The sequence below is a fragment of the Ceratotherium simum genome, chromosome 29 (genome assembly GCF_057802395.1).
Source record: "Ceratotherium simum simum isolate JZ-2026a chromosome 29, ASM5780239v1, whole genome shotgun sequence".
In the NCBI taxonomy this organism is placed as follows: Eukaryota; Metazoa; Chordata; class Mammalia; order Perissodactyla; family Rhinocerotidae; genus Ceratotherium; species Ceratotherium simum.
This window is the reverse complement of record NC_141928.1, coordinates 21,400,191-21,461,138: the sequence shown is the minus strand read 5'-3', so window position 1 is coordinate 21,461,138 and position 60,948 is coordinate 21,400,191. Positions and strand designations below refer to the sequence as shown.

General features: G+C 44.1%; 1 protein-coding gene across 3 annotated transcripts; it reads right to left on the bottom strand.

Moving 5' to 3' along the window:
• Positions 1-1,641: 1,641 nt before the first annotated feature.
• On the bottom strand, positions 1,642-35,735 carry TEX48 (testis expressed 48). Of its 3 annotated transcripts, none has more exons than XM_087419213.1 (5): positions 35,472-35,555; positions 5,920-6,027; positions 5,570-5,692; positions 3,335-3,463; positions 1,642-2,159 (listed from the first exon to the last, which is right to left on the bottom strand). In XM_087419213.1, exons 2-5 carry the CDS (start codon positions 5,921-5,923, stop codon positions 2,056-2,058), a joined length of 360 nt encoding a protein of 119 aa, XP_087275339.1. In that variant the 5' UTR covers positions 5,924-6,027; positions 35,472-35,555; the 3' UTR covers positions 1,642-2,055. The 3 variants fall into 3 exon arrangements, with proteins under 3 accessions (XP_087275339.1, XP_014637873.1, XP_087275338.1); XM_014782387.2 differs by lacking the exon at positions 35,472-35,555 and adding an exon at positions 11,803-12,200; XM_087419212.1 differs by lacking the exon at positions 5,920-6,027 and having other exon boundaries at positions 35,472-35,735.
• Between the last annotated feature and the right edge of the window lie 25,213 nt (positions 35,736-60,948).

Here is a 60,948-nt window from a genome sequence, read left to right as displayed (position 1 = left end):
GAAGCAAATGAAACCAACTGTATTTCAAAGGAATAATATAACCATGATGAGAGGGGAAAAAGAAAGAAGTAACTTAATTTTTGCAGGCAGTATTTGGAAATAAATCTTTAGTCAAAAGATGAAAAGAGCTGCAACTGTTCTGAAACTAACTTAAGGATTGGGCAAATGATTAAATATATAGAGGATAATGGGATCCAGATCTTTCACGGTGAAAGAAATTACAAATATGAAAAGGGGAAAAACCAGCATAGATCCTATGGTGTTGGATTGAATTGGAGATATCAGTGTGAACTACCGGTTTTTATTATCTCTCTCCCTTGTTTTCTGTGTGTGTGTATGTTTTGTGAATTTATATATGCATATGTGTATGTGTATGTGCGTGTGAGTATTTGTGTATTTCCTAGCTCTGTCCACTGAAAAGGCCTAAAACCAATGACACCCCAGTAGCAGTGAGCACACCTAGGGATGAGATCTTGGTTTCTAAATACACTTCTTTACCAAGAGGGACTGAGACTCCTTGAAGAAGTGGCTAACTCTAGGGCTGAGATAGGGAAAATATGAGTCTAAATACCTTGTGTGCCAAAAAATGAGTGTTAAAAGAATGATGGAGACATGTCAAAAGAGACAGGAGCCAGCTTCAGGTGGGCTCCCATTGGTCAAATTTGGGACAATTTGAGCATCAAAATAAATAATGATAGTAATAGATTATGGCCACTTTAATAAAATAAGGATTTCATGAATCTAAATTATATAAACAAATATACAAATAAATTTATAAAGGGGAACAAGGAAAGCTTTTCTTTATAGTGGATGATTAACTAATGGATGTAGGAGTGATGAAATTGGGAAATTCACTATTTGGCAAATATCATAGTAACAATTGATTCTGGCAAGAATCATTTATTGATGCTTAAACTAGTGAGTGAAAGTTTGTTGAGAAATAGGATATTCACAGAGTCTCAAGGTATCAGCCTCTCCCAAATTACCTATTAATTCCAAAGGGAAAAATAGTAATTTGCAGTGGAGAAACCTGGCAGCAAACAGCACTTTAACCAAGTGGTCTAAGTTAACATCACCAATAATCGGACCTGTGTCCATCATGTGCCTCCTGTTACGATGCACTGAGGAGGATGCAATATTGTGGTTGTGGTCTTCCTGCCAAAAATGCAAAAATAGAATCTAATCAAAAGATAAACACAAATTGAGGGACATTCTATAAGACAGTTGTGCCTGTACTCTCCAGAAATGTGTAGCTCATGAAAATAAAGACGACCTGTTCCAGATTAAAGGAGACTAAAGAGACATGACAACTATATGTGATTCCCAATCTTGGATTAAAACCTGGACTAGGCAAAAAAGTAGCTTTAAGACATTTTTGGGACAATTGATGAAATTTGTATAGTATTGTATCAACGTTGAATTTCTTGCTTTTGATAACAGTGCTGTAGTTACGTATGAGAATATCCTTGTTCTTAAGAAATACACGCTGAAGTATTTAGCAGTAAAGGGACATGACATGCACAATTCACTCTCAAATAGTTCAGAAAAATGTTATAGGGATAGAGACAAAAGAAACGATGAAGCAAATGGAGGAAATGTAAATAATTGGTGAATCTGCATAAAGGGTATATAGGAGTTCTTTGTACTATTCTCGCAACTTTTCTGTAAGTTTGAAATTATTTCAAAATTAACAGAAAGCTATCCCAAAAGTTAAAAAATTTGTTTTACGTTAATTAGATGTGACAGTATTTTTAAAAATAAGATATTATTTGGAAGAGATATTCCTTAATAAGGGGGAGGGGAAAAGAGGAAGGCGATCAAAGATTGTGACATGATCAAGGACTTTAATTGGAGGCAGCTCCTCCCACAGTGGCTTTTTCAGGAACTGAAGTGACTCTTGCTCGTGGCACAGGGTTGGCTCAGACGTCTTCTCCTCCTCCTGGGGAGTTTCCGAATCAGTCTTCATGGCCCCCGTTCACCGCCCTCTTCCTCCTGGAGACACTCCAGCCACCGTGCACCCTCGGAGACCCTCGTGGGGGCTGCCGACTAGAATGCTCAGGGTCTCCCAATGAGGCATGGCTGGAATGGCCAGTGATCCTGGGAGTAGCGGTTTAGGTTCCTCTTGTAAAAACCTCTTTGGGAAACATATGTATTCAGATCTGAAAGAAGAAAGGAAAAAATTATGCTGAGTGAAACCCTTGCCTTGGGCCTGGCTGGATTGTCCTGGTCGCCTCCATCCCTGGTCACTGTCAGATTGTCGATTACTGCGTGAGCTACGTGGACCCCAGCCTGGGAGGTGGAAGTCCTTTGTAAGAGGAACAAGTTTCTGCAGTAGGTTCTGCGTTGTATTCCACTGGTGCATTCAGTGATGGTAGGTTGTTGTGCAAAGTGCAGTGGCTTGGAAAGTAAAAGAATTGGGTCCATCCTGGTTCTGACACTAATACCAGTCCGTGGTTTTGGAAAGTGCTTCCCGCTGTGGGCCTCAGCCTTCTCTACACAATGAGAGGCGGGTTTTAAAACTAGGATCCATGGAGTCCTTTGGGGGGTAGGGTGGGGAAAGATAGTGGGAGGGCGACCTAGTGGGGGTCTTGGCCCCCCACTCTCAATTCAGTTACAGCAGGATCCTTTTGATCTTTTACAGAACTTGGACAATGTGTGAGATTTTGGTTGCAAGGAGGGTTTAGCTGTTACGGGAATTCTGAAATGGCTGGGCTGGGTGATCCTTAGCTCTCAACAGCTGGCCTCATGGGGTGATTGTGGGTTATGTGAGGTCACCTGGGCACAGTGTTGTGAGGTCACTGGGGTACCTGGTGTCCAGCAATGTGGGTGCATTCCTTTTTCCTGGAAGTGCCCACTGTCCAGCACTGGGCTTCTGTCCTTCCATGACCCAGAGGCATTTCTCCTCCACTGGACCACGCTCTATCCACGAGCATTTTCTGGCTGGGTTTCGGGGAACAAAACTGATATGGCCCCTACCCTCCCGGGACTTACTGACTAGTGGCCAAAGCAGACCTTAAGCAAACAGTTGGACAAAATACACATATAGGACAATGCCCCAAGAGCTTAGAAGGAGAGTATGGATGTGTGTTTTTTCCTCCCAGACCCCCTCATGTAATTCCCAGCTTGGAGGATCACACAGGTAGGTCTTAGGCCCCCGGACTTTCTCCAATGTGTTCTAGAATATGACTGCAGCTTCCTGATGGGAGTGGTCCCATCCATCTCTCCTGTCACCTCCCCCAGCTTAGCTCAAATATCAATGGGGTTTGGTCATCAGCACAAGGCCCCCTGCCCTGGGTGTTCCTGCTTAGGGTTAGGACCTCAGTTTGGGACTCACCCTCAAACTCACTGCTGCTGGTAGAGGAGGCTCTCTTTTCTGGATGAATCAGGGGTTGTCCCAGAGGCAAGCAGGAGGCTGCATTAGCACGCTTGGTATTTTGTCTGTCAAGTTCATCCTTCTGCAGACCTGGCAATGATAATTCCACAAGATCACGTGGGGAGGCTCAGAGGAGATGACGGCAGCCAAGGCGTTTTACCCACTCCAAAGGCGTGCACACGGGCCGGTGGTGGTTATTAAGGGGTGGGGAGTCCCTGAATCTCCCTCCTCTAGACTTCTGAGTTCTCCCACTCATAGGCAGGTACTGGATTCAAAATATGTATTCTTTTTAAAATACAAAGTTTACTTTTTCCTTGTTTATAAATATAATACATAACCATTATAGAAAAGCTAGGAAATATTAAAGAATATGAAGTAGAAAAAATGCCCCAAAGACCCCTCCCCTCAGATATTATCACAGTTCTAGTCTTTTCCTATGCACATTTTTACAGAGTCCATCACATCCTAGATGTTACGTATGCATTTTACTTTGTACGTTATATTATAAACATTTTTCTCATGTCACTAAATTTTAAGAAATAATGGTTGTATAATATTCTATTTTATTAATAATTCAAGATTTATATAACCAACGTTCTATCTTTCAATGTTTTCAAATTTAAACTGTTTTCAAATTTCACTACTATAAATACGGTTGTGATGAACGTTGTCGTATTTAAGGCTGTTTTTATACACTTGTAGATTCCTAGAAGTGTAAGATTTTGTCAACAGGCTGAGCTGTGTTCTGTGATACAGGAAACAGCTCTGGCTTTGACCAGCTGCATCCCTTGAGTTCATTGCTTCACCTCTCTCTGTTTTCAGACCTACAAAGTAATACATCCATTTTGGATAACCACGTCCACTTCTTAAATCCTTGATTATAAGGATTAAATCATAACATTTCTCTAGTGTGTAAGCTCTGAAACAGTAGGGGATTTATCTGATCACAGCTGGGCCCCAAGAGCCCAGACAGTGCCTTGCATGTAATAGGGGCTCCATAATAATTATTATTATCTTGGGAAAAGGGATTGCCATTTTTAAGCTTCTTGGTTTTTATTGTGAAACTACTTGTAGGGGAAGTATTTTAAAGACCCTCACTATGGATTTCTGGCAAAATATGCCATGAGAATTTTTTTCCTGACATTGTACTGTCCCATCTCTGAGTGGGACTGTGCCAGGTACCTGACCCACCCCCCTGCCCCCACCAGTCACCACCCCACCGTGTGCCTGTCAGTCCTGGCTTTGCCTGATTCTGACAATAATGCTGCTTTTTTGCTTTCCTGTCTGAAATTGCTGATTTTTGTCCCCCCAAGTCTTCTCCACTATGACCTTTTGTCCTGGATCATCAGGAAGGATATAATTATAGACTGAAGGCCAGGATGCCTCTCTCTCTCTCTCTTTCTCTATCTCTGACTTTGACCTGGCTGTCTTGAAAGCTGTGTGTCCCAGATGCCCTGGCTAAGGATCAAAAGGGATGGCTGATGTGTACTAGACTTTGCATAAACAAGAAATACACATTCATTTTGTAAACCATTGAGATTTCAAGACTTATTTGTTTTAACAGCAGAACCTATCCTATCCTGACCAATACCCATAAATTGATTCCATTTGTTGGCATCTGTTGAATCTCTACTTTGTTCAGGCCCTGTGCTCAGTGCTTAAATATATTATCTCATTTAATGCTCCCAATGACCCTAGAAAGAAATGATATATTATGAATATCCCCATTTTACAGGTAAGGACATTGAAGCTCGGAAGGAGAGATTAAGTGACTTGCCCAATTCTGTGGCAGAACAGATTGGAACCAACCCTGGCCCCAAAGGCAGGGATCTTCACCACTGTCTTTGTAGTCTTTAGGCAAGGGCTTCTCAAACTCTGATGTACATTCAGATTCCCCTGGGGGTTGTGTTAAAATGCAGGTTCTGCCTCAGTAGGTCTGGAGTGAGGTCTGAAAGTGCAGTTCTAACAAGCTCCCAGGTGATGCCGAAATTGCTGGTCCCTGGATCACACTTTAAGTATCAAGATTTTAAGCTCTATTGTTTATTGGTTTGGGTCCTTAGCCACCCAATCCCCACCTCATTATAGGTTGGAATTACCACTTGAAAGCTGAAGGAAATCTGAGGGTATTCCAGCAGGAGGGGGATGAGCAAATGAGGTCTAGAGAAGCCAGGCAGGGTGTCCTTGTCTGGTACCTACTGCGGGTCGATGGCTGTTGCTCTTGGGTTTGACTGGGGACCTTGGAGTCATCTACGGCGTGGGGCTCCTCACAGTCTCTGCAGCATAAACAGAAGATCTTCGAGGCCAGGTTTTGGTGGGCAGCTGTAGGAGGAAAAAGAATGAGGGCCATGGGTTCTGGGGACTGAATTCCAGACACCCATTGGAAATTTACTGTGATGGGGGTCATTTGGGGTCAGTGTCTCCCAAGGTCTAATAGCCCTCTCCTCTCCTAAATCTTCTGTAGCTCCTGTGGCCAGCAGATCCAGGCCCTTCTGCCTAGGTCACTGTCTCTTTTGGCCATTTCCCTATTCTATACAAAATTTTCTTACCCATGGAAAGGAGTTGAAGCCTCTACTCTGCCAGCTTTGCCTGCAGGGGTGCCTTGTTGAGTCAGCTGATCTTGAATTTGAAGCCAGTTCCCAGGGCAGGGCTGTTTCCTAAATAAACATAAGACTGTGGCTGAAAAATGTCACCTCTTGACCTGTGTTCACACTCCAGATAGGATCCCACCGCAGCGAAATCCCAGCTCTTGCAGAAACGAACATGAACATGCTCAGCTTTTAGATAGATCTGTGTTTTCCCCTATTCCCAGGCGCATGTTCTTGGGCAAATTCCTTAACCTTCTTTTTTTTTTTTTGGTGAGGAAGATCAGCCCTGAGCTAACATCCATGCTACTCCTCCTCTTTTTGCTGAGGTAGACCGGCTCTGAGCTAACATCTATTGCCAATCCTCCTCCTTTTTCTTTTCCCCAAAGCCTCAGTAGATAGTTGTATGTCATAGCTGCACATCCTTCTAGTTGCTGTATGTGGGACTCGGCCTCAGCATGGCTGGACAAGCGGTGCGTCCGTATGCACCTGGGATCCGAACCCGGGCTGCCAGTAGCGGAGCGCGTGCACTTAACCGCTAAGCCACGGGGCCGGTCCCCTTGACCTTCTTGAGCCTCACTTTTATCATGGGGAAAATGAGAATCACAGTGCCTACTTTGCAGAAGTAAAGGGTTAAATATATGAACAGTGACCCCTGTGGTGCTAGGTACACACTAAGTGCCCCGTCAATGGTCATTCCATTTCCCTTCCCGTCCCCTTCGCGTGGTTCGTTGGCTCCAAATTATTCCAGCTGGTCCAGGTACCATGAGAACATGGAGAACACGGTAATGTAGCACAGTCTAGTAGGTTTAGGTCCTGGTTCTGCCACTACCTTGCTGTATGGCTTTAGGGAAGTCCATGCTCATCTCTGGGTCTCAGGCTTCTGATCAGTAATAAGATGAAGGTAGATGATCTCTTCAAAGATCTTTCTAGTTCGGATCCAGATCTGGTCCAGAATTATAAAGCCTCGTTTTAATCCCAAACTCCCTTCTTTGTTTCTGAATGCTTCCTGTTCTCACTCCCTTTTCTGTGGCAAAACCCCCTTTTAGGAAATTCTTGTCATGGTAGGGGCTAATGTCGCTCACAATACCCAGTTCACTCTGTGAATCATCTCATTCATGGGCACTTGCGTCTCAGTTTCTCTGCTGTTATACCTGGTCCAAGCCACCATCATCTCTTGCCTGAATTATGGCAACAGCCTCCTAATTGATCTCCCTGTTTCTTTTACCTTTGACTTCTTAATAATTAATACACAATCTTTAACTTCCTATACATAAGCTATTCAATATAGCACAATATATATACTGCGGCTAAATACATCCAGCAGACTAGACAAAGACAGACGTCCCCATTGTGTGGGATCCTTGGACCAAGAGGAGTACACACTGGGTCCGTTTAGCCACAGTCTCCAATTGTCTTATGGATCTGCTGCCAAGTGAGTTTTCAATGTGATTTGCATTCTGACGTATTTCACTGAGCTCTCCGTAATGAATTTATTTTCTTAGGATTTATAAACAAATAGAAATTTATAGAAGGCAATTAGATCTTTTGTTTCAGGATGCACCATTTAGCAAATACGCTTGCCATTGAGATGCTTATGCTGCTGCTGCTGTTTGCTTCAGTTTCAATTTTCTTCATCTACTTATACAAACTCGTGCCTCACGGAGTTTTGCTTTGTTTTAGATTGCCTCACGTATGTTGCATGTAGAAAGAAGTGTTTCCTAAGGAAGCAATGGAAGCATAGGTTTGACAAGCCCTCACCACAAGTCAGCCCTGAGAACCACTGGTTGGAAGTCTGTTGGGCTGGTGATCAATTGGTATAAAGGTAATTGCTAAAGATTTGCCTTGCGTCCCTCCAAACCTTCATGAGCACTTGTTCTGTCTTGTTATATCAAAGAAAGAAGGTCACTTTACTCAGCCTATATTCTGGAGTCAGTGATTTCCAGGTCATTGATCCTATGGACACTTTTAGGTTCTCCTTGGCCAAGGAATTCGAGACATCATAAGTACAAACTGTAGTGTGTTCTTTCCTGTTTGTCATACTCTCATCTACATTCAAGTTGCTGCCTCTTCCTGGAAAAACTGCTTCCTATATACGCTCTCGCTCTATGCCCTGTCTCGTGCTTAATTTTAATAAATGGCAAAATTGCACTAGGTGACTTAGAATTACAATGGCCGTTATGGCAAACTTCCCATGTCAAAATAAGAGATTTAAGAAGAGCCCTAGAAAAGAGAGAAGACAAAAACACCAAAAGTTCAATAGAGGGCTTCTTTGATTGGTATGCTCCGGCCTCAAAAAGAAAGTTAGAAAAAAAAAAGATCTCACTCCTACGCAAACCTTCTGAAACCTCCTTTCTTTGCATCTCTCTTTCTCTCTCCACCTAGCTTTTTCTTAACCACCCACTGACTCTCCTCTTGTTCCTTTCCCTATCTGCCTAAGTAAGCTTTCTTCAGGGGGCACTTTTTTAGAAAAGAATAATCAACATTGCATAATATCCCCCTAAAACTCCTATACCAGAAGGTGGATCCAGAGAGGTTGAGTTTAAATTCTGGGTGAGAGTTGAGTGGAAGGCACGTGTTTAGAATCATCCCAAATTTCAGAAGGACAGAAAGTTTCTGCATAATTCAGGATTCTGTTCGTTATTCTGTTATTTATTGCCCTGAATTATCATATTTGTACCAGTTAGTTTACTTAATTATTGACCTTCAACAATGGGGCAAAATGTTTAAAAGCAGCAAGATGGAAAAGACCAGAAGATTTAAATAACCCACCTATGCATAATTCAAAAAAGTGGGCTTGAGAAGGTAAGAAAAATAGAAAACACATCACGTAAAACTATTTCATAAAAACGTTCTCTTAAGAGTAGATTGGGGGACCGGCCCCGTGGCTTAGTGGTTAAGTGCGCGCGCTCCGCTGCTGGCGGCCCAGGTTCGGATCCCGGGCGCGCACCGACGCACCGCTTGTCCGGCCATGCTGAGGTCGCGTCCCACATACAGCAACTAGAAGGATGTGCAACTATGACATACAACTATCTTCTGGGGCTTTGGGGGTGGGGGGAAGGAGGAGGATTGGCAATAGATGTTAGCTCAGAGCCGGTCTTCCTCAGCAAAAAGAGAGGAGGATTAGCACGGATGTTAGCTCAGGGCTGATCTTCCTTACACACACACACACACACACACACACACACACAAAAAAGAGTAGATTGGGCAAAGATTCAAAATTGCAAACAAAAACAAGATGAATCAATAGGAGATTTAATAGACTTCAGGGCGCTTTCGAGGAACATTCTAGGGCAGACCAACAGCTTAAGTAAAGGGAGCCTTTTCTTCTCTTTTTGCTATGGGTTCAGACCTGAAATAGAGGACTTAGATAAAATAAATTGGAATGGGAAATGCCAACTTAGATTTCCTAATCATTTTCAAAGAATCTTAAATAATTAACTAGAAATCAAAATAACCTTTAGGCCTCTTGGATAAAACAATTGGCTCCTGAAATAAAAACAAGACTAAAAGTTTCTCTGTTCTTAAAGACTCCAGAGCCTGTGGATAAGGACACTTGGATTTGCTGTGAGCATTGGAAGAACTCATGTTCCATAATGGCGGAAGGACAGCTGTCCAAATCTGCCCAGTGACGCCACTCTGAGGAGAACTTAGCACTCAATACTTTCCTGTCCTTCCTCTGAATTCCCAAAGGGAATTGTTGATAATACAGGTGGACAGATATACTGTTTGCTTGTTGAAATAGTTTGTTTATTATATGGAAATCAGACTCTTCAATGTCAACTAGGACTAAGACTAATTGTTCTGTGTTTTGAATACTTGGACCATTCTAATTGTATGACTCCCCAACACCCTGAATGGACTACATCTCTTGGAACACAGCATTGGAGGGAATAAACTCTTCCTGGGGCTATCAATACCCACAGATAAAATAGACTTCTGAGGACAGGAAGCCCTCCATAGGAGCTGGACAACTTTCTCATTTCCCTCACCTTGGCTGACATAATAAATAATATAGCCCATGCCCTGGGGCACAACCAACCGACTGAAAATCCCTAGCTTAAGTGATTATGGATATTAGAATACCTGTGGATTTTATTTTGACTAACCAGGGGAAGTATGCACCATTGCTAGCACTTCATGTTGTACCTGGATTAACACCACAGGTGAGGTTAATCTACATCTAAACCCAAAGAAAGGGCAACCTGGCTATCTAAAGTGGACCCAGGGAATCATTTGAAATTTCTTTTCTTGGTCACGCCTGGGAAATCATGGGTCATGATTCTAGAGTGCCTTCCAGACTCTTCTTAAAATACTTTTAATTATTATTTGTCTCTTAGTCATTCAGTGGCCGTTGTCCAGAGAGTTAAATACTTTAATGCAGCCACTGGCTCGACACATGGTTCCACAGATGATTCAAAGACGAAAACAAGAAGACATCAGGCTGGCTAAACAGATCTCTGTAAGTGGAAAAATGGAACTGTGTCTTCAAGGAAAGTCGATGACAGTGGTAAAGATCTGGACAATACCTGTGGGTCTCTTCTGCAGCTCTGGTTGAAGGAAGACCAAAAGGGAGACCTTGGGAATAAAAAAGAAGTTCCCACATTCCTAAATAAAGACCATTGCTCTGTAACCATGGTAACAGGTAATCACCAGAACCTATTTTAAACCCATATAATCTATTAATGAAACTTTGTCTTGGTGACCAGTCTTCCAAAAGTAACAGATACGTGACAGTGTTACACTTTCACAGCTGATGGTCTTCCATTCCTAAGCACTCCTGCCCTGGAAATACCACTTGTCCATGAAATCAACACCTCCCTAAACTCCTTAAATATCAGCTATTAGCTTTGTTCAGAGACTTTGTCACAGAAGCATAGTTTTCTTGTTTAATGAGAAATTGTTTTTGTTTCACATGTTGAATGGAGGTCTCTTTCTCTAAAGCAGCTTATGTATATAGAAGTACCTTGAGTATTATTCCGTATTAGCATGCAACAGAGATTTTAAATGTAGGTTTATCTGAATCTAGTGCCAATGCTTTCCCTAGCTTTACTCCACCCAGCAGTTTCATGAGAAAAAGAGGAGAGTAGAACCACTTTCTCCTTCGAGTGTTGGTAGCAAAGAGTTTTGAATTTTAGAACCCTCTTCAGAAATGGAAAGCACGGCATCCATCCATTAGGGAGAACAGTGTGGCAGTGACAAGCACATTCTGTTGGGTATAATTCTTAAATATCGACTACTTATTAGTTATGAAATTTAGAGGCATTTAACTTCCTTGAACTTCCGTTTTCCTATCTGTGAAATGAGGATGATAATAATAGTATCTACCCTAGAATGTGGTTGCGAGGACTAAATAATGTTGGAAAGTACTTAGCATGGTGTCTGGCACTCAGTAAGGACTTAACAACGTGAATGGCGGTGAAGTAGAGAGATACTGGCTGGGGCTGGCTGGGGTGTGGGGTGTGGGGTGTGGGGTTTCTTGCACTACCACTGCCCTCCTCTAGATGGAAGCAGGAGCCAAAGAAAAGGGCCCTGGGGTTATCCTCAGTGAGCTGTGAACTTCAGGTCTCCAGTGACCCCCCAGCACTTCCAGAACTAGAACAAGAAAGATCAATGAGGTCAAACAGGAGGGCTTCTGGAGCTGGAGGAGCCACTAGGGGTCATTCAGCCATAGGTGGAGAGACTGGGGCCCAGAAAGAGAAACAACAGGGTCAATGTAAGTTGGGGGTGGCATCTGCTTCCTGGAGCAAAGTGAAAATGTGTCTAGGAGTGATGGAGACATTGTCCCTTTAAGCACAGACCAAATCCCCCTCCCGCTCTCAGGTCTAACCTTTGAGCCTCACTCACCTGCAGCTGTCAGAGTGGAGAGGAGGCTGTCTGTGATGTCACAGAGCCGGGAACCAGGGAATGTTGGGGCAGAGGGGTTTGACCCGACCACAGAGGCAGGGAGGAGGGAGGAGGTCACTGATGCTCTCTCCAGTGGTCCTTCCCTCGTTCATGATGCCATACTGTTGTGGGAGATCAAGATTTGGCCACCCTGAAATATATCTCTTTACCTTGATTGTTTTCTCTGACGGACATTTGACCTCCCCCACTACCTGCCTAAAGAATTTGACATAGTAACTCCTTCCTGGAACAGATCTTCTATCTGATGGCTGCAATATAATGTAAAATAGATGTTACAATAGAAAAGGCATCAACAAGCCCATCTTATGTCTCTCTGGCCACATTCTCTGGATGGCTCTGCGAGGAGTTGCCAGACAAACATTTACATTTATAAGGGAAATCTCCATTTGTAAAGGTATCTCCCTCTCTGTATTGGGAAGAGGGGGGATGGCCTCATTTCTAGAGACTTATCAATGTGGAAGGTGAAGCCTTAAATCTGCATAATAACCTTGCTCTTGTTTACAGTGCTTTAGTGGTAACTCCTGTAACTGACTCCCCCAACCCCCAACATCCTCCTTTGTCTTTGGCTGAACATGGTATTTAAGAAGAGAATTTCTGCTATTGTGTTGAGAAACGCAGTGTCCCTGGTTTCTCCCATGTATACATGTTATTAAACTTGGTATTATTTTCTCCTGCTAACCTGTCTTGTTAATTATTTGGCCAGCCATAAGAACCTTAAGGGAAAGGGCAGAGGGGGATTCTCCCTCTTCCCCTACACTGTCCTTTGGGGCACTGGAACAGAAGTCCTGGTGCCTCTTTTGAAAGCATCTTGAGGACTGCTGGGACAGAAGGGGGCAGTACAGCATGGGACGCAGAAAACCTGGGCCCACATTCTGTCTTTGTACACCAGCTGGGTGCTAACCTTGGGCAAATGGACTCCGTGACTGAGTTTCTTCCTCTTTAAGATGGGAATAATAATAATTAAATATCCTGTATATATTTTTAGGATTCAGTGAGATCAGGTAAACATTTAACATGGTGCCTTGCTGTTGTAAACATTCAAGAAATGGTTATTAATGATATGTACAAAAATAAAGTGACATTCTCTTCCCAATTGATCTTCCAGAAATGTATCTGAAAGCTTTATATTTGAGACCTCACAAAATCTCTCACCATATGGGACACTCTTTCAACTCCTTTGTTTAGGACAACCAAGTACTATTTGGGGAAGCCAAATTAGGTTAAAATGTTCTCAATCAGTGCTATCTTTGGAAGCTTATAGAGGTCACCTGATACAAAAGAAATGGAAGAAAGCAAAGATTCAGCACAGTTTTGGAAGTCATGGGAGGGGGGGTAGGAGTTGAGGTGGGAGGGGGATGTGACTTAACCATGGTAAATATTTGAATGTGGTTAAGACAGTCTTTTAAACCTCACAACCAATACTCCTAAGTGGTCAGATCAGATACAATAGAATCCTTGGGGAGGGGCAGAGCCTGGGCATCAGGATGTTTACAAAGCTTTCCAGGTTCTTGTACATAACCAAGTCTGAGAACCACTAGATTACACGTGGAGCTCTCTAGGTACACACCTGAACAGCGGTTCTCAGCTTGGGCTGTACATAGACTCACGGGAGGAACTTCAAAAAGGGCTACACCTAGTGTCCTCTCCTGACCAGTAAAATCACTATTTCTGGGCATTGGTAGTTTTTAAATTTCCCCAGGTGATTTTTCCCATTTAAAAAAAAATTGAGATGTAATTGGCATGTAGCATTGTGTACTTTTGAGGTGTACAACATGTTGAGTTGAGACATTTGTATACTGCGATACGATTACTGCAGTAGTGTTAGCGAACACCTTTATCACGTCACATAATTGTCATTTCTTTTCTGTTGAGAACAATTAAGATCTAGTCTCCTAGCAACTTTGAAGTTTATAATGCAGTATGATTTTAATTTGTAGCCAATGTTGGAGCCACTGAGCGACAGAGCAAATTAAAAAACCTACATTTCCTGGATGCTATATGAATGGACCTTTTAGCTTTTCAGGGAGAGGGTTATATATAGATTCAAAAGGACTATTTTTCAAATAACTTAGAAATGAAGATAATATATGCTGGAAAGCTGTGTTAGTTGAAAATTTTGAAGGCGCTGAAGTTAAAGATGCGTGTGAAGCGTTTGAATGAAATTATTTTAGAAAGCGGGAGAGTGAGGGCAGCAAGGTTTCCAAATTAATGGATTTCATATAATATGCCATTGTAAACACATAAAATGTATTGAATCCGTGTAAATAGATGCTTGGTTATTTCACCCATAGCACTAAACATTTATACATTCAAGTTGGCCAAAATACTTAAAAAAATCTTTGCACGGGGAAACTGGGGGACTGTCTTCTGTTTGGGGTGGTTTATCATTCAAGTGCATATGGTAGGTGTGGTTGCTTCCTTCCCCTTGGGTCGGGGGTGGGAGACTGGTCATCAGGCTCCGGTACTAATTCTGGTCCGGGTAGAGAATACTGACGTCTTGAACTAAGGCACTGGCCTAAAATGAGTGCATGGATTTTGAATCTGGTGATTTCGTAGTGTATGGGCTCTGAAGTCAGATTGCCTAGGTGAGCAACCTGCCCTCCTCACCTGCTGTATGACCTTGGCCATAGCCGTTAACCCCTCTAATCTTGTTTCCTTACTTTTAAAATGGGAGTAATAATAGAGTTGATGTGAGGAATAGATTAGACCAGCCATAGAATGCCATAAGGGTAGTGCCTGGTAGAGAAGAAGCATTCAATAAATGTTATTATTATTATTATGGTTTGATGTTGACAGGTAAAGGCTAAGGAGGAGCCTGGGCTGATGCCTAGATGTCTAGCTTTCATATCTATGGATGTGAAATTAAAGAATTCAGAAAGAGGAGTAAATTTTGGATCAGGATCAATTTAGGTTTTGAAAAAACTTTATTTTGAAATAATTACAAATTCACGGGAAGTTGCAAAAAAAATCACAGAGTTGTTCCATGAACCCTTCACCCAGACTCCCCCAATGTTAACATCTTGCATCACTAACCATATCAAAACCAGGAAATTAACACTGGTACAATCCACAGGGCTTATTCAAAGTTCACCAGGTATACATGTACTCATTGTGTGTGTGTAGCCGCATGCTATTTTGTCACGTGTGTGGCTTCATGTAACTGTCACCACCATCAAGACACTTAACTACCATCCCCACAAGGTTCCTTTGTGCCACCCCTTTACAGCCACACCTTCCCCCTCTCCCCACCATCTCTAACCCCTGGAAACCACTAACTGCTCTCCATTTCTATAATGATCTCATTTCATGAATGTTACATAAGTGGAAACATGCAGTATGTATGTATCTTTTTGAGGTTTTTTTCACTCAGCGTAATTTCCTTGAGGTTCATCCAAGTGATAGCGTGTATTAATAGTTGTTTCTTTTTATTGCTAGCTCATAATCCCTGGGATGAATGTACCACAGTTTGTTTAACCAGTCACCCATTGCGCAATATACGAACAGTTTCCAGTTTTTGGCCGTTACAAAGACAACGACTATGAATTTTCAGGTACAACTTTCCGTAGGAAAATAAGTTTTCATTTCTGTGGGGTAAATGCCCAAGAGTGCAATTTCTGCATTGTATGGTAAATCCATTTTTAGTTTTAAAAGAAAGTGCCAAATTATTTTCCAGAGTGACTGTGCCATTTTAGATTCCCATCCTATTTCTCTCATCTTCTCCAGTGTTTTTTTCACTTTTATTTTAGCTATTTTAATAGGTATGTTCCGGTATCTCAGTGTGATTTTAATGTGCATTTCCCTAATAGCTAATGATGTTAAATATCTTTTCACATGCTTGTCAGTCACCCATACATCCTCTTTGGTGAAATGTCTCTTTTCTTGACTTTTGCCTCCTAATTGAATTGTTTTCTAAATTCAGTTTTTGTAAATGACAAATTTATTGAGATATAATTAATATACCATAAAATTTATACTTTTAAAGTGTACAGTTCAATAGTTTTTAGTATATTCATAGAGTTGTGCAACCATCACCACTATCTAATTCCTGCATATTTTCATCACCCCAAAAGGAAACTCCATACCCATTAGCATCATTGTCCATCCCCCTTCCTTTTAGCCACTGGCAACCACTAATCTACTTTCTGTCTCTCTGGATATACCTATTCTGGACATTTCATATAAATTGGATCATACAATATGTAGTCTTTTGTGTATGGTTTCTTTTACATCATAATCTTTTCAAGGTTCATCTATGCTGTAAGATGTATTAGTTCTTCATTCTTTTGTATTGCCAAATAAGATTCCACTGGATGGGTATACCACATTTGGTTTACCTGTTCATCTGTTGGTGGGCATTTAGGTTGTCTCTACTTTTTGGGTCTATGAATAATTCTGCTATGAATATATGTATGTAAGTTTTTTTTTAATTTTAATTTTTTTTGGGGGGGGGGGAAGATTAGCCCTGAGCTAACATCTGTTGCCAATCCTCCTCTTTTTGCTGAGGAAGATGGGCCCTGGGCTAACATCCGTGCCCATCTTCATCTACTTTATGTGTGGGACGCCTGCCACAGCATGGCTTGATGAGTGACACGTAGGTCTGCGCCCAGGATCTGAACCTGCAAACCCCGGGCTGCCGAAGCGGAGTGTGCATACTTAACCACTATGCCACCGGACTAGCCCCTCTCTTTTTAATCCTTTCAATTACATAAAGGATAAAGTCTCAATTAGGTGCTACCCACTCTGCAATGCCCACAGACAGTTGCCAATCTCCCTTTATAATGAAAAGAAAACAGCCCACAGGCTCAGAGTTTTTGGCAGGTGAGAACATCAGACTAGAATTTAAGCACATTATTTTGTTTTTATTATATTTATTTTTATGTTGGCCATTTGCATTTATGGTAGTGATATGTACATTTGTTTTAGTGTAAAAAAATGAAATGGTTTAAAGAAAAATATTAAGCAAAGAATAGTAAAGATAATAGACAAAGTCACAATGATATGTAAATAAACGGTGTTTAGGAAATACTGACTTAATGTACAACATTATATCTATGACCTATGTAATAAATGTTGTAGGATGAATTTGTGCTTCCTTTCTAAGAAGCTTGTGGAAAGGCATCATTTTGAATGTAAACTCATCTCTTGTTCATACTTTTCGAGCTGGAAATTCAATGTATTCTTTCAAAGGATTTAGTTTTCTCAATTTCCAGGAATCCTAAGCCTCGGACTCCCTTCAAAGCCCCAAGGTGATTGTCACAAATAAAACCTTTTTGTGGCTCTCGCATAATGGATACTGAAGAACCTTTTGGAAAAATCCTCTGTAATTTCACATTCTAAAAATAGGCTTGACTTTTTTTTGGATTGCTTCTAAATAAAAACATATTTTTCGATTACACTGGAGACAAAGAAAAAAATTTCCAGTATCAATTTGAGACTTGTGGGAAAATGGAGAGACAAAGTTTCACTGTTCTCGGTGAAGGTTTTGGTATTGAAATTTTGTCACATTGACTGACATCTGAGTGTGGTGGGGGTGGGGAGGAAGGAAGAGTAAATACTGTCACCAGTCATTTAACATGTCACTTATTACTCAGATCTGACACTAATTCAAGGGCTGCAGCAGGAAGAGAAAGCACATCACTGTACATGCTGTGGTCCAGGAGAACATCTCTGAAATGCTATGGTTTCTCTGAGTAATTACTGAATCATCTCTTTGTTATAGTGAAACTTCACAGGGACATTATTTGCTGTGGAGCAGAGCCAGAGAACTTCCTTCTGGGCCTTCTTGGGTAGCAGCTGAAAGAGCTTGGGTTCCAAAGAAGCAATGCATGCCCCTTTACAAGTCCCTGTCACCTGAGAGGGGTCCAGAGCAATGTCACAGTGCTGGTCATTTCTCAGGAACACCTGGTGGGCACAGCCCTCTTGGGGCTGAATCGTCTTCCTCCCTCCTCTTTTGGGAGAGTGGGTAGGGAAGAAGGGGCCACTGGCAGTGTAGGGTAGCATGTCTTCTAGGGTCAAAATGTGGGCTTCTCCCATTCCTTCCAAGGATGCTTTCCTCTTACCACCAAGTCATCCGCTAGGTCCATGGCCCAAAAGATTACTCACGCTTCGGTGGATTCAGACTTCTGCCTTTTCCCTTCAGGCAGGTCACTTCCCTTCTCTGAGTCTCATTTCCTCATCTCTGAAAAGGGACCCACAATTCCCATCTTGCCCAGGCCAAGAAGAACTGGCATCTATGAAATCGCTTGTTGAAGTGCACCCTGCGATGCATTTTGGAAGGACATCTGTGCCTTCCGCAATGTCACACCAGGCTGCCTCTTTGTAAGCTTTTGTGCTCACAAAGCTCCATCGTATTACCTGACCCAGATGGAGCTGGGGTAACTTGACTGAAAGATAAAGGAGCAAGCTTGAGGTTCCATCCTTTTTTTTTTTTTTTTTTTTTGCCTCTGAACAGCAATACTATTTATTATGTCTCTTTATACTACAAATCCCACCACAGTGCCTTATATACATGGAGGATGGTGCTTAAATACACTTTGATTGGATTTGAGTAAGAATCTGTATCTATTGTTGCCTCTCTGCTTCAGCAGAGGGGATGTAGCAAAACATACCCTCAAAGAGCACCAAGCTATAGGGGGACAGAAAGACGAGTGTTACAGGCAAGGGTCAAATTCTTACAGGAAAAAAAAAAAGCAGTTGAGAAAGAAAGATTCGAGATTTCCAAATCAGTGGATTTATCTACTGGTGTATCCACATCCCTTCTTCCAGTATTTTCTCTGTCTGCTGACGGACAAAGCAGCACAGTGAGAAGTGATGGAAAAACGTACAGCAACATTTCTTTCTAACATCTGACCCCCTGGACTTGCTTCATCAGTCGTCTCTTCAACTGGATGAATTAGAAGGGGCTCCTTGTACAGAGAGGTGGCAGGCTACCAATTTAAGGCCCCACCCTTTTCATGGTGATACTCCACCTAGCCTCGTAACTGATTTCAAGACAGTTTGCTAACTCCCCAGGGATGTGGAAGAGATTATTTCTTAAGACTGTTTTGATGAAATGCTAAAAAGCGAAATCCAACATTTTCAGAAACCAGTAAAAGAAGACAAGTCCTCTGACTTTGGCGAGGATGCTGGAACTCTACAGATGGGCTTATGGGCTTCTCTCTTGGAAGTCAGCCAGAAGCTGCAGGTTAGCGGATGCCTGGGACCACCTTGCCCAAATATAGGCAAGAATCATTTCATGGGGAGTCAGCGTAAAGTAACATGTATGAATGTTAACTATGCTTCAGGCACTGTATAAGTGCTTTGTTCTGGAACATCTGTCTAGGAAGAAATCCCAGCTCAGCCAGGCGTCAGCTATGTGACCTTATACACGTTATGCAGTTTCTCTGAGCTTCAGGGTTCACGCCTCTAAATGGGATCATAACACCTAACTCTCAGGATTTTTTAAGGATTCATCGAGACCTTGAACTCAAAGCAATAAGCACAGAGTAAATACTTAATACCTGATGTTGCTGTTTGGTTGTTGTTATTCACACATTTCATACAAGATTCAGGGGAGCCGTGAATTTTGTGGCAGATGGAGTATTCTGCTGGCCCTGGGCTTCAGTGCCGTTTTGAATTTCTTTCCCCCGTGGAGAGAGAGAAAGACTTGCATTTTAAAGTAAGAGGATTTCTGAGTTATAAATTAAATGAGTCTAATTTATCAAAGTATAATGTTTTGACTGCAAATCCAATAACCGTGATTTCAAAGTAGATGAAGACAAAGCCATAGACCTAGGCTAATTTGGGAAGAAGAGGTTCTTAGATGTATTGGATGGAAGGGCTTTTACTCTGTAAGATTTGATACTGTCCTAACCCACAGGGGAGCGGGTAGTTTCCTTCATCACAGAATTAGAAGGCTTTAAATAGACTTGTAGGGGCCGGCCTCGTGGCTTAGTGGTTAAGTGCGTGCGCTCCGCTACTGGCGGCCCAGGTTCGGATCCCGGGCGCGCACCGATGCACCGCTTCTCCGGCCATGCTGAGGCCATGTCCCACATACAGCAACTAGAAGGACGTGCAGCTATGACATACAACTATCTACTGGGGGTTTGGGGGAAAAATAAATAAATAAATAAAATCTTAAAAAAAAAAATAGACTTGTAGAAGGCCTTAATTAGACTCTGAGCAAAGGTTTCTTCCCTCTTTATAAAGTGCACACATGGGCTATAGAATTGGCTGGTAGTAAATTAAAATGTTTTGGTTTTCTATTCCCACTCTGAACAGGGCCACATAAATGTCGCCTGCCTGGATTTTGAATATTTGACTGCTCCTTTCTCAAGTCTTTTTTTGTGGCACAGCTTCCTGGCACTGGGTCCAGGGCAGGAGCTGAGCAATACGATTAGATCTTTGTTCTCTGACCACAACTAGGTCCCTGAGGGTGATAGTGAAGGTGAGCCTTAGAAGCTTCTAGTCCCCGGGACAGCCACTTCTATGTCACTTGAAGAGTAGCAGTGAGCGAGCTCAGGTGGATCTCTCTTTTCCGACACAGGCTGTGCTTGGCGTTTGCCCTTTTGGTCACTAGATGCTGTCAGACTGGAGGGGGGACGTCAGCTGGGTGTGTAAACAGGTATATCTCTGCCACCATCTGATGGAAGGCCACGCGCTTTAGAATCTTCCCTCTACGATGCTCAACAGGAGAGAGCCAGAAGGAGATTAAGACACCGTGCAGACCAACTCTCTCCCTTGCCTCCCTTGTGTAGGTAGGGACCCTGAGGCCCAAAGAAAGAAAGGATCTTCCCAAGGTTATAAGTCGAGCCCCTGGTTGAGCTGTGGTGTGGATCTAAGTCTATTTGATCCCAGAGGTGTGATACCTGTTTGTACTTGCAGCAGAAACTACTAATTGTTTCCCAATTTCTGTCCTCCGCTTCTCCCTTAATAATAGAACCTCCAGTTTGTGGCTGGGCATATCATTGTCTGGAATGAAGATTTATTTTCCAGTCATCTTTGTAGTAGACACTGCAGTAGAGACTGGCTGTGAGACTAAGTTCTGGCCAATGATAAATAAGCAGTAGTGTCCTGTGTGACTTCTGGAAACATTCCTTAGTCCTTCTTCTATCTTGCTGGCTGGAATGTGGAGGTGATAGCTGGAGCTTGAGCAGCTATCTTGGATTATGAGGAGGAAGCCATGTGTTGAGGATGGCGGTGCCTGACATGGTACCAGCCCTGGGATGCCCCTCTCTGGGCTTCTTACATGAGAGAATAAAACTTGTGTGTTTAACAGCTGTTATTCTTTTGAAAAATAGTCAGTTGCACCTGGACCTTATCTTTGCTGATACTCCACTACCTCATTCTACCTCCATATCAGTTTTCTTGTTGTTAAGAGGAGAGGAGTTAGGTCTTGGGAGTTCTGCTGGGGGTTGGTGGCGCAAGATCCTCCTAGATAAAGAGATGTTCTGTGTGTCTCTTCCAGCAGATTGGGATCCCTGTGAGGGAGGAACATGACTGATTTCCCTCTGTGGTTCAGAACTCAGCATAGGACATAGAAGATCCAGGTAAATGTTAGATCTTGTATCAGTTATTTATTGCCAAAGTAATGCTGGGTAACAAATAACCACAAAAAACCTCAGTGGCTTATGGCAATGCCTATTTATTGCTCATGTGTCTGGGGTGGTCAGCTAGGGCAGCTCTGCTGAAATTGGCTGGTCTGGTCACACATCTGGGGAGTTGGCTGGCTACTGGATGATCTAGGGTAGCCATGGCTGGGACAACCAGGGTGACTTTGCTCTGCTTCACACGTCTTTCACATCCCAGTAGGCTAGCCCCTGCCAATGGAAGAGGTCACAAGTGATGAGGGGATACATGCAGGTAGTTTTTCTTGTCTCTGCTTGTGTCATGTCTGCTAAAATCCCATTGGCCAGAGCAAGTCCCAGAGACAGAGAGGCAGGACACTTCACTGTTACATGGTGAAGGCATGGGTGTGCAGGATGAGAATTGGGGCCTTAATGGATCCAATCTACTACAGATGAATAACTGAAGGGATGGAGGGATGTATGACTGAATGAATGGAGGGACAGATGGAAAGAGAGAGAGAAAAGGTAGACGGGTAAGGAAGTTCTACTCACTGTGCCCAATACAAGGGGAAAGAAGGCACTAGAGGGGAGTTCTTGGAGTCTCTAATGCTCTCTGGGGTTAGCAGCCCTGGGGCCATCTTGGCCTGGGGACTGCCCATGGCACATGGGAGCCTGGAGCTCTGGCACAGACACAGACTGTGGGGTGTTTATTTTATGACTTGCTTCTGTGCTGGGGAATCTTTGCTTCTGCGTGAGTCATTATGAAAGGCTTCACAAGCTTTACCTAGTGGTTGGGAAGAGTCTATTTTGGAGACGAGAAGCGTTTTCAGAGGTAACTAATTCATAACATGAAGACAGTTGTGCTGTGGCCTGAGAACTGAACTGGGAAGCAAGGGACCTGGGTTTCAGTCCTGCCTCTGCCAAGTCAGAAAAAAAATACACCAGAAATATGGGCTTCTCTTGGGCAATTTCTAAGTACTATAGTACTTGTCAGCAAGAGAGAAGGCTGGGGGAAAAAAAAAAAATTTAAAGAGTACATTTTCTCCTAGTCTTCATGGTTGTTTGAGCCCCTGATAATATATTTTTTAAGAAGATGAAGATTCCTCTAGCTCTAAGAAAGTGGGTAATTTAGTTTTCTGTTATGTATATCGAAGATCTTTTATCATTAGTTGTTTTAAATACTTTCTAAATAATTCTTAAATATATATGTAAGTCATAAAAATGAGGTTTAGTGTGAAAATTAAAGTAAAACATTGTTAAAGTGAAAATTAATAATAATTATAAATTTCATAATAGTTGATGCAAGAGATTTAGCAGTAAGTATAACCAAGTTTTCCTCAAAGATGGGGAAAAAAAACTCCATTCGTGTTGATGGCGTTAGGATGAACAACTCACTCTGTCCTTTTCCTTCTGTTGTAAAATAAAAATGATTTTAGCAACTTTCCTGAATCTTCACCCCAAAGTAAATGCTTTGTTTGCTACTCAGCTTAAATGAAAGCAACATTAGATCCAATTCCTTAGCACCTGCAGATCCTGCTGATTTTTCAAGGTCAAGGTCGAGGGCACCAAAGCAGGCCAATTTCTGACTGGCTGAATTCTGGAGGCCTGAGATGGGTCTTTCTGATCTTATTTCTGATCCTTCACCCACCTTAAATTCCAAGGAATACTGAGCCTTGGAAGAGGAAAGAGATTTGCCTATGGGAGTCTCAGGGGGCCGCCAGGAACACTGGATCCTCATCTTGGTTCTCTGCACATTGCATGAGATCACGCCCTTCCATCCTACACAGTTCATGTCCCTTTAAATGGTGACTTGCCAGATTCTAGATGCACGAATGCAAAATATATTTCTATATCTGCTTTCAGAAGAGAGAAAATGGTGTTATATAATGTTGCCCCAGGGGAGAGTGGAGCATTAGCTATTTTATTTCCTCATCACTTGAACACACTCAGCCTAACCTTCATAAGTTTGTTAAATAGATCCAGGGCCTGTCTCATTCGCTCTCAGTCCTTTTATCCCCTTCCTCCATGGCTTGCACTGAAATGTCGAACAGATGCCTTCTTTGTGCTGGTGCATGGTTCCTGATTTCACTTCATTATGAATTCAGGATGGGCAAGAGATTGAAGGTGTCAGCACCAGGCACTGACAGCTCTGAGATGGAAGGGCTCCTGGGAATGCCTCGAATCTCCTTCGATCAGAGGCCAAATAAATCTCAGAAGGAGTGTGGCCCAAGGAGTCTGGTCCTGTCACTTTGATTCACATGGGACAGTGATGCCTGTGGGCAGAATGATGGCTTCTAATACAGGAGATGATCTTGAGATTAATCTGCTGATTTCTTGAGTCAAAACCTTGCAGCTGGAGTCTCACTTCTTTAGAGAGAAGCAACAGTTTCTGCCTCACTTGCTGGCAGTGGCCAGGGTTGGACACGCCCCTGGTACCCAAATTCACAACTACTTCTTTATGTGTTGGGTTCTTCAAACAGGATGAAAATGCCTACCTCCAGATTGCTGTCTTGGGAGGCATCGGGGGCCGGAGTTTGGAGTGAGTCTTCAGAGACCCTAAAATCCCAAGGCTTTCTCATTGGAGTCTGTAGAATCATTTTCCCTTCTCTGACCTCAGTTTCCCCACTGCTAGAACTGATATTCATGTAGCTATCACCCCAGGGGAGTAGAGAAAGGCTGAGCAGAAAGGGCCCTGGCTTCTTGCACAGGCTTCCAGCAGAGCAGCTCCATTCTCATCAATTTCACAAATCGAGGATATACATGTAAGATTGTGTCCAACAAAGGTTCTGCTATTACAAAAGAAGCTTGAACTCTCCCTCACCTCTTACAAATGTGACCCAGCTTGATATCTGTGAACTTCTGTTCTTTAACGCTCCAGGGACAAGGGAGGGGTAATGAGGAAATATAATTCCCCAAACCCTTCATTGTCTGTAACATCTCATCAACAAATGGATTTCTGCAATACTTTTGTTTATCCTCTTATATGTGAATCCTTTCTTCACATCTCTGGCTGTTGGCCCTGATTTGAACCCCTGAATATCCCCTGAGCATTGATTAGTCTTGGGAGCAGACTCATTTTGTCCAAGTTCATAAGAGACTGATGTACAAACTAGATGCCATGGTGTCAATTTACCATCTATATAAATAAAAAAAATTGTCCATTTACCTGTTATTTCATGACATAAAAATATTGATGGAATTTAGAGATTATGTTTTGGAGGAAATAACCTAAATAACAGTCTTGGTGTCTGTATTAGTCAGTTTTTTTTTTTTTTTGCTTGATAATGCTACATAACAAATACCACCCGCCTCCCCATATCAGTGGCTTATGATAACATACTTTTCTTACAGATTTGTAGGTTGGTTCATGTGGCTCTGTTGGGCTTAGCTTGGATCAGCAGGGCTTGGATCTAGAATGAGGGTCAGTTGGGGACTGCTTCACATGTCTCCATTCTAGGACCTGAGCTGAAGGGACAGAAACTACTTGGGGGAAACTCTTATCAATGGCAAATAGCAGGAGTACAAGACATGTGATCAAAAACGTGATGCCTCTTAAGGCTGTTGTTTGGAACTGGCACTCTGTCACTTCTCCCCATGTCCCATCAAACAAGTCTTATGGCCAAGTCCAGTGTTGATGGGCTTCTACTCAGAGGTCATGTCAAGTCACAAGGCAAAAAGGATATGTAATCCTAATAATAATGACAGGGCAGGGAATACTAATCCAATTATATTCACTTAGCAGGAGGCACTGGGGAGCAGCTCAAAGAGATAGCCATTCACCTCCCAGAGAAGCGAGAATTGAGTTACAGTGAGAGCCCGTGTTCTGCTCCTCCTCGGAGTCATATCATGTACGACAACAAGCAGTGGTTTCAAATATGAGCTCCAAATTGAAAATCACAATGACAAACACTCCGAAAGGTAGGTACTGATTTCCAGGTGAGCTGTTTCCCACGTGACACCCCTGTCGACTGTACTCCAGGGCTGGTAGCAGCAAGTTCCAGTTGAGTCCACCCTCAAGCTCGGAACTTTGGTTTTCCCAAAAAAGATCAGAATTCTTCTAATGATGGCATATCTCGTGAGTATATGTCCATTGGTCTTATTTTGATTCTCGGGGAGTAGGCTGAGCTCTAGATTGGACTGTGTCTGTCACCTTCATGTTCTGCCTGTAGTAATGCTGCTCAATACAGGAGAAGAGGGAGTGAAATTGAATGCAGACCAGGACAGGAAATGGAGAGTGACCAGTCCACCTGCAATACTCGTGGCAGACACTGCTGAACAAGAGTCCTCTCTCCTGCTGAGCTCACAGGCACCCACCGTCTTCTCAACAAAGAGCTCCATGCAGCCATGGCAATCCATCCACCTGGGGGGAAAATGATTTGCCATCTTTGCCCTAAAAGGAAGTGTCCATGGGGCCATGGATGCAGTTTCTGTCCTGAGAGATCTCCAAGGAGAGAGGCAAGGTGGTAGAATGAGAAGAGCTTTACCTGGGAGGGACACAGGTTCCAATCCCAGCCCTGCTGCTTACATCCTGTGTGACCTTAGGCGAGTATTTTCCCTTCTCTGACCTCAGTTTCCCCATTGTTACAACTGATATCTATGATGGAAGATGTGGGTTTTAGTCTTGGCTCAGCTGCGTGTCCCCGGTCAACTCATCTGGGCTTTCAGAACCTCGTTTTTCTCATCTGATAAAATAGAGTCAAATTTTCTCAAATGACTGGGCCAAAATGATGTATAAACTCCAAAGTGTCAGAGAAATGTGAAGGGCTTTCATCCAAGGTCTATGTTTTGATCAGTCCTGGAAGAGCCAGGATTCTGCCTGTAGTGGGTTTTCCAGTCGACCTGGCAGAAGGCAGAGGACTGAATCCTGAAGCTTTGGGGTCCCTTCCTGTCTGACTTGGATGCTTCTGCACACTTTCTTCCCAGAGAAGGGGAAAGACCCCCTTGTGTGTCGGTGTGAATGTGCATGTTGGAAAAAAACAAAACAGAACCCCACCACTCTCTAGCCTGGGGCCTCTTCTGAATCTCTCTGCAGAGAGAAATCAGGGATGCCCCGAAATTGAGACTGTGGCAGGGAACTGAGACCAAGTAGCTCACAACACATTTATGCGACGGATGCTCAGTCATATCAGGACCTAGAAGATGCGCAGGGCCCTGCCCTGCGGGCTGTTTGAAGGTCACACTGACATGGCCCTGCTGGGAAACGACTCAGTGTCTCTGTTTGCGGGTTCCCTGCGCCAAGGGTACAAATCTCTGGGGCTCTGGGTCCCCTATTCCCACTGCTGCCTGGCACCACCTGCCCTCTGACCCTGCCCCAGGGCCCCTCCTGGTGGAGGTGACTGCTAGACTTAATCTTTTTGCAATCCCCTTTTCTTTGTGTGTTTTCCTCAAAATTTGTTACAATGAGCTGACTTGGCACAGGAAATGTGGCCGTGGCCTGAGGCCATTCCAGTCTAATCGAATCTGGGCCAGAAAGGAGCACATGTGACTCATCTTGGGCAAGAAGCAGCCGCATTTACATCTTGTTGGAACTCCTTGGGGGAGTGAAAGCAGAATGACCCCTGTCATTGCCCTGGGGTCACAGGGTCACTCAGGAGGGTGAAGGCAAATGATTTCTATGGAGCACCTGCTATGAGGTGTTTTATCTAAATTGTCCCATTTAAACCTCACAAGGCACAGCACAGGGAGGGAGCTATTATTACCGCCCTTGTTTTGCAAATGTGGCTCAGGGAGGGAAGGAACACAGGGAAGCGGGGAGGGCTCCGGGGGTCACTCTCCCAAGCCAGGGGGAACCAGCAGCCCCTTGGCACCTCCTTTTTCAGCCCCTCTGCCTTAAAAAGTGTGTGCTGTAGAGGATAAGGTGTCATTCCCACTCTGCTGTGTGTCTTTAGGAAAATCCCTTTTCCTCTCTGGGCCTCAGTTTCGACTTCTGTAAAATAAAGTCCTGGGTCGTAGGTCTCTCTGAGCTCAGGAATCCTATATCCCACGCCCTTTTACTGCTTACACCAGTTGTCCCTAGCCCCGGCCCTAACTTCCTGGAATGTTGGCATCCATTTCAAGGGGTGATCCCGTGGACCACTGTGGATCTAGTAGATAAGACGACAGAGGTATGCCTAGATGTTGTAGGAAAGATGGTGAATGACTTTGAAACAGACTGAAAAGATTATGGGGTGTCTTCAAGGGAAAACTAGGTATGTCTATGGGGACTCTGTGCCTTTCATTGCCTTTGAGCTATTTCAAAACTCTAAGTGGTAGCTAACTGAGAGCAATGCAGAATGTTCTTGTCCATAGACATACAAATGATATATATATATATATATATATATATATATATATATATATATATATATATTTTTTTTTTTTTTTGGTGAGGAAGACTGGTCCTGAACTAACATCTGTTGCTAATCTTCCTCTTTTTGCTTGAGGAAGATTGGCTGTGAGCTAACATCCGTGCCAATCTTCCTCTATTTTGTATGTGGGACGCTGCCACAGCATGGCTTGATGCGTGGTGTGTAGATCCGCACCCGGCATCCGAACCTGCAAATCCCAGACTGCCAAAGCAGAGTGTGCAAACTTAACCACTACACCACCAGCCTGGCCAGACATACAAATGATTTTTTTTCCGGTGGAACTATGATTAGTTTACCACACTCCTTGTGGAATAAGCCGGTTGTGCATCTATTTGTAAACTCATTCTAGCATTTCTTGTTGTTTGTGTATATGTGATTCTTGGAACTAATTGTGACATCTTACTGGTTCTTTTACTAATTAATGAGTTAAATCCTTGATACATGTTTATTTTATATTTCTGTGAAGGTCATGATTATACCCGTGTCGACTGGAATAAAGAGTCTGTGTGGGGTGGTCTGAGTGAAGGAGTTTATTCAATAATCAAGGTGAGGAGTTTGGACCCCAGGAATACAGTTCAACAGAATACTCTGATGGAACTGCTCTGAGGGGTGTGAGTTTAAGCACAGCTTATGTCTCTTTCGTAAAACAGTGCTCATGCGGGGAAAAGGAAAAGAAAAAAAAACCTAACAGCTAGATTTCATATATGTCAGAAAAAAGGGATAGAGTACATCTGAGCTTTTCTCTCGATTGTACATTGAAGGTAATGTAAAAAAGAATTCCTTGGTTCTACATCAAACAAGTTCAGAGATGCTGACATTATCTATGTGTGGAGGGAGGCAAGGACCAGGGTCCTTAATTAGTCCCTCAGTCTCTAAGACACGCAGCTGGGAAATGTGAGCGCGAGACACCACTTTGTCTCTTCCTGTTGTGGATCTGTGTGCCTGGAATCTTCAGTCACGAGGTGTGGGGTTGCAAGGTCATTTTGACACAGGCTGAAGATGGCCTGCATGGCTGCTTCACAGGACAGCATGGATGTTATTGTACCGACTTAAAGCCTGTGTGGTTTGCTTGTTAGATTTGCCTGTTAGACCAGGGAGAGAGGTCCCAAAAATCTGTCCATACCTGTTTTTAGAAATTATCCCTTAACAATATATGGCTAACTACAACACAAGTCTGTTTGTCTCTATTGGCGGGAAAAGAGTTGAAAGTGGGGGTATACAGACCTTTGTCTGTACTTCCAGGCTAGAAGCTGTTTTTCTGGTCCAAACTGTTTCCCATGAACACTCTGGTCCCCTGAGTTTCTCTCTTTGTGTTTTCTGGAAGGGGACCCATCTTTCCCAGCTCCCCACTTCTAAGCTACCCTCGAAGCCTTGTTCACCTACCACCTCCTTCTGTGTTCAGATTTGACCCATCATGAGTGGGGGGATATAGATACCTCCCCTGGGGCAGTGATGAGGGTTCGGTTGGGTTGCACACATCTGAGGGTAGTGATCTATAGTCATTCCAGGTACCAACTGAGGTGGTCACTCAAGGGGTCGGTGCCTTGTGTCTGCCTCATGTTTGTTTATGAGAATTGGGCTCCCCTAGCCCGAGGCCACCCCTCTCCCCCGCATCTGGCCCTTAGCAAGGCTGGTGGAACTCTCTACCACTTACAGATGGAATCTGGGCCCGACAAGCCAACCAGACCAGGATGTTAGGTGCTTTTGCTTCTCATACTCAGCGGTGGGACTTCCAGAGGCCTCTAGTCTTTCCAGGAATGATCTTTCCCAGGATTTCCTCACCAGCACTTTCCTGTTACAAAATGCATTTCCCTCCCTTCTGAGCTGAGCCCTACGATAACTCCTTGAGCTAGGCAGGTAGAGTTTGATTATCCTCCACTTTACGCACGAGGGACATGAACTTCAGAGAGAGGAAGTGACTTGCGCAAGGTGAGTGTGGCAGGGAAAGGACCCAAGCCAGGACATGGCAGTCCCCGTACCTCCAGCTCTATACTCTACTTTGGTCCTAGGCTGCCAGCTTCCTGCAACCTTGACTGTTTTAGACGTTCATGTCTTTGGCCAAAGAGAGGATCTGATTGAGGGAGAGGAGGATTCTGTTCCACACTTCCCTTTTGCTGGGATATTCTCTTAACCTTGACATTAGCTGATGTTACCCGTCCTTTGAGATAGAGATAAAATGGGGTTGATCCCTTGAATATTATCCCACGGACAGTGGGAGTCCTGGGGATCTTCCAGTCCTTCTCCCTGGTGGTATCAGTTAGAATGCATTTGGCTGTGGGTACCAGAAAACTCAATTTACAGTGACCTAAAAATTAAGGATTTATTTTTCTTCCATAATAAGGAGTTTAGAGATAGGTGGCTCACCATCAGGGTCAGAGAGCCTATGATTTCCTAGTTTTTAGTTGTCCAGTAAGGTAGCCACATGTGTCTATTTAAACTTAGATTAATTAAAATGAAATAAAAACTAAAAAGAATTCATTTCCTCAGTCACACTAGGAGCATTTCAAGTGGCTACTGGCCACTGTATTGAGTCAGTACAGATACAGAACATTTACATCATCGCAGAGAGTTCTATTGGACAGACAACAGCAAGATGGCTCCTGTGGTCTAGTGTAGCATAAATGTTCAAAGAAAGAAGGAAGATAGAAGGTGATGGTGCTAGCCATGTGTGCTCCTTTTTATCAAGAAGGGAACACTTTTGCAGAATTCCTATAAGACTTCTGCCAGTGTCTTACATCCTGACTAGAATGATGTCTCATCACCCTTCCTAGTGGCAAGGGAAACCAGGAAAATGAGGATCTTGAGTAGGATTGGGCATTTTGTGATCCCAAAGAGAATTGGGGTTCTGATGGCAAGAAAAAGGGGGAAAGGATATCAGGCAGGCGATTCTGTAGCAGAGAGAGGTTCCTGCTCGCCTCTCCTCTGAGGTCCTCTCTCTGCTCAATGGGTTCATCAGTCCTTGGGTTGTCTCTGTGCCGACCTAGTCTACCCCACCTTCTCCAGCACCTTGCCTTTAATTTGATCAAAAAACAATAAAAATGCTCACACAACGCTTTTGCGTTCGGCACCCTCTCGTAGAGACTCGAGGGACGTGAAGGAGGCTATTAATGCAAATCACTTAACGCTGACCTCAGCCATTCTTGATCTTACCACTCTGTCTGTCCCACGCTGTCTTGTTGCTCTGCCAGCCTGTTTCTCCTCTAACCCCCTCTATGTACCCACTCCTTAGGCCTCCCGATTCCCCTTCTTTTACCAAGTACAGCAATTTAGGCTGACACTATAGGCCACGTGGCCTGGGGGTCACCCTCTACACACTCAAAGACTCTGCAAAGTTGATGGCAGTCTTCCTCAACACCCCCTGCCTTTTCACCAGGGCAAGAGAACCAGGGAAAGGCTTTAAATGTCACTCTAGTCCTTTCTCTCCCCCCACCAGCTCTGCCAGACAAAAGGGCATTGCACAGATTTATCTTCCCTCGGATGCAAATGAATTCACCTGTCCTTGGAAGGCAGAAACAACCACAGCAGTTTTGATTTTAAAGAACATTTTTTCTTCTATTGCCTTCACATACAGCGTTTGCCTTATTGAACATTGAAAATACAATTAATCAAGCATTTTGGTTCAGAACCAGGGGTTGACAGATTTTTGAAGAAATAGAATAAAGTAAAGCATTCTTAATTCTGGAGGCGGAGTGGCCCAGGAGTCAGATCTGAGTCTGAGTGACATCCCTGATCGCTGAGTGACCTTGGGCAAATGTACTTAAACTCTTTGGACCTCATTTTCCCCCTCTGCGCAGTGGGAGGGCTGGAGGAATCAGAGATCCACAGACCACGACCTTCAGGCCAAATTCGGCCACAGACCTGATTGTGTATGGCCCCTGTGCTAAGAATAATTTTTTCAATTATAAAGGGCTTTAAAAAAAAAGGAAACAAAGAATATGCGACAGAGACTGGATGGGACCCACCAAGCCTAACATATTTACTATTTGGCCTTTTACAGGAAAAGTTTGCCCATCCCTGGGTTAGTAGGTCTCAGAGTTTTTCCAACTCTCAGGATCTGGAAGTCTGGGATGCTGGTAGCCTAGATGTACAGGATCTTGTGGGGCTCAAATAATGACAGTGGTTTCCCTCATTTCTGGGATCTCTCCATTCCCGTATCAAAAGGGATATGGGGGGTGGGGCATGACTAATCATGGGAGGGGCTGGGGCAGGAGGCTACATAAGAGGTGATGACTTTACGGTAAACCTGCTGACGCAGTCTGTGAGAGAGATTTCCCTCAGCAGGTGAGCAGTGGGCATGCACGTCAGAACCTGGAAACTGTGGGGCAGAACATTCTGGCTTTCCAGCTACAGTCGGGCCTGCCCGGAACAGGTGTCGGCACCTCCGATTGCGGTCAGCTGGGCAGCTCTGGCACCAGGCCCCCGCACAGATGTGGGAAGAAGGTGGGGGGAGGTGGGAGGCAGAGGAGTCAGGCTGGGGGAACTGAGTCACATGTGCTCCCCCGTGAGGGTACTGAGGTCTTGAATTCCACCCTGGGGAGGGGACTTTCTATGGGGACTGGTGCCTCTCTTGCTCTGAAGCCTGTGAAACCAGCCCTTGAGTGCGGGGCCTGGAAGGGACTCAAGTCTTCACCTCTATTCATTCCTGGTGAGACCTTGGACAAGCCACTTCATTTCTCTGGGACTCAGTTTTCTCAGCAGTAAAATGACACTAATGAATCCTCATCTATAGACCTTCTTGGGTTGTTGAGAGGACAAAAGGAGAAGTTATATGAAAAAATCACAAACAGAAAAGTACTGTAAGGCTTCAAAGGTTCAGGAGGAGCTTTTCTTTTCAACTACTGTTTGTCCTACACTTGCTATGTGTCAGGCACTCGGGTCAGCCCATTACATAGGTTATTCATCCACACAACCCTCTGAGATGCATATTATCCCTACTTATGGATGAGGCAACGCTGGGTCGCTGGGCTTCAATCCCAGTTCTGTGTGATGCAAAGTTTCTTGCTCCCAGCCACTGTGCCAGACCTAGAAAGACAATAACTTCTGGAATTGGTGCTCTTCAGTGGCTCTGAGGAGTCCTCATTCCAGTCATGGGAATGACCGGTATTGTTACAGAGCGACCTCATCTTTACTGTCTCATAGCGTTTGATTTTGGCTCCTGACAAACCACACGCATGATTGTTCCTCTTAAAGCTCTTAACTGGAGTATTTATTTTGTTCAGTAACATCAGAGAAAAGAAAAAAGACAAATGCGCTCAGGAAATACCACAAAAAAACTCAACCCAAAATATAACAGTAATAACAACAAAAAACAGTTAAGATGAAATTTCGATGTTCGACTTTGAGCGAATTTTGTGCCATTAGAGGTTTGAAAATCCTTTGGTTTTGTCTTATCTTCCCACTGCTAATGTTCATCTTTTCTGCCTGCCTTCTGGGTAGTTATGGGCTGAAAGCATTTTAGAATTACAGCTGTCCAGTCACATCTGAATAATAATGATCCTTTTATGGAGTCATGCTATGGAGTTTTCTAACCACTTTTATTTCCATTATCTTAGTTGGATTTCATAGAAGCCTTCTGAGGTCTGGAAAGCATTGTATCTATCGTCCATAAGAGGAAACAGAGGCTCAGGGAAGTTAAGTGACTGGCTTAGGATCACACAGCTACTGCACCACAGAGGCAGAATTTCTAAGACTCGCCACGTTTAGCCACCTCCTCTGGGAAGGCAGCCTACCCTGATTTCAGGGTCTGTGATATTAACAGCAGCAACCCCCACAAACACTGGCTGACTGTGCTTTAATTACTTCTCCTCTTTCAAATTTCACGACAACCCTGCAAAATAGGTATTTATTATCATCGTAGTTTTACAGATAAGGAAACCAAGACTTAGTGAGGTAGGCACGTTACCCAAGTTTACGCAGCCAATTAGGAGCAGAGGCAGGATTTGAACCCAGTTCTGCCCGACTCCAGAACCCACGCTCTTTCACTATCTTCTATGCTGTCATTGGCACAACTAGGGAAGATTTAAATGAGGCAGAAGGGAAGGAATAGGGCATCTTGGGTCCAAAACCTATTGGAATTTTATCTGGCCCATTGGAGAGATTGACCCATTGGAGGGAGCCAGTCTCGTGGGTGACCTTAAGGCAGGTTTGGTGATCAAGACTGAAGGTGTGTCCTGAATCTCTATCATCAGGAGATGGGTATGTATTAGGGCAGCTAAGGGGATGCTCTCAAAACAGCAGCAGTCTCGGGAGTTCAGGCAGGCGATGGTGTGTGTAGGCATGGGTGTCTTTTCCCTTTCTCTTTTTGAGCTCAGGATTCAGGATTTCATAACTTTTATTAAGCCCTTCTTATACACCATGAGCTCACTGCAAGATGCGTATTTATGATCTCCATTTTATTTTATTTTTGTTGATTTTTATTTTTATTTATTTCTTCAATGCTCTCCATTTTAAAGAGAAGGAGATGGAGGCTGAGAGATGCAGTGACGTGCCCGAGATTCCCCCAGCTGGAAGGGGCAGAGCTGGGATTTATATCCCGGTTTCCGGAATTGAGCCACTCCACCCACTGCAGCCTTGTCATTCAGTCCAGGACCCCTTCTTTTTCAAGAAGCACTCACTGTCATATTTCTAACCTGATTTGTCCCCAGACCCAGCTTCTGGGGAAGTCCATGATGGGTCCAGGCTTGAGAAAACTCAGTTCCTGGGACCCATACACAGGGATGCTGCTCCTGTGTACGTGCTCTGTGGGGTCAGCTAGCTCCCATCTTCCAGTCCTCATTCTGTTACCAGCAACTTGTGTGACCCAGCAGGCTGTCCCTAAGAGGATTAATGGCAGTAATAGCTAACAGATGCTCGGCTCTCCATGCTCACATTCATTGTCCACCTAAAATGGGAAGGCTCAGACTCTCCATGGGGGTCACCCTTTCCTGGTGGGTTCCTGGGTTTTGTTCTAAGCTCTGCCAATAATCTTTGCACAACCTTGGCTCCATGCCTTCCCTTTCCTGGACCTCAGCTTTTCCACCTGCACGTGAAGGAGATCCTCAGAAAGCTTCTAAGAGATGGAGCCGAGGCCTCTGGTTACATTCTGTCTTACTTTGTCTTTAAAATTTTGATCTTTGTTAAAAGACTTTATTTAATCTTATATAAACACCCAAAACAAACAACAACTCTCTCAATGCTTTTTTATCATTGTTGGGGGGAGGGCATTTTTTTCTTATTATAGTGTGACTTGTGTCCAAATATAATTGATTACTCTCCTCTATTCCACTCCCCAAAGATAGGGAAGCAAAATTTAGCTTTGAGGTGACCGCTCCTAATCTGGCACAGTCTCCCTTTCCACGGTCACGAGCTGAGTCCTAACAGCACATCTAATGAAGACACACATTTTCCACCCAGGGGACTGTATCTATTTCCGTCGCCAACCTCATCCCTCTCCCTGTCACCAAGTGCTCAATTCTTGGACAATTTCGAGAGCTGGTTTAAGGGAAAAGCCCATTTTCCACCTGACACAGAGCTTTCTTTTTAAATCAGCTTTGGAAACTGCAGCCCAGGGAAAAAGATAGCTCCCTTTGCTTTGCCAAATGCTTAATATTTTCCTTTTTTGGTTACTTATCTCTTGAGTGTCCCTTTAACCCATTACTACCCCACCGTCACCTCTGTGCTAACTGGAAGCGGGGGTCTAAGATGGCAAATGGGACATCAAACCTGAAATAGTTCTTACCAGGCTGCAAAGAGAGCTGCAAGGTTAGGGGTCTTTGGTTCCGTTCTTGGCCACTCTGTCCCTGACGGCTGCACAGCATCTCCAGGCCAGGATGGGGATGTTTTCCTCATCTCTGAAGTATCATACGTCAGCGGCCCCTTTCCTATGCTTAGCTGAGCTCTGGATGTTTGCAGAGAAGCCGGAAGGTCTACTTTCTGTCCTCGGGGGCTATCCCTTTGAGGCAAGTAGATTTGATTGAAAAAAGTGCAGAGCTGACCAAGAATGGTCTCCTGGGGCCGCACTGAAACTACGAACAGCTGCCTGCCCCGCCCACGAAGTCTGGGGCTGCGGGCTCTTCCGGGTTTGTTTGTGCTAACCACCTGTGACTTTGCAAATCAAAAATTAATTTAGCTATTTGGTCTTTGAAGGCCACAAGATAGCCCGGTAAAATACCACTTTCATAATGTCCCTGCTTTGCACAAGAATACTCAGTGATTCCTTGTAGCAGTTTTCTGTTTGTATGTAACAAAACTACCCCCAAACTTAGTGGGCCAGAAATTGGGGAGCAGCTGAGCTGGGTGGTTCTGCCCTTAACAGGGTGTGTCTTTGCACCTCAGCAGGGGAGAGAGATTTGCTGACAAATATGATAGCTATGATTTGTGTTACCAGCTTTGGGTATAAACATGGTCACAAGAAATCATTAGGAAATGTATTTTAAAAGCAAAAAGCCCTAAAAAGCATCATGTGAGTTGAGTGTACCCAACCTATCCTAAGAAACTAATTTCTAATGCTGTGGAAACCCCTGGGTACCACTCCCCTATTGCATCCTCCCCACCGCCTCTTCACGTAACTGGTAACCAATTCCTTGAAGGAGGTCTTTATCGGTCCCAATCATTTCTCTTATATTTTGTTGCACCACTGTTTATGTATCCCCAAACAATGTATAGCATGGCTTTGCAGGCTTTGAAACTACATTAAATTAGGTCATACTGCGTGTGTTTTTTCTGCAATTTGCTTCTTTCACCCAACATATTCTATGCGTGAATACCCGTGTTCATCCATTTTTCACTGCTGTATAGTATTTCACCGTGTGGATACACCATAATTTATTTATTCATTCTCTTGTCTATGGATCCTTGGGTTGCTTATAATTTCTTTCAAAGTAATTGCAGGAGCTCTCCCTGCCTCAATTAGCAGGAAGTTCCCCATCTCTGTGCTAACCCCCCAAATGGGTAGGAATCTTAGTGACTTTCGTAGTCATAAGGGATGAGTTCTGCTCAAGAGCTGAATCAGTTCATGGCTGCCTCTTGCTTCTCTGATAGTTACATGGTGTGCTGCTCAAAACTGGTCCATGTTGTCCTCTGTGTCCTCATTCCCCGGTATGGTGGCACCCCTGAAAGAACGGCTGGGCTGGTGAGTATAAGGCAAGGAACCGGGACCTGGCGTGTGAGCCTGGGACGCTGCTGATTCCACGCAGGGACCCAGTCATCAATGTTGTCCCCGCGGCAGGGCATAGGGACAAAGACTCCCTGACCAGCCTTCCGCCAGCCTGGAGAACATCGATCCAGATAAATCATCAATAACTGTGGCTATAGCCACCTCGAGAGGTTGGAATGCTGTTGCTAAGCTTCTGGAAGAGCTTCTTGTGGGTCTGCATTAACAGGAGGCATGTCTTCACTTTTCAACATCAGTCTCTTAGCTGCTATGCTCTAGTTTTCTCATCTGTAAAGAGTGAGTTACCCCATGTGATGAAGAAAATCATAGTCATTGACGGTTTAGCTGGAAGCAACCTCATCTACTTGGCCCCCAGCCCCTACATGCCCTCCTCCTTTGCTAGGTAGTAATTTTTACCTGGACAAAATTAGTTTATCAAGGAATCAACAAGTCCTCTAAGGAATAAAAATTTAAATTCAATTAAAGGACATAAGAGGAAGTTCGGAATAAATGGAGAGATATTCCATGTTCATGATAGAATAATATAACATTGTATAGATGTCAGTTCTCTTCAAATTAATTTGTAAATTTGATGCAATTGCAGTCAGAATTCCAGATAGATGTGTTGAGAAACTTGACAAACTTCTTCTGAAATAAATAAGTACAAATGTCTGCAAATAGCTGAGCCAACTTTTAAAAAGAGGAGGGACATATCTCCTAGATATTAAAATATATTAAAAGTCATAGTAGTGCCAGCCCCAGTGGCCTATTAGTTAAGTTTGGTGTGCTCCGCTTTGGCAGCCCAGGTTCAGTTCCCTGGCGTGGACCTGCACCACTCGTCTGTCAGTGGCCATGCCGTGGTGGTGGCTCACATACAAAAAGAGGAAGATCAGCAGTGGATGTTAGCTCAGGGCGAATCTCCCTCAGCAGGAAAAAAACAAAAAGTCATAGTAATGGAAGAACTGTGTGGTTCTGATGGAAGGGCAGGTCAATAGCCCCAAGGAAGAGGATAGAGAGCTCACTGACAGACCACGCACATATGGGAATTGATATAAGATAAATACAGCCCCATAGATCAATGAGAAGGGTCCCGCTGACTTGTAGATGGCTTTGGAAAACTGGCTGACTAGACATATTGGAATATAACTGGATCCCTACTTTACCCAGAATACAAAAGCAGACTCCTAATGAATTTGAAGACTTAAATGTTGAAGCTTAAATGATAAAGCTGATTGAACATTTTTATAACCTAGGAGAGAGGAAGCCTTCTCAAACAAGATCCCCAAATACAAAGCACAAGATGAAAACTTAATGAGTTTAATTTTTAATCAAAGTTATGGATTTCTAATCAATGGGATTAGATAACCATACCCCAGGGGGAGGAATAACCTATAGACCAGTCATTCTCAAGTAGGGACGATTTTGCCCCCTACCCCAGGACATTTGGCAGTATCTGGAGACATTTTGAGTTGTCACAACTGGGTGGGAGGGGCTACTGGCTTCTAGTGGGTAGAGGCCAGGGATGCTGTTAAACATCCTCCAACACATAGGACAGCCCCACAGTGAAGAATTATCTGGCCAAAATGTCAATAGTGCCAAGATTGAGAAACTCTGCTGTAGACAAATGTACACAGATGCCTCATCTAAAACCCACATGTGACTAAAACCTAGAATAGACAAGAAGTCCCATAAATTGTTAAGAAAAAGACATGAAACCAAATAGAAAACTGAGCAAAGTGTATAAACAAGCAATTCACAGAAGGGGAAACCAAAATAGCTCATAAATATATGTAGAGCTGCTCAAACCTGTTAATAACTGGAGAGACACAAGTTAACGCAGCAGTGACCTGTTACTTTACACTCACTAGACTGGCAACGAGGAAGTTGAATAATGCCAGGTGTGTGCAGGGATGTGGGGAACCAGGGACCCTTGCACACCCCTGGTAGCAGTGATTTTGGAGAGCCATCAGGCAGAATTTAGTCAAGCTAACGTATGCACACTGAAGGATTCAGTGATCTCAATGGTGAGCCTCCCAGGTCCTCTATGCAGGTCCACATGGGCACATGTTCAAACATGTTCATCACTTTGCTACTTTAGGGAGCAGGATGAAGAAGATCCTGGGGTGCACCACTGGGGGAATGGAAAAGTAAAACATGGTGTAGGCACATGCTAAAATATTATGCATCAGTCAGAATCCAGAAACTAGATATACATATTCCAATGTGGATAGATCTTAAACAATTGTAAGAATTAAATGAAATAAATTAAAAATAAATTAGAACACAGTTAGCTTTGACGATGTCTTTGCACGTGCCATTTAGATAAATTTAAAACACACATGGCACAGATTTTGCCAGAATGTGCACATCTGTGCTTTTTATTTACCTAAATTCATTCTATGCCTTGCTTTGTTCACTCAGTCCTACTATATTAGTTAACACTTATTTGGAGCTAACTGTGTGCCAGGCAGTATTCTTTTTATTACCCTCCTCTTCATGCTCCTGCAGGTAATTATTTTAAGGAGTTTGATATATATCATATGTAGGGGGTAATAAAAAGTAATAAAAAAATAAAACAGGAGAGAGGTATTGTATTAGTCTGCTCAGACTGCCATAATAAAATACCATGGACTGAGTGGATTAAACAGCAGAAATTGATTTTCTCGCAGTTCTGGAGGCTGGAAGTTCAAGATCAAGATATCGGCAGGGATGGTTTCTCCTGAGGCCTCTCCCCTCGGCTGGCAGATGGCCACCTTCCTGCTCTGTCCTCCCACGGCCTTTTCTTTGTGTATCTCTTCCTCTTCTAAGGACACCAGTCCTATTGGGATAGGGCCCCACTTTATGACCTCGTTTAACCTTAATGACCTCCTTAAAGGCCCCGTCTCCAATGCAATAACATTGGAGGTTAGGGCTTCAGCATATGAATTTTGGGGGACACAACTCAGGCCATAATAGGCCTATCGGTCTTAAAGTGGGCCTGAGGAGGCCTCTGAAATGCTGGTTACATTCTGTTTCCCGATCCAGCTGCTGGCTACACAGTTGTGTTTAGCTGGTGAAAATTCATTGACTGTACACTTATGATTTGGATACTTCACTGTAGGTATGTTATCCTTCAAAGAAAGTTTTAAACAAGTGTTGACTAGGGGCCGGCCTGGTGTGGCATAGTGGTGAAGTTCATGTTCTCCGCTTTGGAGGCCCGGGGTTCGCAGGTTTGGATCTCGGGCATGGACCTATGCAGTGCTCATCAAGCCATGCTGTGGCAGGCATCCCGCATATAAAGTAGATGAAGATGGGCATGGATGTTAGCCCAGGGCCAGTCTTCCTCATGAAAAGAAAAAAAAGGTTGACTTTCAGTAACTGCTTTTACTGTGTTTACTGATATGTTTATATGGATTTTCTACTTTGATCTTTTACTGTGGTATAGTATCTTACTAGTTTGCTAGGGATCCCATAACAAAATACCACAGATTCGGTGTCTTAACAACAGAAATTTATTCTTTCGTGGTTCTGGAGGCCAGAGGTCCAAGATCAAGGTGTCCACAGGGTTGGTTTCTTCTGAGGCCTTTCTTTTTGGCTTCTAGATGGCTGTCTTTTCCCTGTGTCTTCACATCTTCTCTCTTCTGTTCTTGTCTGTGTTCAAATTTCCTCTTCTTGAAAAGACACCAGTCCTATTGGGTTAAGGCCCACCCTAATGACCTCATTTTAACTTGGTTATCTCTTTAAAGACTCTAAATACAGTCACATTCTGAGGTGCAGCGGGTTAGGACTTCAACATACGAATTTTGGGGGGGACACAATTCGGCCCATAACAGATATATTACATTCATGGATTATCTGAAGGAATATCTTTGTGGTAATACTTGATCATAAGATATTTTACACATTGCTAGCATTTAATATAAGATTTAAAAAAGTCTATGGCCATATTTAAACTTCTCTTATATTTTATTTTATGGTGCCATCCCTACCAGGTTTAAGTATCAAGGTTATAATGGCTTTATAAAATGAGATAGATAATTTTTGCTCTTTATTTGATTCTACAGAAACCTGTTATAACCTCATTTTATGTGTGCCCTGAAGGCTTGTGAAACTGCACATTAAAACTCTATTGTCTCAACAAAAAGTAAATCAAAGGGAAAAGCCAGAAGGGGGGCGCTTGTAAAGGCAGGTGATAAACAGCACTATGAGCCTGCTTTCTGCCAGCCCCTCCAGTCTTCCTCCCTGAACCTGGAGCAGGTTCAAATGTGGTAGCTTTTATCTCACTCCTAGGATTTTGCTTAAAATGCTGCCCTTCTCCACCCCCATACTCTCACCTGTAGAGCTCCTTCAGTTCCCAGCTCATATATCACCTCCTCCAGGAAGCCTCCCAGACCTCTCCCATCCCCCACTCCCAGGCTCAATGAAATCCCCTTTTTCTGTGCTCCTTCCACCTTCATGCTTCCCCCAACCTCAGCCCTTCCCACCGCATCTCTCCCATTGCCAGGAGCCCTTCCATGACCTAGGCCTATAGTCATGGGCTCCAGACAGACTCTGCAGGATGAGTGACAATCTGAGACCCACAGAGTCACATCCTGGAAACAGCCTTCCCCTAATTAAACATGCAAAGAAAAGGAGCCAGCCTTTGCTTTGAAGGCCCAACCTTTTTTGAGAAGACGATGGCTCTCAAAGTTAATCTAAAGTTAAACACTACCCGAGTTCTTATTTCAATATGAGCTGAACTTGGGTGGGTGGGGGAAGTGTAGCCTCCTCTGTCTTCTCTTAAAGCACAAAGCCTGCGAGAGGAAACTTCTTCCAGTGCTGCTCCTCGGCTGGCTGAGACAGGCTCCCTGGTTCTTAAAGGGAGGGTCTTAAGTCTTTAACCTTAGCATTACCTCTCCTTCCTTCTTTTTGCCTTGGATGGGCCTGTTTGAAAAATATCCGACTCTTCGTCTATCCCCAAGGACATTCAGCCCTTGTGTGAGAGAGAGCCTGAGACTATCCCGTGGATCTTGGAGAACAGCCTCCCCTCCTGCATTGTAGACACAGGGAAACTGAGACAAGAGAGGGGAAGGGGCTTGTCCAGCCCACCTCCAGTAGGGGCAGAGGCAGTCTGGACACAGGGCTCTTGGACGAGGTGGAGACTCTTGGCAGAGTGTGTATGTGTGTTCTAGGCCCAGTGTGATGCCAGGACCCTCCCCTCCCCCACTGGGCTGCCGTCGTTGTCTTCCCTCTTTCAGGCCACCTCTCCTCTCCTGCTGTGGGCTGAATGGTGTCCTCCCCAAATTCATAAATTAAAGCCCTCTCCCCCAATGTGACTGTATTTTTAAACGGGGCCTTTAGGGAAGTAATTCAGATTAAATGAGGTCATAAGGGGGGAGCCTTGACCCAGTAGGCTTCGTGCCCTTATAAGAAGAGATACTAGAGAGCTAGCTCTCTTTCTCCACCATGTGAGGACACAGCTAGAAGATGGCTGTCTGCAAGCTGGGAAGGGAGCCCTCACCAGAAGCCACCATGCTGGCCCTCTGATCTCAGACTTCCAGCTTCTAGAACTGTGAGAAAATAAACTTCTGTTGTATAAGCCACCCAGTCTGTGGTCTTTTGTTATGGCAGCCCAGGCAGACAAAGAGACCTCCCATCCTTCATGGGTCTGCTCTTCTCTTTATCTCTGACTGCTTCGTCTGTCTAATCTTTGAGCTCCTTTTCTTCCTAAGATCCTCAATGTTCACGTCCTCTGAGGTTTGGACCTTCACTCCCTCTCCTTCCCCTTCTTTCTTTCTGTTCCCTCTCTTTCTTCTTCTTTCTTCACTTTGCAAGTCTCTGGCTCTCATATCTGGAATTCCAGCATCACTTTAGGTGACGTCTCCATTTATTATTTCTCTCCTGACCCCTAGCTAGCATCTCCTGGCACCTCCTGGTTGTATCTACTGTGATCTTCTGCTGTGTGGGCATCCTCTCCTCTCTCACCAACCAGAAAATTCATGCCCCCTCCTGACTTCTCTATTTACATCCTTGGCATCCCTCTGCACCACAGTCATCTGGGCCTTCCACCCCCTCCCTCTGGACCAGAGAAGAGTGGGTGTGAGTTGCAGCCCTAGGGAGTGGTTACAAACTCGATTGCCTAGTCAAAACGCACAGCTCCTCCAGCCACAGAATTTGACTACTCAGCAGGAGTGGCCTCTGTGAGTCATGAAGGATGAAACCACACGGCCCCCACCTCTTGTGTTTTTCTTGGAATCGGGTGTGTGGGTGTGAGTGCCCTCTCGCAAAGACCTCTGAAGCGTTGCGTCCTAAAAGGAGGGCACCAGCTGACCTGCACAGAGCACTCTGCAGTTTACAAAGCGCTTTCTCACACCTTGACTCATTTCCACCTTATGACAGCCCCGTGAGGTTGGGATTATTATTCCCAGTCAAGAGCTGAAGAGGCTGAGCCCCTGATGGTGGCTTGTCCACTGTCGTCACTGGTAGATGGCCAAACTGTGACCCGAGACCTGGTCTTCCTGCTCACAGATGGAGAAAAGCGTGATTGGGCCCCTCTCATGGCCAGGCCCTTGTCGGCTGTTACCTTGGTACATGAGGGAAGTTGAGGCTCAGCTAAGTGGGATGATTTGCTCAGGGTCTCCATCCAGCTGGTGAGTGCCATCCTGAGGGTCCAAACCCACGTGGTTCTGACTCTAAAGTCAATGGATGCGTGAATTTATTAGGTGCGATTAGCAGCCGTTTGGTCCTATCCAACACGTCCATAAGACTTTTGGTCCATAAGACGTTTGATCCATGCCAAAAGGTCCTTGATGTTTGGTCGTATTTGGTCCTGTCCAAAATGTCCCTGGAGACATTAGGTCCACGCCCAAAGGTCCTTGATGTTTGGTCCTGTCCAAAACCATTTGGCGTGGACCAAATATGCTCATGGATGTTTTGGACAGGACCAAATATCAAGGACATTTTGGCTTGGACCAAATATCTTATGGATGTTTTGGACAGGACCAAATGTCCTGCAAGGAATAGGGTGCACGGCCTCCCAAATCCCAGGTCTCCTCATTGACCCAGAGGGACTTCCCGATGGGCGCTGAGCTGTGGCTTGTCACCCTATTCCAGTGGTTTCCAGTCTGAAGAATGTCATCATCTCCATCATCACCCTCACCTTTGGTGTCACTTACTGAGTGCTTACTATATGCCAAGCACTGCAGCGGATACACTATATAACTGATGCTCTGGGCTGAATTGTGTCCCCTCCAAATTCGTGTATTGAAGTCCTAACCCCCAGTGCCTCAGATTATGGCTATATTTGAAGGTCGGGTCTTTAAAGAGGTAATTCATGTAAAATGAGGTCATTAGGGTGGACCCTAATTCAATATGACTGGTGTCCTCATAAGAAGAGGAAATTAGGACCTAGACACATACAGGCGGAGGACCATGGGAAGACAGAGGGAGAAGATGACCAACTGCACACCAAGGAGAGAGGCCTCAGAAGGAACCAATCCTGCTGACACCTGATCTTGGGCTTCTGGCCTCCAGAACTGTAAGGAAATGCGTTTCTGTTGTTTAAGCCACCCAGTCTGTGGTACTTTGTTATGACGCCCTGGCAGACTAATGCACCCTATCTCGTTTAGTTCTCACAGGCATTATGGGGATTTGGGGTTCTAATCTTCGGGGTGCCCAAAGAAGGCGGGAGAGAGAGGGCAATGACCTCGTGAGGTTGCCTGAGAGGCTGCTGGCACCCAGACCCGGGCCCACAAAGCAGCACTCATCCTGGTGAGAGCCGTGATGGGACTGGCGGCTCTCAGCCCTCAGCTGTGTGAGCTCACAAACCCTCAGGGTCAGCCCACTGAGGATGAAAATCACCCAGCCGCCCTTGACTGGACTCTGCCCCGTGCCAGGAATGCACTTGGTGCTGTACACATACCATCTTGCTTCCACCTCGGAGTAGCCCCATAGGGGGAGCAGTGCCATCTCTTCACTTTACAAATGGGGACACAGAGCCTCAGGAAGCTTCCCTGACTTGCCCAGGATAATACCGCTCATGGGGACTAGCGGTAGAATGTGAACCCCGTTTTGCCCAGCTCCACAGTCACACCAACCAACACAGAAAGAATGGCAAATACATATAGATATAGATATATAGGTGTGTATACAGGTATATATATACACACACACACCCCTATATATATATGTCTATGTATATACATATATACACCTATATATCTATATCTATATCATCTATATCTATACACCTGATGCCAAGGGACCAGTTTCCCATGAGGACACACCCCCTCCAGGATCTGGACTGTGCAGGGCTGCCAGGGAGCGGTATTTTGTTCCCAGCAGCCGTGCTTGTCTGCACGTTGATTGGTAATGCTGGAATTGGAGCAGGGACAGTGAGAAAACGTGGGCAAGTGTTTTCTTCTCTTGAGCCAATAAGGCACAGTGGCTAAGAGAACACACCCCTTGGAGCCACCCTCATAGACTGAAATCTCAGCTCCCTTACTTGCCAACTGTGGGACCTAGGGCAAGTTGTGTAACCTCTTGACGCCTCAGTCTCCTCGTCCGGGAAGCACAGGAGGGGGTACACACAGAGCCCCCTCCTGGGGCTGTTGGCGGGACTGGTGGGTGGTGTGCCTAGAGCCGTCTACAGCTCTAGTGCCAGGCGGGGGGAGGAGGAGAGTGCACCTCCATCGAGGGGCCCACTGTGCTGAGAGCAGGGGACCCAGACACCTCTGGGCAGTCTTGGGTGACTCTCCCTTGCCCTTCCTTTTCTAGACACCACACCCTCCCAACCCTGGTTTTTTTTACTGTCTTCCTTCCAACAGAACCCAGTCCAATGACTGCAGATCATCTTCCCTGGGGTTTTGGAAGCCAGGCCCTTCACGCAAACGTTCTCCTGGTCCACACAATCAGCTCATCTCTTCCTTTGTGGGTGGTCGTGGGTAACCTGAATATTGCACCCCTCTCTCTTCCTTCGAGGACTTTGAAAGTGCATTTCCCTTTCCTCGGAAACTTCTCCTGTCTTTGTATGGCCAACTCATATTCATCCTTCAGGTGTCAGCTTAAATACCACCTTCCCTGAGAACCCTGGCTTCATCCTGCTTTCTGGGCCCCCAGAGATTCTACCACAGAAATGCCCATAGCATTGCAACCTCTCCTTCATTGTAGTGATCTCTGGCCCCTCCTCTCCCCACCCCATTAGGCTGTGAGTTCACTGAGGGCGGGAACAGGCCCTCTGTCCACTATTGGATCCACAGTGAGTGCCTGACACACAATATGTGCCTCACACATTTTTATTGGCTGAATAAACCTGGAAGTAATGGTTTACGAGAGGACAAAAATGATGGAAGTAACGCTGCTGGCCCTGTTATCCCTCCTTCGTTTTGCAAGGAGCACCCTTGGTTGGCGTTGCTCGTTGGAGTGTGGAGAGGAGCAGGGCAGAAGCTTGCAGTGCTGGGGGAGGGAAAAGACTGTGACTCTCAGGTTCTGTGGACGAATGTTCTGGAATCTGAACAAAGTGAGAACGAGTGGGAAAGAGGGCAGAGATATGAGCAGGTGCCACAGGGAAGAGAACTCTGCAGAGTGGGAGAGATGTCGAAGGAGGATTTTTTGTGTGAGGAGCCATCAAACTCCTTCCTCAATGTCCCCAAAGGACTTCAGTAAAGTGTGGTCCCTGGACCAGCAGCATCCCCTGGGATTGTCAGAAATGCAGATTCTCTGGCCCCACCCTGGACCTACTGAATCAGAAGCTCTGTGGGTGGGACCTGGCAATGTGGGCTTTAGCAAGCTCTCTGGGGGATTCTGACCCTGTTCAAATCTGAGAACCAACTGCAGTAAAAAACGTACATATCTTTTGCTGCTCTTTGGAGCTGCTGTTGTGTTTGTTTTGGGGAAAGCCACCTGAGAAGTGTTAGGTTTCAGGGTGGAGCAGGAAGGCCAAGCTCTGTTCTCACTTACTCACAAGTTCTGGCTGTGCCTCTGCTTTCCCCGCTGGGTAAGACCTCTGTTTGACAGGGAAACCGAGGCTCAGAGAGGTAAGAAGCTGGCTCAAGGGAGATCAGCAGAGTGAACGAGTCAGCAGAGTGGGGTTGGGGCCTGATTTCTAACCTCACTGTGTGCTTTTCTAAGGCATTTTGTCACTCTGAGTCCAGACTTTATTGTCTGTAAAGTACACGGGGGCTTTGAGCCAGCAGTGGGGTAAGGGGGGAAGGAGAGTGTAAAGAGCCTCATGTGGAGGGCGCTGGGACAGGAGAAGTGCACTGTCCTGATACCAGAGGTGCTTACTAGGGACATGGTGTCACTAATTTGACACTTAGATTTGGGAATTGCCAGCTCCGGGGGGTACTGTCAGGACCAGGAGCCTGCCAGAGTTGCTGCAGTAGTTCTGCTAGAGAGACAGAGAGAGACAGAGAGACAGAGAAACAGAGAGAGACAATGAGACAGAGAGACAGAGAGAGACTCAGAGCGAGAGATAGAGAGACAGAGACAGAGAGAGAGAAAGAGACAGAAAAATAGAGAGACAGAGAGACAAAGACAGAGACAAAGAGACAGAGATAGAGACACAGAGAGAGACAGAGACAGAGAGTGAGACAGAGAGTGAGACAGAGAGGAAGAGAGAAACAGAGAGAGACATAGAGACAGAGACATAGAGACAGAGGCAGAGAGACAGAGACAGAGAGACAGAGAGAGAAACAGAGAGAGACAGAGACAGAGAGAGAGAGACAGAGACAGAGACACAGAGAAAGAAACAGAGAGACAGAGACAGAGAGAGACAGAGATGGAGACAGAGAGAGAGACAAAGAGAGAGATGGAGACAGAGAGAGACAGAGAGACGGAGCGAGATAGAGACAGAGCGAGAGACAGAGGCAGAGAGAGAGAGCAAGCGAGCAGACACCGGCAGCCTTCTTGCTCATAAGTGCATCCTGGAGGAAGCCTTTGTCTGGGTCTGATTTCGATGCATTTATTCAGTACTGGAATGACAGTCGACAATGGTGTCCTGGCATGTTGCTGCAGACCTGTGGTTCACAAACTTGGCTGCCTGTTAGAACCCTGGGCAGCTTTAAACAATTTCGGTGTCCCGGCTGCACCCCTGACCAATGACTTCAGAGTCTCCGTGGATGGGGCCTAGGCTGCTGATGAGGCCTCCTCCTGAAGAAATGACTTCCGATTGACACGATAAAGCATTAAACATAAAATCCAAGAGCAGTTATAAGGAAAGGGGGAGGGGAGGGTCCATTTATGGAGCACCTCTTCTTCCACCATCACATTCCCTCTGACCACAGCTGGGAAAGGGTCTCAGCTTTCAACGACACACGTGATTTAGATTGATAATCCACATTAGACACAGAGAATCCGAGACAATCTCACCATCTCAAAGCCCTTAACTTGAATCACATCTGCACAGTCCCTTTTGCCAAGTAAGGTAATATTTTTCACAGGTTCTAGGGATTAGGAAGTGGATGTCTTTGACGGGCCAGCATTCTGCTTAGCACATGTGCTTAGCCAAGTGAGGGCTTGGTAAAGGTTAGCTATGTTGATCTCATCTAGTTCCAACAACGACTCGGAGAGGCAGACACTATTACGCCGTGGCCCAGTTTATGTCACGTTCTTGCTGTGTGACCTTGGGTCATTTACTTAGCATTTCTGAATCTCAGTTTCCTTCTCTGTATAATGGAGGATAAAGTAGCAAACTTATAGTGTTGTTTGTGATAATTAAGTGAAACAAAGCCAGCCAAGAGCTTAGAACGTTGTTTGGCATATAGTAAGCACTAATAGGCATTATCTAAAATAATAATAATAACAACAGCAACGATAGCATCATCTTCATCTTACATGAAGAGATGTAATGGGCCATTCACGGTTGCAAGGTCTGTTGTAGACACAGGCCTGTGACTCCAAGGTCTGTGCTTTCTTCAGGAGAGGCGAAGGGTTCCGTGCCGCTCCTCAGGGAAGAACTGAGGCTGAAGGTGGACTCTCTAAGCAGATTTCAGCTTGATGAAAGAACTTTCTACTAGGCCAGTTGGCTGGAAAAGGCAAGCCTCCTTCCCTAGGAGATGCACAGAGACCCCCCCATGGTCCTGTCTTCTAACTCTGGAGTCTTTGAGTCTGACAGAGGAGCCGGGTTGGGGGCCCAGTAAGGGATAGAGGTCTTCAGGATGCATTTTGCTAGCTTCCTGAGCTCCTGCTGCAGGAATGGGGCTGAGGGGGTCCAGGGGGCTCCCTGTACAGTGGGGTGGTGTGGGCTTCTGTGAGAAATGCTTGGCTTCTGGTTCTCTGCGCTGGTCCCCCGTTTCTCAGGAAACCACAGTCCTATAGACGAGTTGTTGGCAGAGGCCACGGAGTTCGCCAATGTAGAAGCAGAATGACACAAACGGCAGCCCTGCTAGATCTTTGGGCCCTCACCCTTCATTTTACAGATGAGGAAACTGAGGCCCAGAGAGGTGCCAGGATTTTCCTGAGGTCGTAATACAAGTGGGAAGAGATCAGGGACTAGAATCCAGATCTCACAGGTCCCAGGAACAGCTTCTCCACCCCTCAGCCCTCCCAGCACAAACATATTGCATGAGAGGCACTGTGCCAGATGCTTCATTTCCAGCAGAAAAGACACCCTCCACCTCGATGGATTTCTGCTCCTGCCAGTCCTTCCTCTGGAGCCTACTGTCCATCGCCCCAATGTGCCAAACTTTTTTCAGCCTCCGGACCTCTGTCCCTGCTGTTCCCTCTGCTGGAGCCCCTTCTCCTGCTCCGTGCACGGCTGACTCCTTTTCCTTACATCTTCCCTGCCAGCACCTTGCCGTATCCACAGTGCCTGCCTCTTCTTTCTCTCATGGCCTCATTTTGCTTCCTTCGCTGGCTCCCACACCACAATCGGCTTGAGCTGATTTCTTGCTCATCATCCGTACCCCCTCTAGGCTCTGAGCCCCCCAAGGGCAGGGACCCTATCGTTGTTTTTACCACCTTGTCTGCATGGGCTCTGCGTTTGAAATATACCTGGTGACTGAATGAATGAATAAGTCTGCTTTCCGGTGGGCAGAAGAGTCATCAACAAGGCGTCCCGCACACGAGTAAATAATTATGAATTGTGGGAACTGCTGGGAGGGGGGTTTACAGCACTCATGGGGGCACAATGTGCAGGGACCTGACCTCTGCCGAGTCTCCGCTGAGGCATCATGACACCTTGGTGTAGTAACGAGGTTCCTCCGAGAAGCATCCCTGCTCCCCCAGACCAAGGCAGGCCTCCCTGTCCTGTGGCTTGATAGCTCCCTGAAGTCTTTCTTTACAGCACTACTTGCAATTATGCACAAGTGTACAGTTAGTTCTATTTTTTTTGGTGGTAAAAACCCCATAACATACATTTTACCGTTAGTGACATTTAGTGCATTCACAATACTGCTCAGCCATCCCTGCTGTCTAGTTCCAGACATTTTCATCATCTCAAAAGGAAACCCCACGCACTTTATGCAGTCCCTCCCCATGCTCCCTTCCTCCACTCCCTGGCTTTCTGTCTCTATGGATTTGCCTATTCTGGGTGTTTTATATTCATGGAATGAAATTAGTATCTAAAAATATTTTTTCTATGTCATCATCTCCTCCAGGGTAGGTATCGTGTCTGTCTGCCTGGCTCACCTTTGCCAAGTCCCTGGCACAGACACACAGCTGTGGAGTGACAGGGGGATGTTTTCTCCATCACACCTCTGTGAGCTCATTGGAGGCGGGCTGCGTGTCTCATGGGACCAGTGGAGTGCGCGTGCTCGGGCTCAGCTCCTCCAGCTGCCTCTTGCTAGATCAGGTGTTACCTGAGGACAGTTACTTAACACCTTGAAAAGTCAATTTCTTCATCAATAAAAAGTGGATGATGGCAACGTTTGCCTCCTTTGGGTGACATAAAGACAAATGACACGCTGCTGGCACCAGTGCCTGGCCCAGGCAGAAACTCATGAACATGAGCTATTATTATTATTATTATTATTATTATTATTTTCCCAGTGTGTTTCAATCTCATGCTCTGGGATGGGTAATGAGCAGAGTCCAAACTCAGTAAATGCGTTTTAGTTAGAATGATGCCTAAGAGGGTTTAAAAATTAGTGAAGTGGACATTCAGGTCAATACTGCAGATAGCTCAGTTGGGGTGAAGATAAGAAAGAGACCCCTCGCATTAGCTTTTGCTAAGTTATTCTGCCGTGATGAACAATGCCAACATCGCAGAGGCTTACAGCAATAAAAGTTTGCTTTGCTCACACTGTAGATCCCTGTGGGCCAATTGTGGCTCTGCTCCAGGGGCTTTCTTCCTTCCAGGGTCCAGGCTGAGGAAGCAGCCCTCACCTGGGGTGTGCCACTCCTGTGGCAGTGGGAAGAGGCAGGGGCTGGCTTACATTATTACTGCTCACTTCTGGAGGCTGCACCAACTGCATGGCCAGGCCTGATGTCTGGGGTGGGGTCAGGGCCGGGATGGTACCACCCTCCTCCAAGGATGCACGGCAGGTTGCTGAGCAATGAGTGGGGATGGATAATCCTCTTCCAGGCAGGGTAGCCAATAATTTGAATAATAATACACTGGCCACTCTGTGGTCTGAGAGCTTTAGTTATTTCGGGGGCACGGTCTGATATATCCCTTCAGTTTACTCCAAATCTCCACCCACAACCCAGAGCCATCACCCTAGAGATTTGTGGGGCTGTCAACTAACAATAGGTACAATGAGTGGTCTGTGAGGGTCTCTTGCCCTGCAGATTTGGTCCATAGACTAGAAATCTTTGAAACTCCCTTCTTGGCAGTGTTATTTATGATAGTGGAAAACTGGGAACAACCTAAATATCCAGCAATAGGGGAATGACAAATGAACAGTGGTTTGTTCATTCAACGGCATCTCTACTGCCGTTGAAATAAACGAACTACAGTTAAATATTAAATTGGAAGACTTTCCAAAACGTAATGGTGAGTGGAGAAAGCAGATGTAGGATGATATCAATATAAAAACATGTAGAGTCTTGGAAACAGTTAGGCAATTCCTCAAAATGGTAAACATGGAGTTACCATATGACCCAGTAATTCCACTCCTAGGTATATACCCAAGAGAACTGAAAACATTTATTCACACAAAAACTTGCATGTGAATATTCATAGCAGCATTATTCCTAATAGCAAAAAAGTAGAAACAATCTAAATGCTCACCAATAGTTGGATGGATAAAAAATGTGGTATATCCACAAAATGGAATGCTATTCAGCCATATAAAAGAATGAAGTACTGATACACGGTACAATATGGATAAACCTTGAAAACGCTATGCGAAATAGAAGAAGCTAGACTCAAAAGACCATACATTGTATGATTCCATTTATGGGAAAGGTTTAGAATAGGCCGATCTGTAGAGGTATAAATAAGATTAGTGCTAGGGGCTGAGGAGAGGAGGGAGTGACTGCTTAAAGGGTACAATGAGTTTCCTTTTGCAGTGATGAAAATGTTCTGGACCTGGATAGCGGTGATGGTTGCATAACATCGTGAATGTACTAAATGACACTGGGTTTTATACAGTAGTCTCCCCTTATCCACGGAGGATATGTTCCAAGGCCCCCAGTGGATGCCAGAAACTGTGGATAGTACCAAACCCTATATATACTATGTTTTTTTCCTACACATATATACCTGTGATAAAGTTTCATTTTATAAATTAGGCATAGTAAGAGGTTAACAACAGTAACCAATAATAAAATAGAACAATTGTAACAATTTACTGTAATAAAAGTTACTGTAGATCTTAGCAAGCTCAGCATATGATTTTTTTTCTTTCATTATTAAGTCGAGAACTTTCTCCTTTTCGCCTTATGGCTTCTCTTTGGCATATCTGAATTCCCAGCATCACTTCTCTTGCACTTTGGGACCGTCATTAAGTGATGTAAGGGTTACTTGAACATAAGCACTGTGATACTGAGACAGTCGATCTGATAACTGAGACAGCTACTAAGTGACTAATGGGCGGTAGCTACATAGGTGGATACTCGAGAGAAAGCGATGTTTCACATCCTGGGGGGGAGGGAGAGGGGCATGAGATTTTGTCACGCGACTCAGAACGATATGCAATTTAGAACTTATGAATGGTTTATTTCTGGAATTTTCTATTTAATATTTTCAGACCGTGGTTGACTGTGGGTACCTGAAACCTTGAAAAGTGAAACTGCAGATAAGGGGGGCACTACTGTGCTTTAAAATGATTGAAATGGTCAATTTTATTATGAGTGTTTTACTACAATAAGAAAAAACAAACAGAACAACGAATATGTAGTGTATATAAAAGCCTGCGTGAAACCGCGTATACCACTATCAGGAGAGTGGTTATCTCCGGGAAGGGAGGAAAGGGAACTGGAGGGTGGATGGATGGTGAAGGACAGTCAATTGTATCTGTGACATTTTACTGCCTTAAAATGCCCTATGGCAAATGTCAATATTTATTAACCGGGGTTAGTGTGTGAGCATATTTATTGTATGGTTCTCTGCATTTTTCTGAATGTTTGAAACACATCATAATTAGAAGAGAAGAAAGCCCAGTGGCTTTGAAAACTGTTTCTGGGTAGCTGGGAATGTGAGCGTGTCTTATACCCCCTTGCACTCTGTGAGCAGATGACTCAGAGAACATGAAGATTAGATTTCATTGTATTTTTGCCTGGCTGCAGCCCATTATTTTAGATTCTATTGAAATTAATGATGCAGAGACCTTATTTTTTTTTTCCTCCTAGACCTGGAACTTTGACTCTGATCAATGAATTTCATCTTCCAGAGGCATAGTAATGGGCTGGGGATTTTCACTTCAGATAATTGCTTTTTTTCGCTTTGGTGGAAGGCAGAATTTTCCTTTTAGGCTCCAACTATTCAAAGATAAGGCTGTAAACTTGTTTTATCAGTTTGTGATTTTTTATATGAATCATTCCATCATCATTATAAGCAACTCTCCAATCTATAGGACCTCTCAGAGATGATGAAGTGGGAGAGGGAACAAGCTTGGGTGCTAATTCTAGATGTTACTGATTATGTCACAGAACAAATGAATTGGGAGAGCATCTCTGGGGACGAGGCAGGAGAGGGTCGAGGGTTGTTTTTTTCTCAATAAGATTTAATACCTTTCTAGGTCCTGTTCTTTTTCTCTGAGAAATAAAGTGAGTGTCCTGGTTGTTTCAGAAACACCTGTGCAGTAAAGTTAACAATAATTTAAACAAAATTTAGCTAAACTCATATTTCCAGCAACAAGCATAATGTCACTGGGGTTGCCATTGTTCAAACCTTTCCTGAAGGTCCCTTCAAGGTCATGTTGTCCAACAAACTCATTTTACAGAGAGGAAGCTGAGGCCCAGTTTTGCAACAAATCTTACCCAAGATCCCAAAGTCTGTTTTTCTGTCAAAGTCAAATTTCTACGTGGTCTGCTCCCAAATCTAGCTCACTCACCAATCTTGACTTCAAATGTCTATCGTGTATTTCTAAAAAAACAAACTTTTCATTTCACAGATATCCATTCCCCATAAAAAGATTTTTCTATGAGACAACTATGCTTTGAAAAGAGCTCTGCATGTCGGAGTAAGAAAACTTGGTTCAAATCCTTGCCTTGTGTGAAAACCTGTGGGATTTGGGGCCAGTCACTCCCCTTGTATGAACGTCAGTTTCCTCCCCTACAAGTTGTGCTAAGGATCCTCAAATCCAAGGGTTGTTGTGACCGTGTTTGAGAAACTTGAAGTCAAAGAGAGGGGCCCAGCTGGTAAGAACCGAGCATAAGCATGAATTCAGATGGCAGCAGAGTCAGTCTTCACACGCTGGCACACTGCCAATGAAAGCTGGCTTCCCTCGGACCCTTACTACGTGCTAAGCTCTGTGCTCATCATACAACTCTGTGATGTAGATGCTATCATTTTCCCTTCTCCTGATGGAACTAAGGCACAGATAGGCTAAGCAGCTTGCTAAAGGTCACACAGCTACTGAGGAGGAGCCAGAATTTGCATCCTGGCTCCAGTGCTCCTGTATGTAATCACAGAGCTATCATTCCTCTCTGCTTCTGTGTCCAAGGAGGCATTTGCAGATCAGTTACATCTTCAGCAGGTGAGCCCCAGCACCTTCTCAATCCTAGGAATCTTTGAAGCATCTTCGTGGGTTACCAAGGAGCATTGGGGAAAGATGCAGCAGGAAGTAGTATCCAGATGATGTTGGCCAAGCCCCAAAGTTCCTTCCTTGATAAGGATAACCTTGTTGTTCAATTCCTGGCTATTAGCAGGATAATTTCTAACAAGAGAGCTTGTGCCAGTACCGTACTGTTTTAATTACTATAACTTTGGAATATATTTTGAAATCAGGAAGTATGACGCCTCCAGCTTTGTTCTTCTTTCTCAAGATTGCTTGGGCTATTCAGAGTCTTTTTTTGGTCCCATATGAATTTTAGGATTTTTTTCTTCTATTTCTGTAAAATATGCCATTGGGATTTTGATGAGAATAGCATTGAATCTGCAGATCGCTTTTTTTTTTTTTTAACAATGTTGTCTTCCAATCCATGAACATGGGATGTCATTCATTTATTTGTGTAAAGACAGACATATAGATCAATGGAGCTGATCTTTGACAAGAGTGCCAAGAATACACGATGGAGAAAGGGTAGACTCTTCAACGAATGGTGTTGGGAAAACTGGATGTCTGTATGCAAAAGAATAAAATTGGACCCTTATCTTAAACCATGCACAAATAGCAATTCAAAATGGATTAAAGACTTAAATGTAAGTCTTTAAACTGTGAAACTCCTAAAAGAAAACTGTAGAATGGGAGAAAATATTTGCAACCCTATATCAGATAAGGGGTTAATATCCAAGATATATAACGAACTCCTGTGACTCAATAGCAAAAAAAAAAAATTAACACAATTAAAAAATGGGGAAAAGACTTGAATAGACATTTCTCCAAAGAAGATGTACAAATGACCAAAGGGTATATGAAAAGGGCCTCAACATCACTAGTCATCAGGGAAATGCAAATCAACACCACAATGAGATATCATCTCACACCTGTTAGGATGGTTATTATCAAAAAAACAAAGGATGTTGGAGGGAAAGTAAAATGGTATTATGGAAAACAGTGTGGAAGTTCCTCAAAAAATTAAAAATAGAACTACCATATGATCCAGCAATCCCACTTCTGGGTATCTATCCAAAGGAATTGAAATCAGGATCTCAAAGCGATATCTGCACCCCATGTTCATTGCAGCATTATTCACAATAGCCAAGGTATGGAAACAACCTAAATGTCCACCAACGGATGAACGGATAAAGAAAATACAGTATAAACATACAATGGAATATAATTCAACCTTAAAAAAGGAGGAAATCTTGCCATATGGGACAACATGGATGGAGGATGTGGCTGGAGGTTCCCTTTTTTGGACAGTGCAGATAGAAAACATTTCTATCATTATGATCTCTTGGGCAACACTGGCCTAATTTGAAATCTAATCAGGCCAATCATTTTCCAAGAAGCCTTTAGTGACTGTTATGGGTTGAGCTGTGTCTCCCCAAAATTCATATATTGGAGTCCTGACTCTCACTACCTCAAAATGTGATTGTATTTGGAGAGAGGGTCTTTAAAGAGGTAATTAAGGTTAAATTAGGACATTGAAATGGGCCCTAATCCAATATGACTGGTGTCCTTGTAAGAAGAGGAGATTAGGACACAGATAAGCCCAAAGGGAAGACCATGTAAAGATACATGGTGAAGACAGCCATCTGCAAGCCAAGAAGAGAGGCCTTCAGAAGAAACAACTCTGCCAACACCTTTATCTTGGACTTCTAGTCTCCAGAATTTTGAGAAAATAAATTTCTGTCGTTTAAGCCATCCCGTCTGTGGTACTTTTGTGCTACATTTTTTTTTTTTTTTATGGCAGGCTAAGCAAACTGATTTGATGACTTTTCTTTGATCTGCTTATAATACAGGAGAGTGCATTGAAGTCTTTGGGAATCCAATTCAGTCCAGTCTCGGCCTGTGGAGATAAACTAGTCTTGATAGCCCTGGCAAGGATGTTAACTCCAACACTCCCTCTGAGTGTTGATATGTCATCCCTGGAGTCCAAAGCTGTGACAATCTCCTCCTCTTATCTCTTGACCTTGGAAGAATGGGTACAGACTTCCTTTGTGAGTTGCTTTCTTCCTGTAATTAAGTTTATAGCCTTAGTCTTACGTCCTTAGTGAATATCTTTTTTAATCAGTAACTGAGTTATAAAATCTACTCACGAAGTAGGCATAAGAAAAAACTTCTTAAGACATTAACAGTAGAGGATCAGGAGCAAGGGAGTCAGATTTCTGGTCCAACATTGAATTGCATGGGTTTCAAAAGTGTTTTCATGTAATAGATGTATATATGCATGTGTGTATCTATAAGTATAGACATAGATACAGTAAATCATGAAGAATCATGTTGAAGTAGGTGAGCCCACCGCCCAGCAGGGAACTTTTCCAGTACTATTGAATTGATCTGTGTGCTGCTCCCTAATCCTATTCCTCTACTGTCTCTCAGCAGTAATCACTACCCTGAAATTAAAAAAGAAATCATTACTTTCTAAAAAATATGGCTTCACTACTTCTCCATGGACCCCTAAACATGATCTAATTTAGGGTTGCTTGTCTTTGAATTTTGTAAAAGTAGTATCATGCTTATGTGGAATGTTCCATGAGTTGGTTCTTTTCATTCAGTGCTATGCTTCTAGGATTCATTTATGTTGCTTATAGCTATACGTTCACTTTTTTCTGCTATATGATATTCCATTGTATAAATATTCTGTAATTTATTCTTCTTTGTTGGTAGACATTTGGCTTCTTTACAGTTTTTTGTGTTATAAACACTGTTGTTTTAAACTTTCTTGCATAAGTCTCCTATTGTACATTGCAAGGGTCTCTTTTGGGTAAGTACTTGTGATGCTTTTATAATTAAAAAAATTTAAAGAACGTGGAGAAATGTAAAATACACTTGAAAATAATTTTATTCTATTTGATTAAAATTAAACAAATGGATTTTTTTTTGTTTGAAACAATCTAGAAGTCTTAGCCATAGCACCCCATAGCACCCCAGTCTTGGGACATCCCAGAAGGCTGATATTTTTTTGTGCCTTTCCTGTAATTATCTCATTTCTTAAAATAAATAAAGGTAGTTCAGAATCTTTAACTCAGTAGCTTACATCATGGAAGTATCTTTAAAAATTCTTATTTGAGACGCTCTCATCTTTCTTTTATTTTTATGTCTTTATCCTGGTTTCTTGACTGGACGGTAAGTAACATGAGGAACTATAATATATAATGAGGATATATGGCCTCCATTTATGGAGAAGGAAACTGAGACTCAGCAAAATTAAGCAATTTCCCCCAAATTACACAACAGAACTGGGAATCATTCCAAAGCCCATGCATATCTCACTGCATGGTGCGATGGGTCACAGGCATTTGTCACCTCCTCCTCTATGTCCACTGTTGCCTCTTGCTCCTGGGATTGGCGTAGGAGAAAAGTAAGTCTCTGCATTTGGTAGGCTGATTGTCTACTAATTGCTACCACTTCTTGAATGCTCACAGTGGGCCTGCCAGCCACTTCCAGATGCTTATAGTTGGGTCTAAATCAATTCTCATAACAACAGTATAATATTGATATTATTATCCACATTTTCCAAGATGAGGAGAATGAGGCCCAGAGCCAATAAATATTCAAGGTCAAACAGGTAGCAGAGATGGCAGAGTTGGGTCTCAGATCCGGGTCTGTCTTACTCCAAAGCCTTTATTCTTTCTAAAAATATCATATTGCCTTCAGAGAGAGGAAGCACCAAGTGTGCTCCCAACGTGGTGTCACTTCCTCTCTGACTCTGATTGCACATATACACCTAGGTTGCTAGAAGGAAGCAGAGTGATGACAAAAATGCTTAGAATGAGCATGAAAATTCAATTTAAAGGTGCCTTTGGGAGGACACTGGGCTCAAACCCAGACAAAACCTTTTGTGAATTTGACCTTCAATCCTTGATTGACATCCCATCCCCCACTGGGATTTAGCTAGGGGGTAGTACAGAAGTTGGTCTGCATCTGTACATATAATCTTCAGAAAGGGGCTGGATTTCAGAGTATGAACTCTGAAGTCAGGTGGACTTGGCTTCAAATTCTGAATTTTCCACTTATGAGCTGTTTGATCATGGATGTTACTTAACCTCTCTGAGCATCAGTTTTTCCATCTGTAAAATGAGGATAATTAATAGTGCCTTCTTTATAGAGTTCTGGTATGGATTGAGTTAATCCATGCAAACCTCTTAGAATAGTGCTACTGTAAACACTCAAATCAGATATTGTTATTGTTGAGGAATAACAACAAAGAAATAGAGCGTTGAATCAGGCTAAGCTTCAGGGTCCAGTCAAGAAATGAGAGGAATATCCAGATTATTGCATCGTGAGTGATTAAATTCTGCACATTTGTGATGTCTGTGATCCTGGGATAAAGTCCACTAGATCTTCTCAGGAACCCTGCATGACCCCTTGCTACCTATGAGAAAAAGCAGGGGGTGGGCGGGAGCAAGTGAGTCAGTCACTCAAGGTCCCTGCATTCTCTGGGGACAGAATTCAGGTGGCTTACTTGAGCCCTACTTTGGCTGAAATCTTCTCTGTAGCCTTTTCAGGTTCCAAAGAGATTTAGGAACTAAAACAAAGACTTCTAGGCATTCCCTTGAAGAGAATATTTCTTCTCCTTTGCAAAGACCCAACACGACCTACTTTTAATGACATTTATTAAGATGGCTAATTGGGCACCATTAGAATGTGAGGTCTTACATAAGTCATACTCAGTTGGCAGCTGTCTTGATGTGGAAGTGAGTTGTTTTTACCTCCTCTGGATTGTTCTATCTTCTTGGACAACCACCTGTGGGAATGACTGGTGTCTGCAATAAAGGGTTTCTCTAGCTCATGGAGAAATCAGGCATTCTGTTGTTCTTTTCTCTTAGAATTATCCAGTCATGCGTGAGAGTCTTTTCTTTCTAAATTTCCAGGAAGTTGCCATAGCTATAGTTGGGTTTGTGTGTACCAAAATCAAAACATTAACATGGTAGGTTTTCAAGAGAAGTAACATAACTTTTTGACAATATATCTGGGTGGGGAAATTACCCAATCTTGGGCAACATTCAGCTAAAGTGCTACTTGCTGCCAGCATGGCTGAGCTGTGCCAAGGGTTCAGGGACATGGGGACACTGACTGCAAGCCAAGAATGTTTCTGTGTTTCACGCCAGAGAGAATGACCTCGGTCCTGGTTGGGCATTAGGGACTAGGGTCAGGCCCTGACTCTGACATTTGTTCTTGGTATGACCTCAGGCAAGTCGTTCTCCCTCTAGGGCCTTTCATTGTTGTCCCATCTATAAACGAGGATGCTAGATTTCATGGTGTCAAAGATCCCTTTCTCTTCTGGAATTCCAGGATGCCGTGAGTTCTGTTTTTGTAGCTTGGTAACCCATTTGAAAACCATACCCTTTCTACTTATATCCACCAGAGGGCGATAGGCGCTGTGTTTTGGCCCTGCCCCTGGTCTGAGAGACCTGATCATTATGCTAAGTGCCTTGGAAGAGGAAAGACAAGACCCAGTCCCTGCCTTCCAGGAGAGGGAGATGAAAAACACACTATTTAAGTTGTCTCTTAGGTCTACAGTTGACGAGGGGTCTTCAGATCTATTGTCTTTTGGATCTCACATCAATTCCTTGGGCCAGATGATAGCTTCCCATTTCACAGGCCAGGGAAGCAAGGCCCAGGATATGGAAAAGACTTGCTTCAGGCCATGCAGTGTCCAGTGTTGGACTCAGGACCGTATTTCCTCATCCTTACTCATTCCTCTGGCCATTTTCCACTGGACTTCAACAGGCTGCGTCTGTTTCTAAGGGGCTTCTTTTGGGCTGAGAAGACAATTTACACACAAGTTGTTTAGAGCAAAATTTGAATCCCTATTAGATAGTCAAGGGTAGGAGCTGAGCTGCATGGAGTAGACTAAAACTTCTTTCCAATGAACCTCCTCTTTTGGAATTTAAATTAAATGATCTGTAAAACGTGGTGGCCAATGGGAGCTCTGATGGTCCGAGTTCTAA

Coding starts and splice junctions, on each gene's coding strand:
- TEX48 (XM_087419212.1), bottom strand. CDS start 35,550: ATGCTGTGCAGCCGTCAGGGACAGAGTGGCCAAGAACGGAACCAAAGA. Junction 3,464..5,569: donor GCAACAGCCATCGACCCGCA/GTAGGTACCAGA, acceptor TATCATTGCCAG/GTCTGCAGAAGGATGAACTT. Junction 2,160..3,334: donor CAGCAGCAGTGAGTTTGAGG/GTGAGTCCCAAA, acceptor TTCTTCTTTCAG/ATCTGAATACATATGTTTCC.